The sequence below is a fragment of the Gorilla gorilla genome, chromosome 4, assembly GCF_029281585.2.
Source record: "Gorilla gorilla gorilla isolate KB3781 chromosome 4, NHGRI_mGorGor1-v2.1_pri, whole genome shotgun sequence".
Taxonomy (NCBI): Eukaryota; Metazoa; Chordata; class Mammalia; order Primates; family Hominidae; genus Gorilla; species Gorilla gorilla.
The window spans coordinates 178,511,409-178,583,497 of NC_073228.2; the positions used below are offsets into that span (position 1 = coordinate 178,511,409).

The 72,089-nt window shown below is 45.8% G+C and overlaps 1 protein-coding gene across 1 annotated transcript; it reads left to right on the top strand.

Annotated features, from left to right (window-relative positions):
- The first annotated feature begins 14,669 nt into the window (after nt 1–14,669).
- MSX2 (msh homeobox 2) lies at nt 14,670–20,007 on the top strand. Its single transcript, XM_004043032.4, has 2 exons — nt 14,670–15,157; nt 19,286–20,007. Exons 1-2 carry the CDS (start codon nt 14,779–14,781, stop codon nt 19,708–19,710), a joined length of 804 nt encoding a protein of 267 aa, XP_004043080.1. The 5' UTR covers nt 14,670–14,778; the 3' UTR covers nt 19,711–20,007.
- The last annotated feature ends 52,082 nt before the right edge of the window (nt 20,008–72,089 follow it).

The following is a 72,089-nucleotide window of genomic DNA, read 5'->3' on the forward strand; positions in this document are numbered from 1 at the left end:
GTTAGAAAGCAAATCAGTGAGGATTAGATGAAACAACACAGTTAATTATCCAGTTGCCTTGTGAAGTCCCTTGGGATTCCATCGGCAAGGCTGTGTCCAAGGCTTGCCCTGCACAGTGGTACATCTGTCTGCCCTCTCTGCCCCGCCCACTCACCCAGACCGGGAGTGGATGGAGCAACACTGCTCTTCTGTTCTAAGTCGCCTGCTGCCTCGGCCCAGGACTTAGGTGTATGCGGCTACTGAAATGGAACTCCGAGCTGAGCGTGGTGGCTCATGCCTGTAATCTCAGCACTTTCCGAGGCCAAGACGGGCGGATCACTTGAGGACAGGAGTTCGAGACCAGCCTGGCCAACATGGTGAAAACCCATCTCTACTAAAAATACAAAAATTAGTGGGGTGTGGTGGCGCACACCTGTAATCCCAGCTACTCAGGAGGCTGAGGCAGGAGGATTGCTTGAACCCGGGAGGGGGAGGTTACAGTGAGCTGAGATTGTGCCACTGCACTCCAGCCTGGGCAACACAGCGAGACCCTGTTTCAAAAAAAAAAAAAAAAAAAGAACTCTGAGGACAGAACGTTTGGGTGGCGTGGGAATAGCATGAGTATAGCATGAAGACAGCATGAAGAGAGACCACTGCCCATCCGTTTACCACGCAGACCTGCAGTGCCAGCGCAGCGTCCCCCTAGTCCGGGGATGTGTTAGGTAGCATCTCTACGTCTTCCAGAGTTCACTCTCAGTTTCCTCCCTGACTCTCCATTTCCAATGCCACTCCTTTCTTCCAGACCCTTCAGCAATCCCAGAAACTTTGCAGCAACCTCCTCCCTGGTCATATTGCTTTCAGTATTTTGCATAATGCTTCCCCGGATAGTTTCTTTTTTTCTTTTCTTTTCTTTGAGAGTGTCACTCTGTTGCCCAGGCTGGAGTGCAGTGGTGCATGTTGGCTCAGGGCAACTTCTGCCTCCCGGGTTCAAGCGATTCTCCTGCCTCAGCCTCCTGAGTAGCTGGGACTACAGGTACCCGCCACCACGCCAGGCTAAGTTTTTTGTATTTTCAGTACAGACGGGGTTTCACCATGTTGATCAGGTTGGTCTCAAACTCCTGACCTCAAAAGATCCACCCGCCTTGTCCTCCCAAAGTGTTGGAATTACAGGCATGAGTCACCGCACCCCACCCCCAGATAGTTTCTTAAAGAGGTATGTCATAGAATTCTGTTACTCCCCTGCTCAAAACCAACCATGGCAGAAGTTAAAACAGAGCAATGATCTCCAGTGCTGGCAGAGAAAGGGGGAGCCGAACACTGCAAGTGGGCATGTGCCCTAGAGCAGGGTTTTTAGGAAGTCATCCAGCAGTGCCCATTCAGGTTAAAAATACACACACCTGGCTCCAGCAATCTCAATTTTGGAAATTAAACCTTTAAAAATAAAAGTGTGGCGGGGTGCGGTGGCTCAAGCCTGTAATCCCAGCACTTTGTGGGGCCAAGGCGGGTGGATCACCTGAGGTCAGGAGTTTGAGACCAGCCTGGCCAACATGGTGAAACCCCGTTTCTACTAAAAATACAAAAAAATTAGCCGGGCGTGGTGGCATGCCCCCGTAATCCCGGCTACTTGTGAGGCTGAGGTAGGAGAATCACTTGAATCCAGGAGGCAGAGGTTGCAGTGAGCTGAGATCGTGCCATTCCACTCCAGCCTGGGGGACAAGAGCGAAACTCCATCTCAATAAATAAATAAAAGAGTGTAACTAACTATGAACATTTGCAAAGTTTTCTCTCAAGCATTATTGGTAGCAGTAACAACTTGGATAAAAAATATAATAATATCCATCAATTAGAAAATGGTTAAACGCATTATAATATGCCACTACTATGGAATATAAAAAGAATGGATTGGGTTATTGATTGACATGATAAAAAGTATAGGATATGAGTTAAACAAGAAAGTAAGTTGCATAGGTAGATAGCTGCATATCACACATGCAGGTACACAAGCACACAAAGGCACCATCAATTTCCACCTTTCTGAATTTGTATCTGCTATTTTTGTGTTTGTACATAGATACGAGCATCTAAGGATACACACGGGACTGTTTTTTTTTTTCAAGACAGGGTCTCACTGTGTTGCCCAGGCTGGAGTGCAATGGCACAACCATAGCTCACTGTAACCTCAAACTCCTGGGCTCAAGCGATCCTCCCACCTCAGCCTCCCTGGTAGCAGAGACTACAGACATCTGGCTAGTTAAAAAAAAATTTTTTTTTTTTTTTGTAGAGACAAGGGTCTCCCTCTCTTGCCCAGGCTGGTCTCAAACTCCTGAACTCAAGTGATCCCCTGCCTCAGCCTCCCAAAGCGGTGAGATTACAGGCATGAGTGACTGCACCCAGTCAAGATTTTTTTTTTTTAGACAGAGTTTCGCTCTTGTTGCCCAGGCTGGAGTGCAATGGCACGATCTCCGCTCACTGCAACCTCCGCCTCCCAGGTTCAAGGGATTCTCCTGCCTCAGCCTCCCAAGTAGCTGGGACTACAGGCATGTGCCACCATGCCCAACTAATTTTTGTATTTTTAGTAGAGACAGGGTTTCACCATCTTGGTCAGGCTGGTCTCGAACTCCTGACCTCGTGATCCACCTGCCTCGGCCTCCCAAAGTGCTGGGATTACAGGCGTAAGCCACCGTGCCCAGCCTCAAGATTGTTAATACTAGTTAAGTTGGATGGCAGAATGAAGGGAAGATAAGGGAGATTATTAATTGCTTTCATGTCTTTGATTTGTTTCGCTGGTCATAGTGGAAACCTATTGCTTTTGAAATTCTAAGAGTCATTTAAGATAAGATGATAGAAAAAAGAAAAGAAAGAAGAAAAGTAAACAGCAGAGAAGGGAAGGGAGCGGGAGGGAAGGAAGAAAGAAAAAAAACCCTTCACTGTCTCGCCGCAGCTTTCCAAGGCCTGGCTCCCTGCTCCACCTGTCCTTCTCCCCGACTGCTTGTGCCCCGACTCCCCACATCTGTATTAGCACCCAAATACACAGACCAGGTCATTTCAATTCTCATGCTTTCTTACATCCTGCCCCCTTTGCCAGAAACCACCTCCTCTTTCTCAACCTGCCAAATTCTTTCAAAGTTCACCCCAAACGCCACCTCCTCCAAACAGCCTTTTCCTGCCTCCAAGGGTCCATCAGTCCCCATCTGCGCTCCCACATGCTCTGTACCCTCTGGTACCACATTCCACTGTACCTTCTACAGGGGCTGCACTTTCAAACCCCTGGCTGGTGGCGACTAGAGTCTGCAGGTTCCACCTAGAGAAACTGCCCTGGACGGCCCAGGGCCACCCTCCTTCAGACTGATGCAGAGAAGCCAGGATTCCAGATTTCTTTCTTTCTTTCTTTTTCTTTTTTTTGAGACGGATGAAGCCTCGCTCTGTCACTCAGGCTAGAGTGCAGTGGTACAATCTCGGCTCACTGCAACCTCCGCCTCCTGGGTTTAAGCGATTCTCCTGCCTCAGCCTCCAGAGTAGCTGGGATTACAGGTGCACACCACCACACCTGGCTAATTTTTTTATTTTTAGTAGAGACAGAGTTTCACCATGTTGGTCAGGCTGGTCTCGAACTCCTGACCTTGTGATTCGCCCGCCTCGGCCTCCCAAAGTGTTGGAATTACAGGCGTGAGCCACTGCGCCCAGCCCCCAGGATTCCAGATTTCTATGGGAAGCCCCCTGATGTTTAACTGTTGGCAACTTATTGAAGTGTTCGATAAACTGTCTTCAGGCCAACACAGTGAGAGTGAAAGAAAGAAATTCTGTGAGATATGTCTGGCTTCATCAGTATCGGGTAACTGGGTATTTGGTAGATCTGTGTTTCCACTGGAGTGGGAGACTGTTGAAGGCAAGAACCTGTCTGGGTAGTCTTTGCATTCCAGATTTAGCACCAACCCAGCACACAGATACTTAAGGAAGAAGGGAAGAAACACGGGAGACAGCCGGAAGGATGAAATAAAGGGAAAAAAGGGCACACCAGGCAATGCGTTTAATCATTTACGAAAAGGACAAGTGAAAACCTTTTTCCATCTTGTTTGCAACTGACAGGTTGTTTTTGTTTTCTTGTTTGTTTGTTTTAGAGACAGAGTCTCACTCTGTCACCTAGGCCGTAGTGCAGTGGCACTATCTAGGCTCACTGCAGCCTTCGCCTCCGGGGTTCAAGCAATTTTCGTGCCTCAGCCTCTCGAGTCACTGGGACTATGGGCGCACACCACCATGCCCGGCTAGTTTTTGTATTTTTTGTAAAGATGGGTTTTCGCCATGTTGCCCAGGCTGGTCTTGAACTCTGGGCCTCAAGTGATCCACCCACCTCGGCTTCCCAAAGTGCTGGGATTACAGGTATGAGCCACTGCAACCAGCCTTTGTTCAAAAATGAGGGGGGGCGGTGGTGTTTTTGTTTTTGTTTTAGAGACAAGGTCTCACTCTGTTGCCCAGGCTGGAGGGCAGTGGTGCAATGATAGCTCACTGTAGCTTCAAACTCCTGGGCTCAAGTGATCCTTTCACCTCAGCCCCAAAGTCCTGGGATCACAGGCGCTTGCCACCATGCCTGTCTAATTGTTTTATTTTTTGTAGAGAAGAGGTCTCACTGTTGATCAGGCTGGTCTCAATGAAGTCCTGGCCTCATGTGGTACTGCCGCCTTGGCCTCCCAAAGTGCTGGGATTACAGGCGGGAGCCACCGTACCTGGCCTGCAACTTGGGTGTATCTTAATTTTGACCACACAGTATAGATGTTCTATGGATACCGTAAAAATGCCTGCTAGGGAAATGGCAGTTTCCATATCCAGGCACTAAAGATGAGCCAGTGAAACAAAGGATACGGTGATGTTTAAACAGAACTAGGATTTCAAAGAATTCTTCCTCTCTTTTGCAATTACTACTCAGCTAGTAGATAACCAGGTTCAGAGTAAATAAGTTTGTGTTTTGACCAAATTCACCTATTCACTGTTTACTAATGATACTAACAACTCCAAACATCCAGGAAAATGTGGAGGCCTCTATTATCTCTGTCTTCATAATAATAATGTGGTCCTCTATTATCTCCACAGTAAATTCTTCCTGCAAACCTGGGAGGTCAGAATGATCACAACCCTCATAGTTTTACAGATAAGGGATCCAAGATTCAGAGAGGGAAAGTAACTTGCCCAAGGCCACCCAGCTGGAAGGAGGTGGGGCAGGATTCCATCCAGATTTTGTGCTGTTGGAAATGCAGTGTTCTCTCCTGTAAAACAGTGTTAACCCCAATTTCAGGCATCCACCTACACAATTGTTCCTAAGAACAATCATGATTGTTGCCTTTATCCCAGTACCAACAGTGCTATTATTTAATTAATGTTTAACTTAAGTTCTCATTTTAACACTAAAAAATAATTTGTAAAGTGAAATTTATGTCACAGTATTACTTATCAACCTTAGCTGGGTTAACTCTGAAAATGAGTAGAGTGAAAGCAACACTGTGTTATTTCCGGCTTGATGCTGTGGTCTCCTGAAGGCTGAAACCTGGTGCTTTGTCCCCAGGGACACTGGCGATGATTATCGTGGTGTTAAAGTTGTACTAAGACAGTCTCCTGGCAGGGCGCGGTGGCTCATGCCTGTAATCCCAACACTTTGGGAGGCCGAGGTGGATGGATCACCTGAGGTCAGGAGTTCGTGACCAGCCTGGCTAGCACAGTGAAACCCCATCTCTACTAAAAATACAAAACATTAGCCAGGCGTGGTGGCAGGTGCCTGTAATCCCAGCTACTTGGGAGGCAGAGGCAGGAGAATCACTTGAACCTGGGAGGTGGAGGTTGCAGTGAGCCAACATCACGCCATTGCACTCCAGCCTAGGCAACAAGAGTGAAACTCCATCTCAAAACAAAACACCAAACACAGTCTCCTGAGTAAAGTGGAAGGATTAACAGACATCATTGAAAGTGAAATCACTTCGTTGTCATGTACTTAGATGTTACTTCATACCCTGTCCAGAGACTCTCCAAAATCATTTCTCTGGGAAAAACTGGTGCCACCACTTGGGCACAGCTTTCTTGTGCTGCCCAAAAGGCCCTGAGGGTTTTTAGCAGTGTAATTTTCATAAGCCTCTTTGCAACTGTACACACCAACAGCGCTGGCATTAATTGTGTCATTAGCAATGATCCATCTGGTTTCCTCCCAGTCTTCCCATCTGCTGAATCAAAAACTTCCCTCCTTTCTTGAATGGGAGACCTGCAATGGGGAACAGAAGAAATTGTGTTCCTTGCATTTTATATGCATGATCCCATGTAATTCTCCTCAACCCCTGAAATAGGGATTAGTGGCCCCCATTTTCTGATGTGGAGAATGAAGTCCTACTCAGAGAAGTGGGAGGACTTGTCCCAAGACAAGCTGGACACAGGATAAAATTTGGTTTCCAACCTACCCAGCCTGACTCCTGTGATCCTTCCATCCGACTGGAAACCTCAGTCAGCCTGGTGGTAGACAGGAACAAGAAGCTGAATTTTTCATTCACTCCTTTTTATCATAGAACAACTATAGAACCAGAGCAGACTTGGAATGCAACTAAACCCCCTCCTTTTGCTAGTGAGGGGGATGAGGAACCCAGAGAGCAGGAAGATCTTTTCAAAGTCACCCAGCAAGAGAGTGACAGGTAGAGATCAGAACTCTTCCTTCCTGGTAGTGGGGGTGGGTGGGAGTGGGCGGGGGGTGTGTCTAGGTCTTTTCCCTTCACTTTCCCACCTTCCCTACAAAGACTTGCAAATTCACTGGCAAAAGTCATAAGCTGTGGAAAGGTGGCAAAGAGAAAAAGTCCCAGTTTTATCAAGCTATAATACATACGGGGTATTCAATTTATAGATAGTATTAGCGTGATGAGGAAGGCTTAACTATATTTAAAGTTTGTGGATCTCATAAAATTGTGAAGATATTACAATGCCTTTTGCAAAAAATTCCACCCATAGCTCTAATTTCTTTTTCCTATTTAAACAGTGGTGACTATTCTCTCTTAGGGTTGGAGGATGGGTAGAGGATAAGGGAATGACATCTTAACAATACACAATTAAAAAGAGAAATTATACATGTCTTGATTTTTCATCGCTGAGAATCAAACCTTTCAATAAATGAAAATAATGATACCATCTACCAACAGGCTTGTGAGAAGTAAATGAATTGGTGCCTGTTGTGTGCCTAGAACAATGCATGACACATAGTAAGTGCTCAAAAAGCATCAACCGCTATTATTAGGGGGATGAGCAACTTAAAACTATCAGTTTAATATTTTCCTAAATACATATGGGTCTCTTTTTTTCCATTGTAGAAACACACCTTCATGTAGAAAGATCAAGATATTACTAAAGCAAATCGGCAAAGATAACAGTGTGATGTCGAGTTTCTCTGGTTGATTTTATTTTATTATTATTATTATTATTATTATTATTATTGTTATTTTGAGATGGAGTTTCACTCTTGTTGCCAGGCTGGAGTGCAACGGTGCGATCTCGGTTAACTGCAACCTCCACCTCCCAGGTTCAAGTGATTCTCCTGCCTCAGCCTCCCAAGTAGCTGGGATTACAGGAATCTGCCAGCATGCCCAGATACCAAAATAATTTTTGGTATTTTTAGTAGAGATGGGCTTTCACCATGTTGGCCAGGCTGGTCTTGAACTCCTAACCTCAGGTTATCCACCGGACTCGGTTTCCCAAAGTGCTGGGATTACAGGCATGAGCCACTGCTCCTGGCCTGTCTCTGGCTGATTTTAGCCAGGAATAAGAGAAATTCAATCTGAGGGATGATGAAGAGAAATCAGTTAGTGGTCTGGAGTCAGATTCACCTGGGGTCACATGCTGACGGAAACACTTAGATGCTACAAAACCTTGGGCAAGCACAACCTCCCCAACTCTTCCCATTTGTGAAATGAGTAACTATAGGGAAATGTGACAATTAATTGCAAGTCTAATGACTTTCTGGGTCTGGGGTGGAATGAACACTCAGTTTTCCCAGTGGACAGGTTAAAATTCTGCCCCTGCCTTGCAAGAATCCAATCCAGCATTAGTTACAATTCTGAGAGCAGCCCTCATAATTCACAGTTCATTCTGGAGTCACTGGGGAAGGCAACCTTTCAGTGAGTCACCCCTGCAGTCTCCACCACCACCTGGATTTACTCATTTATTCAACAAATATTTATTGAGTCCCTCACCATGCCAAAGACTCTTCTGGGCACTGGACACAGTGCTGTGAATGCATGACAAATCCTGGGGGCCCCCAAATCGGGTCTTCATGGATCCAGGCCCCAAAAGGCATGGTTTCCACATCAGTGGGGCACTGTAAGGCTCAGAGCATTTCCTGGGCAAACCTAAGCAATGTGATGCATTCTCCTACCTAACTCCCTCCGTGACCTCCAGCAAGTGGCCTCTCCCTTCAGACCTACATTGCACATTTCACCTCCGCGGTGAAATGGGGTGATAGACAGGAAGGGGTGGAGGCAGAAAGGGAGGAGGGAGAGGGGATTCACACTCCTAGTAACAAGTGAGATTTTGGATGTGAAAGCATTGCAATGAGTTTTCTGCTCACCTGTGCTCTGCACAGTTTTCTGATTACCAAGGCAGGGGCTCTTCCTGCCAATGATGACCAGCAGCTCCCTCCGAAGGGTGGCACAAGCCTGGGGCCCAGCTCCAACACCCCAACTCCTCGCCCAAAAATGACTAACAACACTTAGAATAATTGCTTCTAATTGTCTTTATCCTCCAAATAAAACAAACCCTGCTTATTCCCCACCAGGCAACTGGGAGAAGGGGGTGGAGCAACTGGAAGAGATTATCTGCCTTAATTAAAAAATACAATTATGCCTATTAAGTAACCCCTCAAAGTTCCTTTTCCCATCTTCCCCACGTGTAGTCTGCTGCATTTTTAAGCTGAAACAACTTGGAGGCCACCAAGTAAGATAGACTTGAGATTTCTGTTGAATTATTTGGGAATCCATAATCCAGGGTACCCTTTGCCATAATCTAGAGTGGCAGGGCCGAGAGCAATTTACGTGTGTGTCCATGCTAGTGACTGAGCCCATCCTGGACTCAACAGCCCATCTGTCAAGTTGGAAGAAAATGGAAATAGTAGATACTTCATTGCTGTGAGCAATTCCAGATGCCTCTCCTCTCACATTTACAGCAACCTCTGCTGCAGGCAAAATACATAAATTTTAGAATCAGCCAAATCCTGATTTGCATCTTTGCCAGGTATTTTCTAGCTGTGAAAAAACCTTATCAAGCCTTAAGCTTCAGTTCTTTCTTCCTTCAGGAGGAATAGGGCCCGTACATCACAGGGTTGCTTGAGGAATAAGTGGGAGAGAGCTGACGGTTATTGAACCTCGATTAAAACCTCACCTCTGTTCAGCCCTGTATGGGTGGTTATTCTGGTTTTACAGATGGGTAAACTGAAAGGGGTGGGGGACGGCAGAGATTTGTGAATGGCAGGGCAAGATCCCCTAGGTGTTCTCCTGGATGACCGGGCTGGTTCCCTAGGGCTGCAGCCACCAGCTTCCTGGAACCACCTCTTCCAGGGAGTCCTTTGGGTCTTTCTCTGCAGACAAATCAGCCTCGGCCCTGCTCGTGCGAACTTTCCTCCAATCAGGCAGGGGTTGGGAAGAGACCAGTGAGCTGTACCCAGGGATTGGGAGACAGGAGATACTCCCTGCTGTTTGTCTAAACCTAAAGTTTCTTCTTCCCTTAATCTCCACCTCTCACTAGATAGATCTGCCAATCTGCTTCCTTCCCAAAAGGTAGGTAGTTATTCCCATTTTACAGAAGAAAAAAGAAATGAGGCTCCAGAAAGTTGCATGCCTCAAATCATTCAATGAGTTCCATGCCTCGAATCATCCAATATTAGATCATTCGATTTCAAATGTGCACGATGCCCAGGAAGATCTACTGGAAAGGGAGGTAAAAAGTAACATCGATAATGACTTCAGAAATGAGAATAATATCCCACATTTACTAAATACTAGGCACTCTCTCATGTTACAGATGCTGAATCTGCAGTGCAGAAAAGTGAAGTGATTTATCTAGTCTCGCAGGAAATACATGGTTCAACCTTACTTGAAGCCAGTTCAGCTCTAGATCTTGAAGCCAGTTTAGCTCTAGGAGATCCGAAGCAGAGCTGTCTCCTCGGTCAGTGCCTGCTTCCAGCACACTCAGCGCTACTCGGTATTTTGTAAGGCTTGTCACCTAGTTCTCACCAGCAACCCCGTGGACTGGGCATTAGCATGCCTATTTTCTGAAAGGGGAAACCAAGACCCAGCAAGGTGACGGCGGAAAACGGTGAGAAGTAGGGCCTGGATTTGAATATAGAACTACAGAAGGCCGACCCACAGCTCCTCCCCTCACACCTGCTGCCTCCAGAACTAGATGTCCCCAGGAACTCGCCATCCCCTCTCCAGGCTGTGGGACCTGCAAGGAGATGCAGCTTCTTTTACCTCTACCTCCCCCGCCCCCATCCTTGTGATGGTCTTCTTCCAGGGACACCGTGTTGAATTAGGTTTTACCACAGCTGAAGTCAGGCCAACCTCTCCCCTCTCTGCGCCTGGACGACTTCATCTGTGGAATGGGGAGAAAGCTCAGGCTTTAGGGGGCCTTCAGTAATCTGCATCGTGCTTTTGGCAAAAGCTCCTTCTCTCCAGCCCCGGCTCAAACCCGGGTTCGGTCCCGACTCCGGACCTTAGGGGGCGGGAACAGGAGAACAGGAAAGAACAAGCTTGGGCTTGCAGAGCTTCGCAAGCAAGACTTTTGTACCCCCAAAACCTCCAGCTGTGACCCTGAATATCTATCTACCCGACTTCCTGGGCTGTGTAACTCGGAAAGTGATCTCTCTAGACACCAGAGGACCGAACCTTCCCCATTCCCACTCTGCAACAAACCAGTAAGAAAAATGAGCTCAGAGAGGAGTAGGCTTTTGCCCGAAGTCACACAGCCAATGTTTTGGGGGGTGGGTGAGCGGTGTTGTGGAATTCCTGGCGGATGTTGGCGCCCGCGGGTCTGCCCGCTTCTGATACCCGGGCTCGGTAGAATAGGCCGCTAACGAGCTCCCATTAGGAGGAATTGTCACTCCTCTGGGAGCGAGGTTGTCCCATTAGGGCGAATTGTCATTCCTCCTGGAGCGAGGTTGTCCCGGCTCCGCGCAGGCTGAGTGCTGGGGCCGAGAGCAATTAACGCGGCTCCGGCGCGGGCAGCCGCCTCTGCCCCGGGCAGCGGGGGCGGGGCAGGGCGGGGGCGGGGCGCCCGGCGCGGCTGGAGCCGGTCACCCGGCGCAGCCCCTTCCCCCCGGAGCCCGCCTTTCATCTCCCCGCGCCTGGCGCCTGCCCGAAGCCCAGGCCCGTCTACAGCCCCCTTCGCTGCCCCTCCCCCGCCCCCTTCTAGCCCCTGGGATCCAGCGTTCGGCCCTCGGGGTTACAAACGCTGCGTTCTGCGCGCAGTGCTCCACAGTTTGCAAGGAGTGTTTTCTCCTTGGGACTCGCCGCGCGCGTACGCGGTTGCTTCAAGAAGGGGCCTGGCGGGTGTAACGCGCCCCGGGGAGCGCGGGAAGGTGCAGGGTTGAGGATCTGCGCTCAGAGGCCTCAGCCGCGCGGGGGGGATTCCTGGGTCTCCCACTTCTACCTGCGCGACCTTGGGCAGAGTATTAGCGCTTCCCAGCCTTAGGCATTCATCTGTGAAATGGGAAAAATAATCTGCTAGCAGCGGTGTGTTGGAAGAAACCAGTAAGATCCTGGATAGGTCCAGGCACTAAAGCATCCTTCAGAGTTGGTGCTTCCTGGTGGCTGAGTTCCTATTGGAATCCCGCTTTTTTGCTAGCAAATATTGCAGCTACGCATACATCCGTGGGAGCTAACATTTACTGAGTGCCTTCTACGTGAGAAAGCCAGTTCTCCGCTAGATCACTGTCCCCAAACCAGGACACTTCTCAGACAGAGCCAAATTCTCAGCCCCGGAAATTTTACAAAGAACCTACCGTAAGGTCTGGCATGCACCGTGTCCTTCGATACTTGGCAGGGAGAAAGCATTCGATACATTGTGATTGCTTTTGATATACAATAATGTTTTAACCTGGACCTCCTATGCCTTCTAGTTACTTTAGGTAGCCTATTGAATTTAATCACCACCAGAGTCATCTCAGGTAAGGATTATTATCTCTCATTTTGGAGATTAAAAAAAAAAAACGCTGGCTGGAGGAAGCAATTTGGAGTGCCCAAGGTCACTCCGCCAGGAAAAGGTGAATAAAACGTTCTGAAAACGCAGCCAAAGTTGGATTAAATGCAGACTTGGGGCTTTCCATAAAGGGCTAGCGTTGTGTTGCGGTTCCAGCCCTTTCCCAGCAGAAGTGAGCCCCTTTCCCGATTTGTCTCCACCTCAGCAGAGAGCTGGGGAGGGAACTGGCAAAGACCCCAGGAGCAGGCTGGTTCCTCTCTCATCATCTTTCCTATTCATGGTCAGAGCTTGGCACTCTGATTTTGAACACCAGTAATTTTTTTATCTCTGTTTTCCTATTCCTGGCTTTATAATTTATTTGTCTCTGCCTGGACTTCAGTATTCCAGAGTAGTAAAGGGGACCTGGCTTTTCCTTTCCCAGAGAAGTTCATTAAAATAAAGGAGTTCCAGTGGTATTGATTTTTGTTTCGAATTTCTCAGGAATGAGCCTGTGTGCCTTATAGCTGACAGATATTAACAAGGAGTTTTCAGGAATAATTATAAAACATTGGCTGCGTTTAGCCTAACTGAAAGTTGAACCCTTTTGTACACTTTGGCAGCTGAGGGCTAAACGAATTTCAGATTTGCTTCCAAAATATATACCCTGCACCTTGCCTTGTACATCTAGAAGGTACAGAAGTTAATCTGGATTTACCTGTACTGTATTTGAGATGCATATCAAATCAACTATCACCAGGTATGACTCAAGGGGAAAACGCATACATCTCCAGGTAGTTTTCATAGTTTTCTTTTTTTTAAACTTTTTTGAGCCTCCAGTTGGTTAAGAAGAAATGTGCATATTCTTTATAGTGAGAGAGAAACTCAGAAGTTTTAGAAGACTGTGTTTAGGACTTATTTACTCTTTTACTTTTTCAGGACCATCTTTAATCAAACTGAATTAACTGGCCTGTGCAGACTGTCTTTATCCTCTAAGATTCAGGTAATACTTCTTTCCAGTTCTCTCCGGCCAGCACAGTTTCACTTCAGGGAAAGGTTTGGGGTGAAGCAAACAGTGCCTCAGAGAGGTACATTGGGAAGGGTACATAAGGGTCTGTAGGTCTAGGGGTCAAGTTTCTAATACTCCTGAACTGGGAGGTAGCCTCCAAGCCTTGGTCATTTAAATAATTAAAAACAATGTCTCTCCCTTCCAATGCTCTAGGGAATGTTTAGCAAGCATCTGCTGTAGGCGAGGTCCTGAACTGGGTGACTTCCTATTTACCTCGTCAGTCGCAGGATAATCGTTCAGATATAGGAAAAGACAGCCGCAGCCTGAAAAAAGTCGTTTGAAGCTAACCTTCTAGGTCAGGCATTTTGAGGACCAGCGGAGAGATCCGAGGCCTCTAATCCTCGAAGCTCGCTCTCCCCTTCCCCAGGCTGAGACAGTCATCACTGAGGCTTTGGAAAGGAATTACCGAGGGTATAATTTGGGGTGGGGTGGAGACATCTATGTTTTTATAAAAAACCAGGTGCCATGAATAAAAATGTGCTTCCCAAAATGATATGTAGGCCTGGGGTGTGCAAACTTGGAAGCCGGTATTTCTGAGACTTGCAAACGAGAGGGAGGCACTAGATATTGGCGACTTTTCCTCCTCCCCCCCACCCCCATTACCCTCCGAGGCAAACACTGGCATTCAAATACGCACGACAAACACAGGCTCAAACAAACTCATGAATGCACACTTGCACTGTCTTGAGAAAAAGGTCGGATCCGGCTCGCGCTCAGAAAGGAGGTTCAGGAGACAAGTACAGAGATTTCAACTTTCTAAAAGTGCGCTGGATTTGCTTTCTAGTGAGAGAGATGGGGACAACTGATTTAAATTCTCCACTCCGAACCATTTGGGAGAGAGGCACTCCTGACCACTTCTCGGGCTCCTTCCGGCCCCTCTTTTCCAGGGGAAAGAGTTGTAATAATAACAGTGGGCGCTTTTGAGCGCTGGCTAGTGGCGAGTTACTCTTCTAAGTGCATACATTTCTTTCACAGGGATACTGGCCTGTGAGTTTCAGCACCGACTTTCCGGAATTGTAAAATAAGCCAATTTTGACGCATAGTAGGGGCTTCGTAAATGTTTCTGCAATGCTGCTTGCGAATCTTGAACTTATTCTGGCGGTAGAGGGAGAGTGGGATGGGCGCAGGGTCCCTTTTAAAGAAGGGTCAAAAGAGAGAAGAAATGGGACTCGGCGAACTTCCGCTTTAAATAATCGCTCTTAATTAGGTCTCGGGCTTTTCAGTTTCGGCGTGATTATAACCCTTCAGGGATCGCCTAATAACAACTCTGCTGACTGCTCCTGTAATTAACTCCTAATTTATTTCAAACAGGAAAAAAAAAAAAAAAAGGAGGGGGGCAGCCTCTTCGGGAAGAGCCAATCAGGGGCGAGCGTCTCTGGCGTCAGCGCCAGGCCCGGCGCGGATTGGCGGCGCGCGTCTCCCACTTCCCCTCGGAGGAAAGGCTCAGCTCCCAGCGCGCCCCTCCCGTCTCCGCAGCAAAAAAGTTTGAGTCGCCGCTGCTGGGTTGCCAGCGGAGTCGCGCGTCGGGAGCTACGTAGGGCAGAGAAGTCATGGCTTCTCCGTCCAAAGGCAATGACTTGTTTTCGCCCGACGAGGAGGGCCCAGCAGTGGTGGCCGGACCAGGCCCGGGGCCTGGGGGCGCCGAGGGGGCCGCGGAGGAGCGCCGCGTCAAGGTCTCCAGCCTGCCCTTCAGCGTGGAGGCGCTCATGTCCGACAAGAAGCCGCCGAAGGAGGCGTCCCCGCTGCCGGCCGAAAGCGCCTCGGCCGGGGCCACCCTGCGGCCACTGCTGCTGTCGGGGCACGGCGCTCGGGAAGCGCACAGCCCCGGGCCGCTGGTGAAGCCCTTCGAGACCGCCTCGGTCAAGTCGGAAAACTCAGAAGATGGAGCGGCGTGGATGCAGGAACCCGGCCGATATTCGCCGCCGCCAAGTGAGTGCGCGCCGGGGCAGGAGTAGGAGGTAGCGCGGGGTACTGGAGGGAGCGGGGGGCGGGTGTTCCAGGGCTGAGGGTACCGAGACCCTTCTGCGTGCGCTACACTCCCGGGAAAGCAAGCCCAGGGCCTCTGGACTCCTGGGTGCCCGGGGCGTTCGGCGCGCCCAGTGCGCCGTCCGCATCCAAGACACCCTCTGGGTAATAACCGCGCTGTGTGTGTCTGAGACTCTCTCGACATACAGATTGTTCTTTCAAGAGCGAACCCCAGCTGGGTTTACGGGGTCGCTCGGTGGTCCGTTTCTACAGCCCTCGGCCCTGTGCTCTGGCCACTTAGCTTGTTTTTGTTTCACTGTTCCCCGGAGTCTGTGCCTGGGGAGTGAAGGAGATGGATCCATGTCCAGTGAGCACTTGGATGTACCAGGAACGAGACAGGTTCAAAACTCAACCCTGAGAGTTGTGCCCCCATTTTAAAGATGAGCTAACTGGGCTTAGCCAGACATTGAGGAGAAACCATTTTCTTTCGTGAGTCCCGCGGGTGTCGAAGCCGGATCCCACGAAGGGATGGTGGCACCAGGGATGGTGGCATCAGAGTCTGGTGCGAGGAGGAAATGTCTCTCTGTGGTCTCCGCAGCCAGCACCTCCCCGGCAAGGTTCTGAGCTTCGCCGGGAGCGGGCTGGGGCCAGAAGCGCACGGGCTTTTCTTGGCTCACAGTAATAATTAACCGCATTCCAGCAGGGCTTGAGAGTTTGCAGAGTGATGTTCACTAGCTCACCAGATCGAGATCCTCACTAGAACCCCCAAGTGTAGACACTGGACTTGTGACTACCCTATTTTTCAGACGTGGACGCTGAGGCTTTTAAAGAAGACGGCCTTTGCTTGTCCCAGGTTACCAACAACCACTGATTGGCCAGGGGGACCTGTTGCCCACGCCCTGCTCCTCTGTTTGATATGCCCTGACCACTTCTGCGTCCTCTCCCCAGAGAGACTAGCTAGAGATCCGCACCTGCACCCCACTTGAGAACTGAGGCTGCAGAGAATTCTCCGCTTCAGCATCCATTTTTGGTTCCTGAGTCCTTTTACAATTTGGAGACGTCATCCTTTACAGCCTCTTTTACTTTTATCTCTTGGCTTTTATGGTTTCTCTACCCCCTAATTTCCCGCCACCCCATCCCCTACCTGTAGGAAAGGTGAGGGTGGGGGCTGTGGAGGGACTTTCTCCAAAGCTGAGAGAGATCCTTTCACTATTTACATCATTCAGCCCTCAAGACTAGACGCACTGTATTTTGTTAACAAAACAAGGCCATATACTCAGGCGTCAGTGGCTGTCCCCTCTGGCAGTCTCTCTCCACCCTGTTAGAAACTCTGAAAGATTCAAAGGGTGAGGAGATTAAGGGACTCAAAGAATTTAAACTCAAGTTTGGATAGTGCTTTATAGCACTTTTCACCGTATTATCTTATCTCCTCTGTAGGGCAGCAGCTGGCCTCTTAACAGATGAGGACATTTCAGCAAAGTTCAGAGAGGAATCGGCAGTTTGGGCCTGATCAAAAAAAAAAAAAAATCCTGGGACCATTTAATGATCACCTACCAGGTGGCAGACAGACAGGGCTCTGGGTATCTTAAAATTTTAGTACTGTGGACCACTTTGAGGGATTAGTGTTACTTACCCACTTTATTGACAGTGAGGTAGAGGCTCAGAAAATTAAAAGACTTAATTTGTTTAACAAATATTGAGTACATAGCCTACGGCTATGCCCAGCCAATGATACAGGCCTTAAATGGAGTAGTGTCCAGAGGTTAGGAATCCTGCCATCCTTTAGGCCTGTGGGTCTGGAAAGGCAATGACTACTACCCCTCTAAACATCCCTGCCCTGTGCTCAAGCTTCCCTGCTCTGGGTAAGGCAACCTCGGGCCCAGGCTGTGACCTTACCATGAAAAGAACCAGAAATTCTGAGAACCGAGTTTATAACCTGCACATTATGCACATGTATCCTGGAACTTAAAGTAAAAAAAAAACAAAAAAACAAAAAAACAAACAAAAAAAAAACACCATGAAGAATTGTTGGTGCTTTGGGCCTGGAGGTGGCAGCGGGAACCCTGTGGTCAGAGCAGTGGGTCCTGAGAATGCCAGGCGACGGAGCCTGGGGCGAGAGGGAGCTACCCGCCCGGGCCTGATTTTGTTATTTGGAGGAAGTAGGATAAACGCTGTTTTGCCTTATATAATCGCATCCTTCCTCTGGCTGGTTTAAAATTAGGTGGGGGTGGAGGGATGGGGAGTGTTGCATTGGGAGGAAGCCTCATAGCTTCATGGTTTTGATACACATGTGCGATCCCGGTCACCTGGATTTCATAATTCAAATGTAACCCGAAGGACCAGCTGGAATTACCCTGCCCAGGCGCGCAGTGCTTCAAAACCCCACGTAGAGCCAGGAGCAAGAGTATATACACACTAGGAACTCGGTATCTGAGCTGAGACACCTGGGCCCTCCTGAGGGCCCGGCCTAGTTTAGAAAGGGCGAGAATTTTGCAGGTCTCTTGAGAGTCTCTGACAGTGTTGTTAATTTGTAAATTAAGAAGCTGGCTCCCCAGCTGTCTAGTAACTTAGGGATTAGCAAATGCAAAAGTATAGACTTTTATGGTAGTTTCTTATCCTTCCCTTTCCCAGATTTCTGTTCTTTGGTTGGTTACAAAGCCTCTTATCTCTTTTTGATTCAGTAAAGTGATGGGTAATAATGCGACACTAGAACAAATCCATCTCTTGTTGGAAATGGAAGCTGGGTTGGGACTTGTGCTGTGTCACCCTCAAGTATGAAGTGTAAACTCTTTCTTGGGCCACCAAAGTAACTAAACAAGAAATGCAACATTCTCCCATGAATACATTAGAGTTAATACTGTGGCCACATTTGGAAAATTAGCATAGCTCGTAAAAGCCAAATGCAGAAAATTAATTGTTAAGTATTCTATCACCACAGCTCTATCCTCCTCCGCCCACCCACCCTTGAGGAAGACAAGCCCAAAGTTAGTTGATGCTATGGAATCACAAGGATGTCCCAGTCTGTGATTTGCTGTAATTGAATCCATTTTAAATGTGGAGTCTGGATGCTGTTGGCATACCTTTATTTTGCTTGTTTTTCCCCCTGACAAACAAATCATTTACACATTTGCCCGAAGCCATAGAATGGGTAGAGGGGATGACTAAGATGTCATCACGTGCTCTCAATTCGGAGGCAGCATGATTTCCCCTGACATTTACATTTATGGGCTAGCTAATTTTTCCCTTCGTCTTAGTAAAGTTTATATTACAGAAGCACCCAGCCAAGAACCTTATCCCACATCCAGATCTGTAAAATGATGTTCAGATTTTATAATCTGTGGACTGGATGCAATGACAGCTGTGTGACTGTTTATTGCGTGGGACTGCCCCCAAATTCAAAGATGCTATTAATTTACCACAGACCTTATCTGCACGATTATCCTTCATAAATATGCTGACGCAATCCACTTTTTCTGGTTCAGAGAGGAGACCAAGGGAAACAGCTAACCTGGTTGCTAAAACCTTTTTCATTTTCCTTCCCATATGTGATTGTCTCCACGTCCAAGGGAGGCTGGGCTGATCATGAACCTGGTCTCCCATTTTTAAAGAGAAGATAAATTATGCTCAGAAGAGATAGCGTTTCATTTCTCACCGACCACTTCATTCCCTTGTCTTACATTAAATGTTCTATTTCTGTTATCTCTAATGCTGTTTGTTTTCCATATAGAAGGTTCAGTTACACCATTACATTTCCAAAATTTTTCTTAAAAAATTCATTTTTAAAAAACGAAGCAACTTACCCATTTATATATGGTCCCCCTCCCCCCAAGAAACACACATAGTTTTGACAAAGGTACCTTTTTCAAAGATGAAACAAAGTATGTCTTTCCATACATAGATGTGTGTGTGTGTGTGTGTGTGTGTGTGTGTGTGTATGTATACGTAGATTTTTTTTAAAGCTAAGTGCTTTCAGTTGAGAGGGGAGGCCCGAAAGGAAAAAACCTAGAGAGATGACGGGGGAGATGGGTTTTTTTTTAGTATTATTTTAATGTAACTTTCTTTTGCTAATCCGCTCCCCTCTCTGTTCTCTAGGACATATGAGCCCTACCACCTGCACCCTGAGGAAACACAAGACCAATCGGAAGCCGCGCACGCCCTTTACCACATCCCAGCTCCTCGCTCTGGAGCGCAAGTTCCGTCAGAAACAGTACCTCTCCATTGCAGAGCGTGCAGAGTTCTCCAGCTCTCTGAACCTCACAGAGACCCAGGTCAAAATCTGGTTCCAGAACCGAAGGGCCAAGGCGAAAAGACTGCAGGAGGCAGAACTGGAAAAGCTGAAAATGGCTGCAAAACCTATGCTGCCCTCCAGCTTCAGTCTCCCTTTCCCCATCAGCTCGCCCCTGCAGGCAGCGTCCATATATGGAGCATCCTACCCGTTCCATAGACCTGTGCTTCCCATCCCGCCTGTGGGACTCTATGCCACGCCAGTGGGATATGGCATGTACCACCTGTCCTAAGGAAGACCAGATCAATAGACTCCATGATGGATGCTTGTTTCAAAGGGTTTCCTCTCCCTCTCCACGAAGGCAGTACCAGCCAGTACTCCTGCTCTGCTAATCCTGCGTGCACCACCCTAAGCGGCTAGGCCAACAGGGCCACACGACATAGCTGAAATTTGTTCTGTAGGCGGAGGCACCAAGCCCTGTTTTCTTGGTGTAATCTTCCAGATGCCCCCTTCTCCTTTCACAAAGATTGGCTTTGATGGTTTTTATGTATAAATATATATATATAATAAAATATAATACATTTTTATACAGCAGACGTAAAAATTCAAATTATTTTAAAAGGCAAAATTTATATACATATGTGCTTTTTTTCTATATATCACCTTCCCAAAAGACACTGTGTAAGTCCATTTGTTGTATTTTCTTAAAGAGGGAGACAAATTATTTGCAAAATGTGCTAAAGTCAATGATTTTTACGGGATTATTGACTTCTACTTATGGAAAACGAAACAGACACAATGCACACAGAAAATATTAGATATGGAGAGATTATTCAAAGTGAAGGGGACACATCATATTTCTGCATTTTACTTGCATTAAAAGAAACCTCTTTATATACTACAGTTGTTCCTATCTCTCCCCCGCCCCCCACCGCCCCACCACACACATATTTTTAAAGTTTTTCCTTTTTTAAGAATATTTTTGTAAGACCAATACCTGGGATGAGAAGAATCCTGAGACTGCCTGGAGGTGAGGTAGAAAATTAGAAATACTTCCTAATTCTTCTCAAGGCTGTTGGTAACTTTATTTCAGATAATTGGAGAGTAAAATGTTAAAACCTGTTGAGAGGAATTGATGGTTTCTGAGAAATACTAGGTACATTCATCCTCACAGATTGCAAAGGTGATTTGGGTGGGGGTATAGTAATTTTCTGTTTAAAAAATGAGTATCTTGTAACCATTACCTATATGCTAAATATTCTTGAACAATTAGTAGATCCAGAAAGAAAAAAAAATATGCTTTCTCTGTGTGTGTACCTGTTGTATGTCCTAAACTTATTAGAAAATTTTATATACTTTTTTACATGTTGGGGGGCAGAAGGTAAAGCCATGTTTTGACTTGGTGAAAATGGGGTTGTCAAACAGCCCATTAAGCTCCCTGGTATTTCACCTTCCTGTCCATCTCTCCCCTCCCTCCAGTATACCTTTATCCCTTTGAAAGGGTGCTTGTACAATTTGATATATTTTATTGAAGAGTTATCTCTTATTCTGAATTAAATTAAGCATTTGTTTTATTGCAGTAAAGTTTGTCCAAAATCACAATTATTTTAAGAGGTGTTCTCTGTTCTTAGCTGGGCTTAGCTCGAAAGTACTACCCACATGAGGGGGGAGCTGGTCTTTTTTAATATTTTAATGTAAATCAAGAGTTGTGGCCAGATTCAGCCATGTTGGGGTGATTGGTGGTAGTGGGGAGTGAACTGAAACTACTGAAATACTTTGAAATGTTTCCTCTGGCAGCTTGTTACTCATGGAAAAGAGGTGGAATTGCTGCGAGAAGTTTTTCAGAAAAAGTACAGTGAAAGATAAGCTTTAAATAAGTGGTGAGGCGGAGATCGGCCAGTATCTAAGTCATTTGTACATGATCAAGGGAAAATCTTGAACTTGAAATCTCCCAGCTACCAACACATCAAACTTAAAACTGAGGAAAAGGGTCCTTATAGCTATTTGCAAGTGGACATGGTAACGAGGTACATTCGCTGGGCTGGGGGATGGAAGCCGGCTCCCCTTTCAGGAGTGTGTCAAATCGCATTCCGTTTACCATTCCTATCTCCTTCCAAGGAGATGGACTCCGAGCAAACACTCTTCGGTTTGAAGTGGGAAGGTGGTTCGTTCAAGTCCCTTTGCTACCCAGCCTCCCTCTCCCAGTGGAAACAATACAGAACTGCTGTCAGGCTTGGGTTTTGAGGCGTCACGATAAAATGGTGGCAGGTGGAGGACGCTGAGAAGGATCTTAAACTCAGCTTTCTGTTGCACAAATAAATCTGAAGTGGTTCCTGATGATTGATACCTTTCCGAGGTCAGTGTTCGGATGGGAGGCTCCGGTGACTCGGAACAGAGGCAGAAAGGATGCGAGGACTTCTTGCTGCGTAAACAGCGCGGCGGGCAGATTGGCACCTGGCACCTACCAGGACTGGCGCTTCGTCCCGCTTTTCCACTGTGCCCGCACGTACTTTGAAAGTGGGCGCCGGAAACTCCGTTTTTCTTATGGGGCCGGGGTCGGGCAACGTGGTTCAGAGGTTTCACAAGCTCCAGCACAGAAGTGATCCAAACCGAGGGGTCGGCTCGAAGTCGGAGGCTGATTTTGTCTTGCTCAGTCGCTCCGCCGGAGCTGAGCCGCTGGAACGACCCAAACCTACCTGAAAGCGCGTCTCTGCAGTCCCGCTGGACTTCTCCGGCTCGAACTCCTAATCTCAGCCCGGAATCCAGCCATACTCATTTAAGGATTGCGTTTTCCAAAGGCCAAAGTCCCGGTTTCGTCATCAGCCGCCAGGTTGGGTCCCTAATTAGCCTGTCCACCGAGCTTCCTTCCCGGCGCCGCTTGGACCCCGCAGCCCCGGGCGATCTCAGCCCGGGTGGGGAATCCGGAGACGCCGGCTCCGGGTTAAGACTCTGCTCGTCCCCAGGAGGACGGGGTCGCGATCCAGAATGCGATCCGGAGAAAAGGGGCTGCATCTTGCGTGGCTGGCGGGTTAGACTGGAATCCGTCTGGGGAACTGCGCACCATCCCCATCGCTCCAGACGCCGAAACAAAACCTGAGGCTCGGAGAGGGGAAAAAGAGTTGTTCAGGCTCGAACATACGCATCCCAGCCTCATAGGTGGATGGGGTTACCGAGCTGAGAACCAAGCCGGAGGTCCGCGAAGCCGGGCCGCCCCCTTGCTCTGGGCCTCCCTTCAAGCCTGCAGTCTGGGGTTGGGTTCCGAGTCACCGCGGTCCGGGCCTCGGTCAGGCTTGGTCGGGCACACAGGGCGTTTCAGAGGCCAGATTGACAACCTGTGGCGGCAAAAGGACTCTCCCTCACCAGGGACCCGCGAAGGCGCGCATTGCAAGATGTTAGTGTGCGGGCTTTAGATATCCTTGCGTCCGATGCCAGAAGCCTGGCACGCAAATTTACCCACCCTTCCATACTTTCAGTGCTTTGTTCGAAACTTTTCAAGAGACACAGCTCTGCTTTTTGGAAAGAGAGGAAGAGAGCAGGGAAATCGCATTTGTGGAGCCCCTGCAGAGTGCAGAACTAGGCTTCCCCCCCTCCTGCCGGTGTTCTCATTTAGTTGCCACACACTCCTTGGAGAGGTATTATAGATGTCATGTATAGTTGAGGAAACTGAGGCACAAAGAGGTGGCTCACTAAGGTCACAGAGCTGATAAGTAGCGGCAGGGAAATCCAGGCCTCAGTGTGAGCGGAGGAGGTGGGTATGAAAGATGGTGAGGGCAAATCAGGCAGGAGGTGTCTCAGAAATGACGCCAGGGCCTGGGGAACACTCTGGATCCCCAGACCCTGAGATCCCAGGTCTGCAGTCTCTCTCCAGCTCCCCTTCCTATCCCTCATTGCTCCTCTAACACAGTGGACCTGGGGCTCAGATCCAGCCCTCCCCTCTCCCCCTCCCAGCCTTGCCTGGGCGATCTTGGGGGGAATGGAGGGAGCAGGGCGGCAGGAGGTAGGCAGTGAAGGCCTGGCTGAGAGCGGTGGCTGGCGAAACGTCTGCCTGACCCGACTGAAAAGAGGATCCCTGCCTTTGAGCAAAACCTTGTCTGACCGAATGAAAACTCCCACGGCCATTCTTTGCTATAAAAGCCGCTCATTTGCCACGGGTTGGAGAGGCCATTCCCCCACCCCCACTCCGTCTCCACTGTTGGGTTTGAAATAAGCATAAACCTCATTTATAAAAGAACCCACGTCACACACACCCTCCCCGAAATCACAGGGCCTGGTTGGTGAAGTTGACTGTGTCTGTTCCTCTCTCTCCTTCCATTTTTGTAAGCAAAAATGTTTTCCACCCCTCATTGGTGATGCTGCAGGCTTCTTTAACAAAATAAAGTGGTCACAGCAACAAGGAAAAGCTCTCGGTCAACTCCCGGACCCCTTTACCCCCTCTCCCACCCCCAGCCACCCTCTCACCTCCTCCCTCCTACAAACTAAATAAAAAACAGTAAAATTACTTTCCAGAATAGCCCGCTTCAAAGCAGAACAGAGGACCAGGCTGCAGGAATCCTGAGTCTTGCCCTGATAAGGTTCGTAATAATCAAATCCAAACTCCATCCACCTCCCTTGACTCTTTCCAACCTCCTCCGGACCTCTCTGCATTTGTTGATGAAAACACTTTGATGTCCTGAGTCCTCCAAACAATTATTATTATAATTTTAAACAACCTGGTATTTTCCATTACTAACGGCTGAGGCTTTGAAGTTACACCTCATAATTTCCTAAATTAAATAAATCATTTTAAGTTTGCACTGGGAGGCTTTTAATAGCAGAGAAAGGAATATCATTATCTTATTGAGACCCAATTGTGGTGGCTCCAGTTTGGCTGTAGCTGGGGGCAAAGTAGGCTCACTCTAACAGACACACTTTATTAACCTCCCATAACTCTTGAAAGAACATTTTTATATTTTCTTTGATTTCCCCCCTCCCTATCTTGTTTTAATGCTGTCCCAACCTTTAATTAGTGCCTAATATGAAAAGCATTATTTTTTTAATGCTATGTAATTTACCAGCGGCAACAGGCCAACTTAACAATTGTTTATTAGACTTGGTTTTTCACACAGGGCAAAGAATGCCGCTCCAAACCCAACTTTTCATGGGTGGTTGCACTAATTAATACAGTGTCTGAGACTCCTAGGGGTTTTTTTAATATTGAAGCCTATGGGGGCGGAAGGGGGTTTTAGAAGTCCAGCTCCTGCCGACGAAGTTCTCCCTCTGATTTCTTTCATGCTGTTTTGATCCTGTCTGTGGAGTCAGCACAGACAGAAGCTGTTCCCTGGCTCCGAAGACTCCAGGATCCCGAGGCAACAGCCCCGGGAACCCCCAGCACCTCCACTTGTGAATTATGTCTAGCGGCCTAGGCTTGGGGTACAGAGAGCCCAAGGCTCACCCCAGACTTGGATGTGGGGGTTCCCCTCCTCCTGCCTGGAGGGGGAAGGAGCTGGCTTGATGGCTTGGGCTGGGAAGGAGTCAGGCTCTTGGGGGCAAATGCCAGGTCTCCCAGGCACCAGGCAGCGATTGGCTCTGGGCATAGAATTTGCTGAAATTGAGTCAGGGACAGGGATGGGGTGGGGGAAGGCTAGGGGAGGACCCAGGCTAGCTTCCTTCCTGTCTTTTCTTCCTCTGACTTTTCGGCTCAATTTTCCTCATTCTTTTGTCTCTCATTTTCCTTTCTCATCTTTTGCACTCCCTCCTTTTCACCTCTCTCTTCCTTTTTTCTTTTTTGCTGTCCCACTTTTATTACCTTTCCTCCACCTTTCATTCTTTCTCCTGTCTGTCGCACTCTGTACCTTTCTAATTTTTACCTCTATCTTCTTATTGTCGGTAACTTCTTTTCAAGTTCTCATTTTTAATTCTCTTTTCCCTCTCTTCCCCCACCCCCTTCTTTGCCTGTCACTTTGCTCCTCCATGGCATCTCTCAATTTTTTTGTTTTCTAATTGATTCTCATTCCCACCGTCTCCTATTTCCCCCCTTCTCTTCTCTTTTCCATTCTCTCTTCCCCTGTTCCAGCGATTTCGTGGCGGCGGATTCTGGGAGCCCAGCCCAGCGCGCCAGGAGCGGTACGCCCAGCGCAGGGGGCTCCTAGTCACCTCGACCCTTCCGGCGCCCTTCCCTCCTTAGCTGCACCTGGCAAGCCAGCAAGGGAGTGACCCTTGCGCAGGAAGGGGGCGCGTCACCCGGTTTCCCCATAGAACCGTGGGCGTCGCAGGCGAGAAGGGAAGCGTCCAGGCGCTCGGCCCCTTCCGCCCCGCCCGCTGCCGGCCGCCCGTTTGATGTCGCGGGCCCGGCAGGAATGCGGCCGGGTTATCAATCACCCAGCTGGATCCCGAAGGTCTCTGCCTAATCACATTTAATTGCTCGTGGAGGCCCACTCTCGCCCCGGGCCGGCCGCCGCGCTCAATTACTCCCCAAATACCTGCCATCAATAAATACGCACTGACACCGGCCCGGCCCGCTCCACCGGCACGGAAGATCGCAGCCGACCAGGCGCCCTCCTCCCTGCCCCTTGTCCCCCATCATTAAACTTACACCTCGACGCCCAAAGAAGCAAGCCAAGCAGATAATAACAGCCCCCTGTAACTGAGCGCTTCCCAAGTGCCGGACACTGTTGCTCGGCGATTTACACCAATCAACTCACGGGTGCTAGTGAGGGCTCGTGGATTTCACCACCGTCCGGGAGATGGTATTACCATCTCCTTTGGAGCCAAGGGAACCAGGCTCAGATCATTCATTAATGCGTCCGAGGTGGGGTAGATAGGCAGTGCCCCAACTGGGATGGGACTTTGCAACCCCGTGATTCCACAGCCCATGGACAAAAGCACGAGGCAATAGTGCCTCCCAGAGGCCAGATATTGACCTGGGGTCCCGGGCACTAAGGTGTGCTGACCAGCACCTAAAGCCAGGTGCTTCTTTAATCAGTCTTCAGGCAGCATTTTATTAGTTCCTCTCACCAACTTTGTGAAATAGGCACTCTTAGCCCCATTTTCCGGAAGTGAGCTAGGGGGAGCTCACCCTCCAACTGAGGCCCAGGCCTCTCTCCAGCCTGAACACTTCCACCACCCCGGGCCGCCCTCCACTCCCCCTCCCCCAGCATTCTGCACTCCATTTTCACTCTATACCTTCCAATCAACCCTGAAATTCAAGAACTATGGTTTCTCCCATTTTCCCAGAGCAGCAAACTGCCTAAGGAGGTGACACAGCAAGGCAGGAATCACACAGTGGGTGAGCTCAGAGCCCAGAAATCCATGTCAGCCCCAGCCCCAGCTATTTGCATTACGCCATCCTGCTTCTGCTGAGAGTCTATGCTTTACAAGAGAGCACATCATGTCTACATTTTACGTGGTTTACCATTCATGGGGAGGCAATAATTACGCTTCTAAACAAAGATGAAGGGGGTGAGTGTCATCTGAAGTCAGCCTGTGACTTCCTTTATTTCATACCCTTTCTTAATCCCCTGTATTTTTGTATAAAATATATGCCAGTGTCCAAATACTCTCATATTCAGGATCTCATGTGGCCCTCAAAGCAATAGGTGGGGAATTACATTCCCATCTTAAATAAAATAAAAAGGGTGCTCTGAGAGGTGAGGTGACTTACCTAAAGTCACACAGCAAGGAAACAGAGCCAAGCTTGACAAATAGCTGTGCAGCGTCTTTTCACCTGGATGAGGTTAAGTCTTTGATAGACTGGAAGCGTGTGTGTGTGTGTGTGTGTGTGTGTGTGTGCGTGCGTGTAACCACCAAAGTGTACTTTTCCCTGAAAAGGGTTTCTGGGTTGCAGGGTCTGATATAAAAAGCACTATGTTAGTGGCAGAGCTCTGCCTATTTTTATTTCAGTGCTGAGAATGCTTGATGATGGAAAAACTGACTTTGTAAAGAAATTGTGTATAAGACGCTAAAGTGCCTCTCGAAATCCCATCACAGAAAATTAGCTGAAAGGTAGTGGTGATGGATAAGGCAGTTATTGATGTGAAATTGGCCAATTTGGGGAAAGTCTGAAGGCTGCAAGTGTTCATCTCCTCCTCCTTCCCACCGCCTCAGCGGCTCGCCCCGTCTAGTCTTTCCGGTTGGATTTCTCTTTGTTTAGCAATGGGAACAGAGAGGAGCCAAAAAGACAACGTAGAAAATCCCAGGGGTGGGTGTGGGGAATATGATCTCGATTGAGAATTCCAGGAAAGCAACTGGGCAGTGAAGTCATCGAGAATGGATGTGGGGTGGGGGCGGGGCAACATGCTTCAGCCTCTGTGCCCTCAAGAGGTGCTGACACAGGGTAGTGAGATGTTGCCACCGCCTTTGGGACTGACCGTGCAGATCTAGTAGCCACTGCCTTCGGGACTGAGCGTGCAGATCTAAATTATTACCAGGTTAGGGGCATCCGTGTCTTGCATAGACACCACTAAGCCACAGCCCACTTTCATGAGAAGGTAAAACTGTTTTTCCCCCTTACAAAGAGCAGGAAAATGCCAAGGAAATTAGGCCTCAGAAGGAAAGATTTCCAGAGCTTGGGGCTGCTGAAATATTTTTTCAGGGCTCTCATGCCCACATTTTTCTCCACATGCAATCCCTATCTAAGTCTGGGACTAGAAAGAGGACCCACAGGCTATTTTTTAAGAATAAGATTAATAAGATGAATGTGAAATGACACTTTGGGGTCCAAAATGACAATATTAACAACATACAAACTCAACCTTCTTTCTCCATTAATCAGCAGTAAGTTAATAATTATTATTGCTGAATTTCAGCACATACCTGTTATCCTGAGTATTGAACCTGTGTTGCCCCAGGACTTTCCTGAAATTCTCAACACAGAATTATTAAAATTCACTACAACTAAGAAGAAAAAGAAGAGATGTACTGTACATCTCATTAGATAATAATTGAATTAAATGAGCACTTTCTGTGTGCCAACAAGCCCTTTACATAAGGACACCATAATTTCATTTTAATACACATAGTAGCACAGTCACACATCATCCTCATTTTATAATTAAGGAAACTGAGACCTTGAGAGATTATGTAGCTTGCTCATGGTCTTGCCACTGGTGAACAACAAAGCTGAGATTTGAGCTATTGACTCTGAAGGAACTCGCTCTCACAACTGCTGCTGCAGGGCATTCACTGTTTGGGGTTTGTGTCTCCTATAGGAGCAGAAGCCAGGATGAAAGAAATGGTCTTTGAGTCCACTGGGTTTCTGAATTGATTTAAATAAGAAGTTGTAGGCCGGGCACGGTGGCTCATGCCTGTAATCCCAGCACTTTGGGAGGCCAAGGCGGGTGGATCACCTGAGGTCAGGAGTTTGAACCAGCCTGACAAAGATGGTGAAACCCCATCTCTACTAAAAAAAAAAAAAAACAACAAAAAAAAACCGAAAATTAGCCAGGCACAGTGGTAGGCGTCTGTAATCCCAGCTACTCAGGAGGCTGAGGCAGGAGAATTACATGAACCCTGGCAGCAGAGGTTGCAGTGAGCCAAGATCGCACCATTGCACTCCAGCCTGGGTAACAGAGTAAGACTCCATCTCAAGAGAAAAAAAAAAAAAGAAGTTGTCATCAGAGGCAAAATGACATTTCAGGCTAATATCGAATCAGAGGCAGAATGATATTGAAGGGCAACACTATAGAATCTTAGGGCAGAAGGGAATTTTATTATCATATCATGCAAGAGGTTCAGAGTGAAAGTGACTTGCCCAAAGTCACATAGCAGTTGTGTGAAAGAACAATATTTCAAAAGAAAAAAAAGAGAGAGAGAGAGAGAGCCATATTTCTAGTTCAGTTCAGCTGAGCTGGATAGAACTAGCTCAAATGGCTCCGGAGATTTGATTTCTGAGCAACCTGAAATCCAGTTCTTCTGTACCTTAAATGTTAAGTAGCTCACTAAGAGAAGCAGCAGGATCAGGAACAGCAGGATGGGAAGTGGGTTTTGGTTTTCAAAAATATCTATCCATCCCCTACAGCCACATCCACATTATACTGACAATATACACTATATATACATGTGTGTGTGTATACACACACACATACATATATATATATATATATATATATATATTTTTTTTTTTTTTTGAGATGGAGTGTCTACCTGACACCCAGGCTGGAGTGCAATGGCGCAATCTCGGCTCACTGCAACCTCCTGCTCCTGGGTCAAGAGATTCTCCTGCCTCAGCCTCCCACCTCCCGAGTAGCTGGGATTATAGGTGCACGCCACCACGCCTGGCTAATTTTTTGTATCTTTAATAGAGACGGGGTTTCTCCATGTTTGCCAGGCTGGTCTCATACTCCTGACCTCGTGATTTGCCCACCTCAGCCTCCCAAAGTGTTGGGATTACAGGCGTGAGCCACCGCGCCTGGCCATATGTATATTATTTGATTTTATCAAATACATAATATTTTCTCAAGCTCAGAGTAAAAGTATTTTTAGAAAACATTGCTATTTTTATTAATCTTTTAACATGCCATCATGATCAAAATAGTATGCTTGCTAGGCAACAAGACAAATCTCCAACCCCGTCATACTTTCTTCCTAATAGATTGCTCTGGCTATACTCCTCCTTTTATTTTGGTGCTTACACCAAAGAGCACCAAATGATATATCTGAGTTACTGAGCTCAAGTTCAAGCTAGCCACTGATGGCTCTCTACACCTCACTTTAGCATCTGTAAACCAGGGTAGGGATTAGCAGCCAGGAAAGAGATAGGAAGCCCATTAGGTCAATGTATTTTTCTGTTTCATTCTGAACTGTATCCCTAGTGCTCAGAGCACTGCATGGCCCATAGTAGGTGCTCAGCGAGCACAGGGCCCATTCAATGAATGAAGGTGAATGCTTTACCAAGTCATATAACAGTTCTGGGAAAATTAGAGGGCTCTATGTTTGGCTGACTTTTTAAAGCTTTGGAAAATGTACAGGTTTGCCATGAGTTAAAACCTTTAAAAAGTTGGTTTGGTTCACAAAACAATAAAAATCATTTGCCTTTGGCAAGATGGGCCAGGTAGTGTTATGAAGGCAGTTATAAAAATATTCTTGATTTGGTTCAAGTCTCTGATGACTAGCCACAGATGAACATTAAAGAAACTTTCACAGCCTCTACTGGTGGGTTAGCCAGACTGTATAGAGCCAGTTCAACTTGTCCTTATATTTCATGAGCGAAAAATGTTTAAAACACGGCATTAAATGAAACCCTTCTGAGTTATAAAATTGTGTAGAGTTAAAACTCTTCTTTGGAGTTTGTTTTACAGTATGGTCCAGTAGTTAATTAATGCACTCTCCAAGAGGGATGCAAGGGGAAAGAGTTCTGACTCTGACTTACAGCTAGTTTGGAAAGAGAGGGGAATCCTCAGAAAACCTTCTTTTATTGTCTTTAAGGCCTCAGTGTTCTTTTCCGTAACATGGGACTCCTGGTTCTTCTTATAGCCCTCAGATGTATGTTCAAAGGCATAATTAAGGCATAGTTAACATTTCTGCCCCCTCGAGGCCAGTAATGGAGGTTTTTGTTGTTGTTGTTGTTGCTGTTGTTTTGAGTCGGAGTCTTGCACTGTTGCCCGGGCTGGAGTGCAATGGCGTGATCTCAGCTCACTGCAACCTCCACCTCCCAGGTTGAAGCGATTCTCCTGCCTCAGCCTCCTGAGTAGCTGGGATTACAGGCACCCACCACCACGCCCAGATAATTTTTTGTATTTTTAGTAGAGACAGGGTTTCGCTATGTTGGCCAGGCTGGTCTCGAACTCCCGACCTCGTGACCCTGACCTCGTGATCTGCCTGCCTCGGCCTCCCAAAGTGCTGGCATTACAGGCATGAACCACCACACCCAGCCCAGTGATAGGGTTTTAAAGCAAAAGAGCACTTGTAGGGATTAGATAGGAAATTTAAAAGTAGTAATTTCAGAATAAAAAGTGTCATCCCTACTAGCCTGAACTGTGTTCAACTCTTAGTATCTCTAGGGGTTGAGGGAAACACATCTTTTTTAAGGACTTAATATGTAGGTCACAGGACCCAGAGCTGGGGGTACAGTAAACCTTTGTGAAATTTATCTTGATTTTTGAGGTAATTGAAAAGAAATTTGATCATTTCACACATTACTAATTCATACATTGTAAAAATCTCCCCCAAACTCTGACAGTCTCTCGGCACTTATCAGAACACAGATTTCTAAACCCAGGGCCAGAATGAGGTCTCACGTTACTAGGACTTCATCACTTTTCAAAAATATACAGCAGGCCATTTGCTGGTAGGTTATGAAATATGATCATAAATTAAAACTAAATGACTCACATAAAATAAAAGGACAAAGAGCACTTTGTGATGCCGAGAGCTCCGGTTTGATTGTGTTAGTTCATTTATTTGGGTATTTAGAGCATTTCAGAACGCCAAGTAACTCCATCTACTCTCAGTTGATGGTAGGCACGTGGTACCATTACTGCAAAGCTTTGCCTATAGCCCACTGCAGAACCAATGAGTAAGACCAGACATTTGGACACCTCTTTATAGTTTACAACGTTCTGTCACCTACGTTTTTTCTGCGAGGCAGGTAGCATGAAGTAGAGGAAGCAGGCTCACACATTTAGGGATGGGTCACAGGTACTCAGAAGAGGCGGGACTTCACAGGAAACAGAAAATTTAAGCTAAATGACACGTGACTTTTTTATTTTTTATTTTTATTTTTTTATTTCAATTTTAATTTTTTTTTGAGACGGAGTCTTGCTCTGTTGCCCAGGCTGGAGTGCAGTGGCGTGATCTCGGTTCACTGCAAGCTCCGCCTCCTGGGCTCACGCCATTCTCCTGCCTCAGCCTCCCGAGTAGCTGGGACTACAGGTGCCCATCACTTCGACCAGCTAATTTTCTGTATTTTTAGTAGAGACGGTTTCACCGTGTTAGCGACGATGGTCTTGATCTCCTGAACTCGTGATCTGCCCGCCTCGGCCTCCCAAAGTGCTAGGATTACAGGCGTGAGCCACCGCGCCTGGCTTTTTTTTTTTTTTTTTTTTTTTTTTTTTTTTTTTAATGAGTTAGGGGCTAAGAATGTCAGTATATGCGAGAAATTGGTGGAGGAGAGATAATGTGGTAATATTTATGCAGCCTTTTTTTTTTTTTTTTGAGACGGAGTCTTGCTCTGTCGCCCAGGCTGGAGTGCAGTGGTGCGATCTTGGCTCACTGCAACCTCCACCTCCTGGGTTCAAGCCATTCTCCTGCCTCAGCCTCCCGAGTAGCTGGGAGTACAGGCTCCCGCCACCACGCCTGGCTAATTTTTTGTATTTTTAGTAGAGACGGGGTTTCACCGTGTTAGCCAGGATGGTCTCGATCTCCTGACCTCGTGATCCGCCCACATTGGCCTCCCAATATGCAGCCTTTTGAAGTTGGTCCTGGCAGGTATGTGATGGGAGGTGTTTGCTGCAATTGTAACTTTTCTGGTATCATTGGCTTTATATGTGCCCAGTTAATTCATAACCAGCGCCCCGCCCCACCACCCCCGCCCCCCCCGCCCGCCCCGACCCCTCCAGGAGAACAGGCAGATCAGATAAGGCAGGAATACCCTCCAACACACTTGGGGCTGCCAGTTGCTCTTTTGCAATTTTTTTTCAGTTCCACTATATTAAAATTGAGGGGAATGGTAGAGGGAAGAGAGTTAGAAAACCAAATGCCACATGTTCTACTTATAAGTGAGAGCTAAGCATTGGATGCAGCTGGACACAAAGATGGGAACAATGAAGACTGGGGGCTCCACAAGCGAGAGGAAGGGAGAGGGAAAAGGTTGAAAAACTGTCTATTGAGTGCAGTGTTCACTGCTTGGGCTACGGGATCATTAGAAGCCCAAACCTTAGCACCGTGCAATATACTCACATAACAAACCTGCACACGCGCCCCCGAATCTAAAATTAAAGACAAAGAAAAGAAGGTTATTTATTATTAGTCTTTCTCATATATCTCAGTTCTTTTCCTCTTGAGCACTCCCTCCCTTCCTTCCTTCCTCCCTCCCTTCCTCCCTCCCTCCCTTCCTCCCTCCCTCCCTTCCTTCCTCTCTCCCTCCCTCCCTTCCTCCCTCCCTCCCTCCTTCCCTTCCTCCTTCCCTCCCTTCCTTCCTCTCCCTCTCTTCCTTCCTTCCTTCCTTTCTCCCTCCCTCCCTCCCTCCCACCTCCCTCCCATTTGCAGTGTTCTGCAACCATCAACATGCTCCATCTCTAGAACTGTTTCATCATCCCAAAGTGCACCTGTTAAACCCTAACTCCCCATCCCCCTCACTGCTGACCCGGGCAACCATCCTTCTACCTTCTGTGTGTATAAATTTTACGATTCTGGGTGCCTCATATAAGTGGAATCATACAGTGTTCATGCTTTCATGTCTGACTTATTTCACAGAGCATAATATCAGGTTTATATATCAGCAGAATATTTTCAGGTTCATCCATACCGTAGCATGTATCAGAACTTTCTTTCTTTTGGTGGGTGCATAATATTTCATTGTATGTATATACCACATTTCATTTATCCAGTCTTCATCCATTGACGGACACTTTGGTTGTTTGTACCTTTTGGTTTTTTGTGAAGAGTGCTGCTGTGAACATTGCTGTGCAAATGTCTTTGTTCCTGATTTCCAGTTAAAAAAAAAAAGGAGGTCGGGTGCAGCAGCTAACGCTTGTAATCCCAACATCTTGGGAGGCTGAGGCAAGAGGATCATTTGAGCCCAGAATTTCAAGACAAGCCTGGGCAACATAGTGAGATTTCGTCTGTAAAAATAAATAAATAAATAGAATTAAAAATTAGCTGGGTGTGGAGGCACGTGTTTGTAGTTCTAGCTACCTAGGAGGCTGAGGCAGGAGGGTCACTTGATTCCAGGAGGTCACGGCTACAGTGAGTGGTGATTGTGTCACTGCACTGCAGCGTGGGCAACAGACCAAGACCCTGTCTCAAAAAAAAGTTTATGTTTATTTGATGATGTATGTCTATCTTCTCCTATAAACTATGCAAACTGCTTGGAGCCTTATACTAAAAAATCTTCCAGTTTGTTGGGGAAAGAGCCAGTGCATTACACATTACCTCCCAGAGGAGTGTAGTACAGTCACCAAGGGAAGCGTCAGAGCTGTGGGAGTTGGGAGAAAGGAGAACCTAAGTTTTCAGGGTTGGTGGGGGTGGTGAACTTCCAACTATTTATTGAAGGACAAACATCCCTTTCCAGGTGGAGGTGGGGAAGGAGAACAGAGACAAATGGAATACAATATTATCGAACTGTGTAGGTGATTGGATTGGCTTATTAGGAACATCAGGAAAGATGAACTAGGGTGGTATTGCCCAGTGTTCAAGGGTATTGGCTCTAGGTCAGTGCTCTTGGGTTGAAGTCCTTGCTGTACCTACCTTGTCCTTGGGCAAACTGCTTGACCTCTCTGGAACTTGATTTCTCCATATGCATCAGGTGGATCCTAACAGCACTTAGACAGTTGCTGTGAAAATACAATGAGATAAATTGTATCAGGTACTACTCATGATGCCTGGCCTGAAGAAAGTTCTTTTACATGGGGAATTTGCTGCCTTGTGTGAAAGATTCTGGTCCCGATCCTTGGGCGTTGAGTAGCCTTTAAAAGTTTTCAAGCAGGAGTGATGGGCTGATGGGGTCTTACTGCAGGCAGGGACTGGGGCTCCAACCGAAGGTTAAACTAGCTGTTTTCTCTGGTGGCTTTTGGGATAACACAGGAGAAAAGGCCAAACTACTGAATTTCGAGGCAAGTAGGTATGACTGAGCAAGACTTCCAAATCTGACTCATTTTTCCCAAGAACAGCTGGGCAGAGTGTTGGGTTTAATAATTCATCCAGCACTGGTCATCCTTCATTAATCTCCTTTCCTGTCCCCCAGTGCCCACCACAGTATTAGGCACATAGAAATCCTGTCTTATTCTATTTGTGCTGCTATAACAAAATATCAAATACTGGGTAATTTATAAACAATGGAAATTGATTTCTCCTAGTCCTGGAGGCTGAGAAGTCCAAGATCAAGGGGCCGGCCAGGTTCAGTGTCTGGTGAGGGCTGTTATCTGGTTCCAAGATGGTGCCTTGATGCTGCAGCTTCTGGAGGGGAGGAACACTGTGTCCTCACGTGGCAGAAGGACAGAAGAGCAAAAAGGGGCTGAACTCACTCCCTTGGCCCTTGTATAAGGGCACTGATCCCATCTATGAGGATAGAGCCCTCATAGTCTAATCACCTCCAGAAGGTGTTGCATTGGGGATTAAGCAAACCTGAGTTTTGGAGAAGACACAAACATTCAAACCACAGCAGGCCCCACATAAACACTGCATGGACTAGAATAATTCTACAGTCATACCTTTCTTCGTCGCATCCTCCCTCCCTCCCCTGCTCTCTTCTCTTTGCTTCTAACAAGGTGTCTGATGACAGCCTGAAGGATTACGGGGTGGAAGTGAACATGTGCCAGTTGAAAACATAGAAACAGAAAGCATGCACCAGGAATCTCAAAGCCCCGAGCTTTTACGACCTCTGAAAGACCAGCAGCACTCCCTTACCAAAGACTTCCACTCTGTGCCTCGGCTTTAAGAATCAGTCTCATGAAAGCCGTTTCCAACAAGCATTTAAAATCATCCATCCAAAAGATAACTAAATCATGGCCATTCATTGCTCTCAGCCCATCACACTGCAATGAAAACATGTATTTAACTGAGAAAACACTGCGCCTCCCCTCTCCCTGGCCTCTGTCCCCTTTCTTCTCCCTTTCTTTGAGGGCTCAAAATGTTATGATTCATCTCAGCGCTGCTCAGTGCTGCAGTGAATTACAGGCCCCAAAGATTTCCAAACCCGGAGGGGTGCAGGGAGGGAACGGCCCCCAGTACATCCCCGGCATTCTCTCTCCAGCCAACTGTGTTTGTGCCTTGACTCCTTTTGATCATTGCTTATAACAGTAGCCAAGCAGAGGAAATTAAGCTTTTGTATTTAAACTAATCCATGACCCTGGATAATTTGTAAGAGACATCTATGAGGGGTTAAAAATGAGCCTCCAACTGCTTGATGTGGAGACATCCAGACACACCAATGGCTCTCTTGGTGGGATCACAGAATTTCAGTGCTGAATGAAAGGATGTCAGAGCATGCGGTGTCCTTTGGGGACATCTGTCTAGTCCAACTTTCTTGGTTTTAATGGAGAAACTGAGGCCTAGATAGGGGAAGGGACCTGTCTAGAACAATGTAGGGAGTGTGTGGCTGGGTAGGGATTTACTGCCGGATTTCTGACTCCCTGTACTAGGAGAATGAGAGAGTTGAGAGCAGTGTTGTTCTGAAGTACCCACTAACCGATGGCTCCTGTCAGATGGACATTGCATGTGCCTGTCCTCTGAGGCCACACGTCAGACCAGCATGCCGTGTTGCCTTCAAGAGAAGCACCAGCCCCTGGTTGAATGCTACAGTACAGTTTTATTTTTCAAAGGTTTTTATATAGGGGGGTAAGGATCTAACGAAGAGACTAAGGGTTTGAGCTGTAGGGTCAGAGCATGTGTATTTTTTTTTTTTTTTTTTTTTTGAGACAGGTTCTTGCTCTATACCCATGCTGGAGTGCAGTGGTAGCTTACTGCAGCCTCGACCATTCAGGCTCAAGCGTTCCCCCCACCTCACCCTCCCAAGTAGCTGGGACCATAGGTGCACACCACTACACTCAGCTATTAATAATTTTTGTATTTATTGTAGAGACAGGGTCTCCCTATGTTGCCCAGGCTGGTCTTGAAGTTCTGGGCTCAAGAAATCCTCCTGTCTCAGCCTCCCAAAGTGTTGGGATTACAGGTGTGAGCCACTGGGCCCAGCCAGAGCATGTGTATCCTCTGTGTCTCAGTCTCCTGGGGTAATAGCAGAACCCATCTCATGGGGTTGCTTGTAAGCATGAAAGAAGTTAATTGTGGTAAAACGCCAACCTCAAGAAATGTGAACTGTCACTATCATTTCCATTTGTCACAGAGGACAGCCAGTAAACAGCAAGTATGTGCTTATAAATGCCAGGACCTTTAAGCCCAGTCTTAGCTTCCCGCACCAGCTTACAATGCCCCGAGTAAAAGACTCTAAATGGGGAGCATCACAGACACTAGCTTTGAGTCCCAGTCCCACTATGAACCAGCCATCTAACCCCGGGCAAGAGTATCAGCTCTCTCTGCCTCAGTGTTCTCATCTGTAAAATGGAAACATTAGCCCTGGCCTTCCACTTGAGAAGCATTGATTCATTCATTCGGTATCTACAGATCACTTACTCAGCGCCAGGTACACGGAACAACAAAACACAGATGCTACTACTGTGAAGCTCACATTCTAGCAGAGGAAACAGTGCAAGGAAACTCATAAACACAAATGAACACGTTCTTTATTTATGTGAAATCAGCCATAAGTTACATGGAATGTATGAGCCTCCCGTTTTATAAGCATTTGCTGACTCCCAAATGTCTCTTCTAATGAACAGAAACTCATACTTAAAAAGTTTGTTTTCCTTCATTTTTTATTATGGAAAATTTCAAACATATACAAAGGAGAGAGAATTGTATTAAAAACTCCTACTTACCATCACCCCATTTTGTCAGTGATCAATTTATGTCTAACCTTGTTACATCTAAACCACTCTCACCTACTTCTCTCTTCCAGGATTATTTTGAAGCAAATCTCAGAAGTTATATGATTTAATTCATAAACATTTTAGCATTTATCTCTAAAAAATAAAAAAAAGATTGTAAAAAAAGTAAGCATACTATCATTATCCCATCAAAAAATTAGCAATAATTCCTTAATATCATTAAACATGCAGGCAGTATTTAAATTTCCTTGTTCTTCTTATAATTTAAAAAATTACATATTATTGAAATTAGTACGGAAAGAAAGTCCATTAGGATCTGTTGATGTCTCAAAGCTTCTTTTAATGTGTTGGGTTTCCTTCCCTCTCTCCTTTTTTTCTTGCAATATATGTGTTGATAAAACTAGAACTTTTGCCTGTATGTGTTCCTGGAATCTGAATCCCTGAGAAATAATTTAGCATTTTCCTCTGTCACCTGTAATCCTCCTAAATTGTCAGATCTAGAAGCTTGATCAGATGAAGGTTTTGGAAACGTGATTTTATGGATGGCATTATGTTCTTCCATCACAGGGCACTTAATAGCTGGTTTTCTCTCTTTTGGTTGTTTAAAGTTGTTGATGATCGATTCGATTCCTAGATCCATTTCTTCATTAGGGGTTGTGAAATAGCAACATCCTAATTCTATCATTCTCCACTCCTTTATTAGCCCTGATAGGTCTATAAAGAAAAACTTCTCTCCATCAACTATTTGGTTGCCCTGAGGGACAGTCGGTGTGTGAAAGAGAGGAGGAATGTTGATCCTTTCTGTTCAGTTATCATTTCTCAAAAGAATGAGTTGGTTCTACAGCCTTCTCCAAAGGACAATGGGCTCATGGCTTTAAACATATTTTATGTGTTTCGATCCATTCCAGTCATTTTCTTGTTGATGAGTAAATGGCCTCTCTTTGTCCAACACAAGCTTTTCCAAGTTGGCTCCCGTCTTTTTAATATAACGTCAATAATCTTCGAAAGCCCCTTTGCTTTCTGGTAAAAGGTGATCTAGGCCTACCTTGTATATTTCCTGCCCCAGACAAGGGATCAACCATTTCTCCAAATGAGTGCTGGTCCCTTTAAGTGGGAAATGGAGTTCGAGGCTGCCATCTGGGCACTAGAGGTGCTCCTTGCTTGGTCCTGGCCTTCCTGTAGACAGGAATGGGGTAGATATGGTCCCTGTCTTCCTGGCTCCCTAATCAGACCTGGAAGACAGGAGTGGAGCACATAGTGGGAGGGGTGTTAGGTGCTAGGGAGGGCAAGTTTAGAGTGCCATGCCAGTGTTAGCAGATGGCCTAGTCAGGACAAGTGCTCAGAGGAGACTTCTGGAGAAAAAGAGGGGGGAGAATTGAGACAAGAGGGGAGCTACTTCCTGCTCAGCCAGTAACTAGATTTCCAGCCTCAGAGGGAGGATTAAATGAGGTGGGATGTGAAACTGATCTGTAAAATGTACATTCTAGACAATAATCCTCCAGTGGTGGAATTTAAAACACCCAATCTGCGGGAAGGAATTTACTACCAGTGGGCCAACATTGGCACCGTTCAAATCAAAGTGGGGAGACTATGTGTTCATGTCACAGTCGCTAATGAGACATACATTTTCCACTTTAATCTCCACGACAACTCCATGGGGCAAAGACTAATATTATGCCCATTTAACAGATGAGGAGTCTGAGGCTCCCGTGAGGTTAAGGAAGTTGCTCGAGGTCACCCAACTAGTAAGTAGTGGAGATGAGATTTGAACCCAGGACTATTCTTATGTTGGAGATCAGTCTCTTAACCATTCTGCTGTGCTCCACGACCTTGGAGGCCCCTTTTAAAGGGGTTCAAAGTTCCTTGCTTCTCAAGCTGCTGGGAGTCTTAATCTTAACCTTCACCTCTTATCTTACCGTTGGCCACATTGCTCCCTTGTTCTCAGCTCCCAGTAAGACTTGAAGTTGCATCCTGGCCCTTAGAATCTGCAACAGAGCAAGCTTCTTCACCTGTTTGTTTCTCTCTGAGCCTCAGTTTCCTTATCTGTGACGCAGGGATAATAATATTCATTGGTACAGTTATTGGGATGATGGAAAGACGTGATCTATGTAAAACATTTAACACACTGAGTGTTCAATAAATTAGTTATTGTTAGAAATAATGAACCAATCAATAGCTCACATGTATTCCATCATTTGATGGCCATTACAACCGGAGTGGTAGGAATATCATTATCCCTAGTTTACAGAGGAGAAAACCGAAATACAGTAGGTGGGATTCCTGTGTCTAAGGCCACATAGCAGTTACTGGTAGCAGCAGCACTTGAACCCAGACAGAGCCTTTGGGCTTGAACACCACACTTTGCTGCCTTAATAGGAATCTTGTCCAGCAGCTGCCCGCCATGTCAGCCTTGGGGGCTTGTCACTAGCTCCCACCTTGCTCAAAGAAAGTGGAGCTCTGCCCAGAGATGGAAGTACCTGCTTCCAGAGGCTCGTTGCAGGGTGATAAGGTGACCCACCACTCTGATTCCCACTCTGAAACCCTCAACAGCCCAGAGTGGATGTCTTGCTCAACCTGACACTGAACCAGGGGCACTGAGTTCAGTAATTACCAGTTTAGTAAATTGCCTTCCTTCTTATGGAGCACAAAATAAGAACACTGGCATCCCTTTAGTGCAGACCCTGAGAGAAGGATGGTTTTTAAAAATTAACTTTGTATGCAAAACTTTGTGTTAAGCCACACATTGTAACACCACCAGGAGAGACAGAAGGAAGAGCACAAGGGCCATGTTGGCGTTTCATCAGCAAGCTGTCAAGTTGCCCCCCACACCCCCACTTTTCTCTCTTTTTTTTTTTTTCCCAGAGCTCTATTTCTTCAGTCAGACTTTATTAAGAACATAGGTTTGAGTCTACAGGAACAAATTCTTCTGGCTCTTTAAGGAACATATTTGAAGGGGAGGGAGTTATTAGGCTGCATTACTGCATAAATGATACAACATGCTTACCAGCATGAATCATCCTACCTAGAGCGACTAAAAAAAAAAAAAGAGCTTGAAAACTAAGCACAGCCAAAATATTGGCAGGCCCCCGCTACACGGGCCAGATTTCATCTCTTTTAAATCAAAAACATAAAAATAAAAATAAATTAAATTTCAGTCTCATGGTAACAATTCCCATGGAGGAAGGCTGAAGTATTTTGTCTGCACCCCTCCTGCCCCCTTCCGAATCACAGACTCCCCGCAGTCAGAGATGGCGAAGCCTCCACCGGGTCACCTCGGCCGGCCCCTGGGCTCCCCCGACCCCGCCCTGGCAGCGCCCCCCGCCGCGAGCTCCCGGGGCGGAGGAGCCGGCTCGGCTTTGATTAGCAACACTTGCGGGGGCCGCGGCGCACCCTGACAGCCCGGCAGCTCCGCGCCAAAATGGATGGGTCTCGGGCGGCGAGGGCACGGATACAAATGCGCCGCCGCGTTCTCAGGTACACAAATGCGGCCTCGGGCGGGCGCTGGTTCCCAGGCGCACGGAGGCGGCGGCCCCTTCAACTCGGGGCGCGGGCGGGAGCGGAACCCGCGTTAATTACTGTACGTTTCCACTGTAAAGAGTGTCAGCCGGGGAGCGGGGCCGCCGCGCCTGCCCGGCCCCGGCGCACAAAGGCTTCATATATTCTGAATGAAGGCGAATCGCAGCCGCGGCCTCCTTGAAAAGAGCCGTGAGGGAGACTTAATTCTCTCCCTTTCAGCTGTGCTCAGACTGTGAAATCCACACAATCGCGCCCTTCTCTTTAAAGGGAGGGAGAAGAGGGGCCGCGGCCGCGCGCCCCGCCATCAGCTGCGCGCACAGAGGGAGAGTTCACTCCGGGGACAAGGGCGGCGCGACCGGCCCGGGGCTCTTGGGCAGCCGCGTTTCCCATCCCACCGGCTGCAGCCCCCTTCTCCCGCGGCACTTTCCGGCGTCTTTTGTGGGGCGAGTCCTGGCGAGGGTGTCCGCCGTCAGGTGCACAGGCCCCGTGCTCCCCTCTGTTCGGCAGGAGATCGGGGACTTCCACAGGCGGGCTGGGTCTGTTCTCAGGACCAGAGGTTCTGGGTGGAGCTGTCCTGGGCTCCCGGCCTCCCCAGAGGCCTGGCTACACCCAGTTTGTGAAGCTCCTGCAGTAATGAAAAAATAATGAAAAGAAAAATGCCAGGAACAAGTACAAATAGATTACACTAAGTGCAAAGTATTGGTGTTGAAAGCTTGATGCTTTTTAACAAACATGTAAGCTCAATGCATGTGACACAAGATTATTACAAGATTTAGGAAAAATAGGTATACAGTCATGTGTCGCTTAATGACTGGAATACATCCTGAGAAATGTGTCCTTCGGCAGTTTTGTTGGCGAGCATCATAGAGTGTACTTACACAAACCTAGCCGGTATAGCCTACTACACATCTTAGACTCTAAGCTGTAGCCTAATGCTTCTGGGCTACAAACCTGTACCGCAGGTTACATTCTTGAATACTGTAGGCAACTGTAACACAATGGTATTTGTGTATCTAAACATAGAAAAGGTATAGTAAAAATACAGTGTAAAAGGTAAAAAACAAACAAACAAACCCTGTATAGGGCAGGTCCATTATTATCTTATGGGACCACCGTCATATATGCGGCCTGAAGCAGCCTTATGCAGCCATGATTGTATATTAATTTCCTTGTGGGTCCTAGGTGCCTGCTCAGCAAAGGGGACCCAGGTTTGAGCCCTGTGACGAATCACATCCTTTTCCAGAATCTCTGCAACTGATTATGTAACCCTATTTGGGGAGAATATCTCAAGGATAAAGTGGACTGTGAACCTGAACCTTGGGACAAATGTCCTCCGGGCCCACTCTTTGTAGCCCTGAGGTTCAGGCTGCTCTGAGGCATGTGATAATCTACAACTGCTTCAGCTCCTGAGTTCCAGTATTATAAAACTTGAGAGGATCTTAGCAGTTTACCTGGTTACTGACCTAGTGCTGTGACTTTTCTGTCATTCTCTCCTTGTCTCCCTTTCAGTCGGCAAAGCTGGGGACAAAATAGGGTGACCCTGGAGCCACCTTGGAGTATGACTGTTACCTTAATACCTGAAGTGTATAGAACACACCATTTGTAGCTTGGCTTTAAGAAATTAGGGGGAAAGGTGCATCCATCCCCAGTGAGTCCCGCTGGGTTCCCATGCTTTTCCTTGGAAGAAGGGAGCAAACATTTTCAATGACATCTACTATTTTAGTATCTATCATGAGCTGAGTACTGAGAATGGATTATGTTCACAAAACCCATAGGAGGTAGGTACTATTGGGGCCAAAGAGGGTGAACGATCTTCTAAACATCACAGTCAATAAATGGTGGGGGTGGGTTTGAACCCCAGTGGAAATGATTCCCAAGTTCTTTTTGATTATGTCCAGGGCGTCTTTATCCTCTACTAGCAGGGCTGGGCCTATCACACGCTTGCTACCACTCCATCACTACAAACCCTTTGAGACAGGTGTTTTTCTGGGTCCTCTTCTTTCCATTTAACATATAAAGAAATTGAGGGTTCCAGGTTATTATACAGCTTAAGGGCATCCAGTAAATAGCAGAGACGAAGCCTGTGCTCTTTGCCGTGTGTGTGTGCATATGTGTGTGTGTGTGTGTGTAGGGAGGGAGGGCTGTAGTATAGAAGACTGACCCTATCCCTAAAAATTCTGATTCTGTAAGTCTGGTGTATTATTCAAGCTCAAAAACAACCAACTTCACAGACTAATCTTAACACTTGCACGTGAAACTGCCAAAATTGCAAACACCTGCCATCTGCAGAATGAATCCTGGGGTTCCAAGGCACCCTCTTGAGGAAAGATTCAGTGAACTGAACTCATGGGTCCCTGAGGGCTCTTTTAAGGAGCCCCTTTTTTGGAATCCCCATTGGGTAGCTCAGAACAAAGGCCCTCTCTGGAGAAGGTGACTGTGCATTCCCCCAGTGCCTAGATTTGCGTGGATTTCTGTGCAGCTTGTGGATTCGAGCAGATCTCTGGGGTCTTCTGTAGCTGGATGGGTGTGGTGTGTAGAACAGGCAACAGAAGCTCAGGAGCCATTAGTGCTGGGCCGGGGAACTCAGGGGCAAACCTACGGCTCACCTACCTTCTTAATCTCCTAGACTAGCCATTGGCTATATGGTGACATATAGGACACCCACAGATCCCTATCATTCAATGACATATATTTATTATTGTTTATTAAGAAAAATTGGAAGACAAGATTTTACAGAAGAATGTATAAATTATCTTCAGGCCCGTCATCCAGGAAATTCAGTTAATAGTCTGGTATGTTTCTTCCTGGTCTGCTGAAGAGTGGGTGCAAGAGCCCAGACTATCTGGGTCCTAATCATGCTCTTTATTAGCTGAATGACCTTGGGCAGATTTCTTTTTTTAAAAAAATGAGGTAGAATTCACAAAAATACAACAATAGGTAGAATTCACAAAAATACAACAATACAATAGACAGTTCTTCAACGCACATTTCAGTGTCATTTAATACGTTCGCATTGTTGTGTGACCAACATCTCTATTTAGTTCCAAAACATTTTCGTCACCCCGTAACCACGAAGCAGTCACTTCCCATTCACTACCACTTCCAACCCTTGGCAACCACTAATCTAGTTTCAGTCTCTATGGATTTACCTATTCTGGATATTTCATATAAATGGGACCACATAATATGTGATCTTTTGTGTCTGGCATAATATTTAGAGGTTTATCCATGTTGTTGCATGTATCCAGCAATTCTATTTTTGTTTTTTTTTTGAGACGGAGTCTCGTTCTGTCGCCCAAGCTGGAGTGCAGTGGCGTGATCTCAGCTCACTGCAACCTCTGCCTTCTGGGATCAAATGATTCTCCTGCCTCAGCCTCCTGAGTAGCTGGGATTATAGGTATGCACCACCACGCTCAGCTAATTTTTTGTATTTTTAGTAGAGACGGGGTTTCACCATGTTGGCCAGGCTGGTCTCGAACCCCTAACCTTATGTCACCCACCCTCCTCGACCTCCCAAAGTGCTGGGATTGCAGGCGTGAGCCACTGCACCTGGCCATAATTCACTTTTTTAATGGTGGAGTAACATTCCATTGTATGGATATGCCCCATTTTTGTTTATCCATTCCCCATTTTTGTTTATCCATTCAACAATTGATGCACATTTGGGTTGTTTCCACCTTTTGGCTATAGCAAATAGTGCCGCTCTGAACATTCTTGTACAAGTTTTTGTTAGAACACTGTTTTTCAATTCTTTGGGGTGTATACCTAAGGTGGAATTGCTGGGTCATATTCTGTGCTAATAATTCTATGCTTAACTTTTTGAGGAACTGCCAAACTGTCTTCCACAGCAACTGCCCCGTATTCTATGACCACCAGCAATGTACAAGGGTTCCATTTTCTCCACATCCTTACCACCACTTGTTGTTTTCCCTTAAAATATCTAGTGGCTGGAAACTGGTGTCTCACTGTGGTTTGGATTTGCGTTTCCCTAATGGCTAGTGATGTTGGACATCTTTTCATGTGCTTGTTGGCCATTTGTAGATCTTCTTTGAAGAAAGGTCTATTCAAGCTCTTTACTCATTTAAAAAATTGGGTTGTTTGTTTTTTGTTGTTGAGTTATAAGAGTTCTTTTTATATTCTGGACATTAGGCCCTTATGAAATATGTTATTTGAGGCTGGGCACAGTGACTCACACCTGTAATCCCAGCACTTTGGGAAGCCGAGGTGGGTGGATCACCTGAGGCCAGGAGTTCCAGACCAACCTGGTCAACATGGCGATACCCTGTCTTTAATAAAAATACAAAAAATTAGCTGGGCGTGGTGGCGGTTGCCTGTAATCCCAGCTACTTGGGAGGCTGAGGCAGGAGAATTGCTTGAACCTGGGAGGCGGAGGTTGCAGTGAGCTGAATTGTGCCACTGCAATCTCTAGCCTGAGAGACAGAGCGAGACTCCATCTCAAAAAAAGGGAAGGAAAATAAATATGTTATTTGAAAGTAACTTCCCCCATTCTTGAGTGGCTTCTTAACCTTGTGTGCTTCCATTTCCTCATCTGAAAAATAGCAATAGTTACATTATAAGCAAGATGTAGGGATTAGATGAGAGGATTAATTTGTGGCAGTTAGCATAGTGCCTGGTATATAGTTAAGTGCTCAAGAAATGTTAGTTGTGTATATACAGGCATCATTCTGAAATAAATTGGGCTCATAGTCTTCAATTTGAGATTATGAGTATCTTTTCATGGTACTGTATATTTTTGACAATATGCTGATTTTTAATGATGGTCTAGTAGTCTGTCATTAGAATGAGACATAATTAAACAATCCCCTATTTTTAGGTGTTTAGGTCTCCACCCAATTCCCATTTAAATCCTCTGAGTTTTGTCAAGTTGTCGGTGCTTCATTTGTTCCGCCTAGTTTGATGCAGGCTGGGTAAGTATAATAATACAACAAAATCAGCCATAATTTTAAACATAATTCATACTCATAATTTTAAACATAAAACAGTGAACATCTTTAACAAGAAGATGAAACTTTCTCAGATACATGAACATTTTACATGGACAGATTCACATATATTACACACACACACATATACACACACAGAGGTAGCCAGCTTCCACGATGGCCCCAGTGATTCCTGTCCCTCTGGAGTTCAGGCTCTTGCTCTGAGTGTACACTGGATTCCATAACTTGCTTCTTTTTTGTTTGTTTGGCTTTTTTTTTGAGATGGAGTCTCGCTCTGTTACCCAGGCTGGAGTGCAGTGGTGTGATCTCGGCTCACTGCAACCTCCGCCTCCCAGGTTCAAGCAATTCTCCTGCCTCAGTCTCCTGATTAGCTGGGATTACAGGTGCCCGCCACCATGTCCAGATAATTTTTGCATTTTTAGTAGAGACGGGGTTTCACCATGTTGGCCAGGTTGGTCTCGAACTCTTAACCTCAGGTGATCCACCCACCTCGGCCTCCCAAAGTGCTGGGATTACAGGCATGAGCCACCATGCCTGAGCTCCATAACTTGCTTCTAATGAACAGAATAAGGTGGAAGGACCAGGTCACGCAAGGTGGTGTGGCATCATCGCACCTTAGGAACATGTGTACGCAGACACACAGAATTTATATTTTGGCACATGGTCACAGGTCTCAGATGCTTGCTTGTTGATCTAATGCTTAGAAAAAAATGAAGTATAATGTTTTATTTTTGTTACTGCTTTTTTTTTTTTTTTTGAGACAGAGTCTTGCTCTGTCATTCAGGCTGGAGTTGCAATGACGTGATCTCAGCTCACTGCAACTTCCGCCTCCCAGGTTCAAGCAATCCTTCTGTCTCAGCCTCCTGAGTAGCTGAGATTACAGACAGTCGCCATCATGCCTATATTTTTGTAGAGACGGTTTCACCATGTTGCCCAGGCTGGTCTTGAACTCCTGACCTCAGGTGATCCACTTGCCTTGGCCTCCCAAAGTTCTGGGATTACAGGCATGAGTCACTGTGCCCGGCCTTGTTACTGCTTTTGTAACATCTGGAATATGAAAAGGTAAGATGTGTTGCTTATGTTAACACAATTCAAGGACCTTGGCACTGTCAGCGTACCCTAGCTGTCTAGCAGACATCACTTTACTCCGTGGATGCATTCCCAGAACACTACATGAGGGAATACTGGCATTTTTGTAAATTGAATCATGCTTAACATTGATGAGGACTGCTAGCCAAAGGAGCCTATAGTGAGCACTTTTGTACCTGGAATAAATTTGGGAAATAAAGAGGCATTTCCTGACTTGTCAATATTACAGTTTCAACATATTCTGTTTTCTTTAGGTAGATACAACTGCATCATTCCTATTGTCATTATCATTTTCTTGACTTTAACACAATTCACAGGTTTCAGTCAGATTTCCATAAATAGGGAGTTCCAATGATAGCAAAAAAGGCATGGACAGAAACAAGATTCTGACATCACACACCCTTCCTGAGGAGGAAAACTGCAGGATATCAACAGGTAAATGAACTTACACGTCTAGAGAAAACACTGTGGGGCCCGGGCATGTGAGATTTGTGGTAGAACCATCTTGAACTGATTTCTCCAACTGCAGGCCAGGCATAGGGCCCCACGAGATCCAGGTAAATGTGAGATACTAACTTGTTATAATACCGATTGCAGGGCCTCACCTCCAGGGTTTCTGATTCAGTAGGTTTGGGATGGGGTCTGAGAATTTGTATTTCTAGAATGTTCCCAGGTGACACTGATGCTGCTGGTCGTGGACCACACTGAGAACTGTTGGCCCAGACTATCACTGGAAGTATTCATGAGAAACTCTCAGCAGAGGCTGCCTGTCCAAAGAAGAACTAGGGGGCCAGGGTAGGAAGGGGGACTTCCATTACACTATACACCATTTTTGTATCATTTCGGTATTTTATCATGCACATGTCTTATCTGTTCAAATAGTGTACCTTAAGTTCATGTTTCCCAGCACAATAAAGGAAGGTTTTGTTGTTCCCTGAGATGCAAAATAGTTTTGTGATTAGGAGCAGGGTCTTATCATCCGGCTCAGCCACACTGTGATCTTCTGTAAGGTACTGTGGTAGTTTGAAAATATGTCCAAACTCTTTGATACATTTCCCTTCAAAAGATACAGCCTATGTCCTCTGCCCTTGAATGTGAGCTATGCTTAGTGGCTTCCTTCTAATGAATAGAATATGGCAGAAATGTTGTATGACAGTCGAGATGTCATAAAAGGACACACAAGACACTGTGGCTTCCTCTTTGGTCCCTCTCTTGGATCATCCACTCTGGGGGCAGCCAGCTGCCATGTTGTGAGGATGTTCAAGCAGCCCTAGGGAGAGGCCTACATGGTGAGAAACTGAGGCCTCCTGCCAACAGCCATTGAGTGAGCCATATTGGAAGTGGATCCTCCAGCTTTTAGTTAACTGTAACTCTGGCCAATTTCTTGACTACAACCTTTTGAGAGATCCCAAGCCAGAACCACCCAGCTAACAGTTTCTAAATTGCTGACCCACAGAAAATGTGAGACAATAAAAGTAGTTTAAGCCACAAAGTTTTGGAATAATTTTTAACATTGCAATGGATAATGCATACAGCAAGTTAGTCTTTGTAAGCTTCAGCTCCTTCATGTGTACAATGGAACTGATACTAGTGTCGATGCCATAGGGCTATTAGATTTAACTGACACAGTACAGATAAAGCCTGCAAATGGTGCCTAGCACATGGTAACCACCCAGCAGATACTAGCTATTGTCATTCATGCCCATCTGAACTTCTGGTCAGTGGTTTCCTCCCTGTCAGATGGGCTTCATCCAAGGCAGTGCGCAGAGCTAAATTCCTGGCCAGAGGAGTCACACACCTGTCACCATCCTGTGACTGATGGCCTGAGTTTTGTCCTTTTCTCTATGCACCAGAGGAAAGAGATTGCCTTCGTTTTCAAGCTATTCTGAGCTGTGTGGTCACACCTGGAAAAATCCCTGCAAGTTGTACAAATAGGCCTCCCTGAAGCTGGGAAGAGGAGAAAACTCATTCTCTTTCCTCTCACTGCTCCTGTAATCGTCCCACCATCAAATAAGCCCACTTTGTCCTCCTGAGTTTTCCCAACAGGATTTTAAAATCACGGCTTAGAGAATCAGGCTGGATTTTAATGACTATTTTAACTGTCAGGGTGTTAGAAAGTCTTAGCCCTCCTTCTTATAGCTGGGATTTGTAATGGCTTAAGTTTAAATGATCTCCATAAGGAATTTATTTTCGGTTTAATGGTCTGCCCAAGGTCTGACTTTCCAAGTGATTTTCTTGCCAGATACAGAAACAGTGTCAAAAATTTGATATGAGTCAGGATTTGACTGAGCTGAAAGATGCCGATATGTTGGTGACATGCCTTGAAAAAAACAGCAGGGAGGAAAGTGATTGTTTTTGGGGCAGCCTGTGTAAGGCATGCTTGCACACTAACAGAATGGAAGTCTTGGTACTAGGAACTGCAAACATGGTGCAGAACTGGGCTCAAGGCCTGACATTCTGCCAGGGGAGCACAGCACAGAACCAGAGCTGAACCCCAGAGCCAAACCCCAGAGCCAGCAACACAGCCTCAAGGGCTTCTCTGGGACCCTGATCCTCCAAATGGTTTTATTGGGTGATGGTGGCAGAGGGTGAGTGTTGAGGGGTTTAAAATATTCTCCTTTCATCAGAAAGATAGGCTCAGAAACTACAGCAGACTCTCGCCTACAAGTGTTGGTAGCACCCTAGACCCCACTGAGCTGAGCTAGGGAAGTTAGAGGCAAGAAAATGAAGGAGGGAGTTTATTAGTTAAGCTGATTTTGTTTGCAAGTGGCAGAAACCCAGCTTATAATAGTTTAAACAAAAAAGCAAATGCATTAGACGGAAATGAAAAGTTTAGGGCAGGGCACTGCCTTCAGGCCCGGCTTGATTGGACATTATTTATTCAGTTATTGGCCTCGATTCCTTTTGCGTTGTTCCCTTGGTCAGGCAGGTTGTCCCCATGTGGTGATAAAACCTGGAACTAACATTGGCTGCATGTTTCCATCCTACCAACCCAGCAGCCCCAGGGAAAGAAAGGACCCTTTTCCTAATGCTCCAACTTAAGTCATCAATTTGACCCTCATTCTTCTGGGGTGGATCTCGTGTTGATTCTTGAACTGTCACTGGTCTGGATCATGGTAGGAGGGCTGCCCTAGCAGAACCTCCTGTCCTGAGAGGGACAGAGGGGTGGCTTCCTGAAGGAGAATGGCTGTGGTGCTGCAGCACACGCCTCCTCCAGTTTGCGGACTGCTGCTTCGGAGAATATAGTAGCTCCTGTATCCGCAGCTTCGCTCTCTGTGGTTTCAGTTACCCATGGTTAGCTGCGGTCTGCAAATATTAAATGGAAAATTCCAGAAATAAACGGTTCATAAGCTTTAAATTGCATGCCATTCTGAGGAGCGTGATGAAATCTGAAGCTGTCTGCTCCATCCCGCTGAGGATGAGACTCCTCCCTTTGTCTGGCGCATCCACATTGGTATTCACTGGATTTGCTGCCTGCCCGTTAGTCACTTAGTAGCCATCTTTTGACCAGGTGGACTGTATCACAGTGCTTGGGTTCAAATAACTCTTATTTCACTTCATAATGGCTCCAAAGTGCAAGAGTAGTGATGCCTGCGTATTACATTTGTTCTGTTTTATTGTCAGTTATTGTTGTCAATTGCTTACTGTGCCTAACTTGTAAATTAAACTTTTTTAAAATTTACTTTTTATTATTTATTTATTTATTTTTTTGTTTTTTAATTTTATTATACTTTAAGTTCTAGGGTACATGTGCACAACATGCAGGTTTGTTACGTAGGTATACATGTGCCATATTGGTTTGCTGCACCCATTAGCTCATCATTTACATTAGGCATTTCTCCTAATGCTATTCCTCCCCCAGCCCCCCACCCCACGACAGACCCCAGTGTGTGATGTTCCCTGCCCTGTATCCAAGTGTTCTCATTGTTCATTTCCCACCTATGAGTGAGAACAGGCAGTGTTTGGTTTTCTGTCCTTGTGATAGTTGACTGAGAATGATGGTTTCCAGCTTCATCCATGTCCCTGCAAAGGACATGAGCTCATCCTTTTTTATGGCTGCATAGTATTCCATGGTGTATATGTGCCACATTTTCTTAATCCGGTCTATCACTGATGGACATTTGGGTTGGTTCCAAGTCTTTGCTATTGTGAATAGTGCCGCAATAAACATATGTATGCATGTGTCTTTATAGTAGCATGATTTATAATCCTTTGGGTATATACCCAGTAATGGGATTGCTGGGTCAAATGGTAATTCTAGTTCTAGATCCTTGAGGAATTGCCACACTGTCTTCCACAATGGTTGAACTAATTTATACTCCCACCAGCAGTGTAAAAGTGTTCCTATTTCTCCACATCCTCTCCAGCATCTGTTGTTTCCTATAAATCAAACTTTATCATAGGAGTGTATGTATAGGAAAAAACATAGCTTATGTAGGGTTCGGTATTATCTGTGGACCCCACTGGGGGTCTTGGAATATATCCCGTGTGGATTACCGGGGAAAGCTACTGTACAGAAACCTAGCTTTGCTTATGGTGACTGGCACAGATATGCATGCAGTGATAGTGCAGTTTGACTGCTGAGGGGAAAAGAAAGGGTGTTTTTGAATTTGGAAACCAAATCTCCTAGTTGGCAAATGATGGAATATTTTTTGCCTTTTTCCCCAGTATCTCCTCACTGTCCAGACTTGTGTTTCTTTCCCTATAATTTTTTTTTTTTTTTTTTAACAGAGATGAGGCATCACTATGTTGCCCAGGCTGGTCTCAAACTCCTGGCTTCAAGTGATCCTCCCAACTTAGCCTTCCAAAGTGTTGGCATTACAGGAATGAGCCTCCGCACCTGGACAAGACTTGTGTTTCTTTCAGGTTACCTTTCTAGAGCTTTCCTCTGATTAACAAAATTCTCCTCTGAACCCCGTGTGATGCTGGGCTTATGACTTTCCCTTTATGGGCCTCAGTTTCTTCTGGGGAAGAAAATGGATATAATAATTACCTTGTAGGGCTTTCTTAAAAGGCCAAAAGAAAAGGAATCAATATAAACTAAAGTTACTTAAAATACTTACTGTGTGCCAGGTACTGGGCGCAGTGGCAGTCTCATGAGGTGAGAATTATTACCACTTATTTACTTAACAGAGAGGTTAAGTAATTTGCCTGGATCACACAGTGACTGAGGGACAGAGTGGGGATTTGGACTCATGTTGTCTCCTTGTAGGGCTGGAGCTTCTAGATACTACTTCCTCGCTCCTGCTTATCAGCAGAGGATTAAACGATGCACACACATAAAATTAGTATGCAGGGCTGTTAGAATCTATAGACCCTCCCCCACCAGGGATGTGCCAGCTTAGACGGGAAAGGAACAAATTCTTTATTTTCACTAACCTCTCACTGAAATTTGGGCATTTTGGGCATTTTTAAAATATTATGAATGTAGGGTACAAACCAGTAAGTTGTTTTTTTTTTTTTTTTTTTCTTTTGAGACAGAGTTTCGTTCTTGTTGCCCAGGCTAGAGTGCAATGGCACTGTCTTGGCTCACTGCAACCTCCGCCTCCCAGGTTCAAGCGATTTTTCTGCCTCCCGAGAAGCTGGGATTACAGGCATGTGCCACCACGCCCGGCTAATTTTGTACTTTTTTTAGTAGTGATGGGGTTTCTCCATGTTGGTCAAGCTGGTCTCAAACTCCCGACCTCAGGTGATCCTTCCGCCTTGGCCTCCCAAAGTGCTGGGGTTACAGGCGTGAGCTACCATGCCCGGCCAAACCAGTAACTTTGATAACTGTGATACCCATATCACATTACATTTGCAGATATTTTATATCACTTATGCTCATTACTACTTTAAATTATGTTAGATATTAAATCACGGTATTTTGATCTTGTTTTTGACTGTCTGCTGTTCTGATAGATCCTTTCTCATATTACTTATTTTAATTGACAAATAAAAATTGTATTTATATATGACATATGACAAAGTTTTGAAATACATATGCACTGTGGAATGGCTAAATCAAACAGATCTTGTTATTTAATGTAGAATAAAGAAAGCAGGATGGGCACAGTGGTTCATGCCTGCAACTCCAGCACTTTGGGAGACTGAGGCAGGCAGAACACTTGAGGCCAGGAGTTCAAGACCAGCCTGGCCAACATGGCGAAATACCATCACCGCTAAAAAATACAAGTTAGCTGAGCATGGTGGTGTGCACCTGTAGTCCCAGCTACTCAGGAGATTGAGGCAGGAGAATCATTTGAACCTGGGAGGCAGAGGTTGCAGTGAGCCGAGATCACGCCGCTGCACTCCAGCCTGGGCAACAGAGCGAGACTCTGTCTCAACAACAACAACAAAATGCACATATACAAGTTTCTTGTAAATTTTTTAAAAATTAAAAGATTTTTTTATTTCTAATTTTAAACGAATTCTGTAAATACATCTCAAAGGACAAATGTGCTTCTCTGCGTAGCTTCAAAAGTTGCCTGTTTTCATTTCATTCTAGAACTAAAAATGTTCTTCTAAAACTAAAATGAACCACTGGTGATCTTACAGTTTCTAATACTGTAAGGTCCACAATAGGATAGGTGTCGGCTGAGTTTATTGCATATTGTAAAATATATTCTTAAAATTGTATTTTCATTTTCTAAATTTCCTTTGTCATTTGCTGTATTTTATTTTATGCATTGAAAAGCATAGGTCTGCGCCCTGGGGTCTCTGGCACAAAAGGGAAGAACCTAGGAGAAGGGGGAGGAAGGGAGGCAAGGCTAGACAGGGCAGGTTTAGCCCCTAGGTGTTCCTACTGAGGGCGGTGCTGGAGAGGGCAGGAGCCCCACACAGAGGCAAGGCTGGGTGAGAACCCATGGGCTGTGCCCTCCACCATGCAGAGTGACACGCCCAGAGCCGGGCTGTGAATTTCCAGTTGCCAGGAAGCTGCTGGCCGTGACAGGAGGTGAAAGAACTGAGGGCCTCTGACGTCACAGTTTCAGTGACACAGATCTCCCCAGTGGCCTCAAGCCTGTGGCTGGGCCAAGGTCCTGATGTGGGATCACCGTTGGTGTTCACCCCTGGACACCCACCCAAGGGCTCAGGAATCAGACAGGCGTGGGGCTCACCGTGGGCTCCTCCAGGTGCAGACCGTGGCCACTCTTTCTGTCTCAGAGTCTTGGATTCCCCATCTGAAGAATGGGTGCTGAATCTCTGCCTCCCAGGGCTGGTAGATGATTGGATCAAATAAGGAATCTGAAAGTTCTTCATGAACTGTAAAGTTTTATCTGAATGGTAGTTATTGTCCTTATTCCTGTCTTTTTTATTTTTATTATTTTTTTTTGAGATGGAGTCTCTCTCTGTCACCAGGCTGGAGTGCAATGGCGTGATCTTGGCTCACTGCAACCTCTGCCTCCCGGGTTCAAGCGATTCTTCTGCCTCAGTCTCCCGAGTAGCTGGGGCTACAGGTGCGTGCCACCACACCCAGCTAATTTTTGTATTTTTAGTAGAGACAGGGTTTCACCATGTTGGCCAGGATGGTCTCGATCTCTTGACCTCGTGATCTCTTGACCTCAGCCTCCCAAAGTGCTGGGATTACAGGCGTGAGCCACCGCGCCCAGCGTATCCTTATCCTTGTCTTCAGAGGGAGGAGAAAGAGACGTTTTCATTAAGGCCATCATTCCCTCACCTGGAGAGGTTCAAGAACAGGGAGGGGCAAATGGGGTCAACAGTTGCCCATGGCTGTCAATGTGCCCCTGGCTACACTGGCCACAGGGAGGGGCAGTTTAGATTCCTGTGCCTTCTTTACTAGGAAGACCACAGATGCCTTGTTCTTGCCTAGAAGGAATCTTTTCAAAAAAGCTATGTGCCTATGTATTTACATAAATACCTATGTATGTAAGCATATATCCCTTTAAAGCCCTCTATTTTTGGAAGGAAATTGGGTTTCTGGGACATAGCTATAGTTATTCAGTTGTCTGATACAAAGTACAGAAGATGGGGAACACAGATGAGATGAACAGGCAGAATGTGTGACACTTCTTTTGAATTTACATTTAGATCCTAGCGGGGCTTCCTTGGACTAATGAAGTGTAGACAGTGAACTTGCTAAGTATGACTTGAGAAAGTAAAAGCTGCACGCAAGCGTTCACACACGCACGCACACACCCCCACACATGCACACACACACGCACACACGCATATGCACACGCACACACGCGCACACATACGCACACGACCACACGCAGCACACACACACGTACACACACATGCACACACGCACACATACGCACGCACCCACGCACACACACGCATGCACACACACGCACACACGCGTGCGTGTGCACACACTTCAATTTCTTACTGAATGGGATGTGAGTCTCTGCTCATTTACAGTCTTTTTCTGGTTCCATAAACTTGTCCAAAGTGATATTCCTGTCCCATCCTCCCTCCCTATCTGAGCCCCTTCCCTCTCTCTCGTCTTTCTTTTTTTCTGGAGTGATTGATCCCTTGACAAGCTCAAATCCCAGCAGTGCCACATACAGGATGTTCTTGGGCAGGCCACTTAGCATCTCTGGGTCTTAGATTCTTCCCCTTAAGTGTGGATAGTAATAGCCCTCCTAGGGTAACTGTGATGATTAGTTGGGATGGTTCAGAAAATGGGCTTGGTGCAGTCCTTGGCAAGGATTTAGAGCCCCATGATTGCCATCTATTCCCTGTGTGGGGGAAGGTGCAGTCGGCTGGGCACAGGGGCAGGAAAACTGAAGAGAGGCTAAGTTTTGTCATAAACTTTTGTACAAAGTGCTTCAGGGACACCAAAGTAGAAGTGACCACATAAAACAGTAAAACATTGAATTGTTCAGAGGCTGAGGGACAGAGGGGATGACTTGCTCAAGACACTGGGGATGTGTGTCATATCACTCCCTTTATATCAGCTCTGTTTCCTTGCAACTGTCTTGAACTCTCAGAGAATAGTAATAAATAACATTTATTTGCAGTAATTATTGTAAATGTATATTTCAGAGCTTTTTGATTTATTTATTTTTGAGAGAGGGTCTTGCTCGTCGCCCTGGCTGAGTGCATCACAGCTCACTACAGCCTCGACCTCTGGGGCACAAATGATCCTCCTGCCTCAGCCTCTCGAGTAGGTGGAACAACAGACGTGTTCCACCAAGCCCAGCTAATTTTTGTATTTTTATAGAGACAGGGTTTTGCCATGTTGCCCAGGCTGGTCTCGAACTCCTGGGCTCAAGTGATCCTCCCACCTTGGCCTCCCAAAGTGCTGGGATTACAGGCGTGAGCCACCATGCCCAGCTGAGAGCTTATTCTGTGCCAGGCAACATGTTATTCAATCTTCATAACCACAAGCAAGGTTTGCTCTGTTAGTGCTCTTGCAGTACAGATGAGGAAACTCAAGTCACAGAAAGGGTAAGCCCCCAAGTCAGCATGAATCAGGGGCAAGTGGGCATTCTCTGTGGTCCCAGTGTCCAGAGCCCCCTGGTGTCCCCTACTCCGTACTATCTCCTTACACAGAAGGAGGATGACAGTTTATTTTCCCAGGCCATTCCTAAAACCACAAAATAACTCCCTTCTACTTTCATTTTGGGTTTAAAAGAGATAATTTTCAACCTGGGGTACATCAAACCTGGGTTGGAGTCTTGACATCACCACTCACTGACATGTGGCCCTTGGAGAGACCCTTCAACTTTTTGAGGCTCAGTTTCTCCGCTGTATATTAGATTGGTGTTTTTAATAAATCTGCAGTGGAACCCAACATTGAGGATGTTGTGCTCCAAACTGACCTACCACAGTCACCTCGCACACCCTCCTGCAGCCTCTCCATCTTATTCCTGCCCACGCCCTGAGCCCTTCAGGGTTGAGTGCTTATTTTGGAGTTCCTCAGTGCTCTGTGGTCCTCTGTTTTCCTACTTATACAACACAGGGACACTCACGGCAAAGCCACGGGCCTGGACCTTGGAGCAGCACCTTCTACAGATGTCAGAGTTTGGAGCTGGGCCTTTTAAAGGATACTCAGAATTTGAGAGTGGGAAAGACTCTGCTGGGACTTTATATCAGCCCAGCTGGTGTTTGTGAAAAATCTGTATCAGGCTTCCTAAAACACCAGTTAAAAAAGGGACAAAGAGGCCGTAGACCCTGCCTTCAGGGCATCTCCAGTCTGAAGTGAAGGTGTAGAATTAAGTAGAATATTTCAACAAAATGCCGTAAGTTCTTTTGGGACCCATTCACCCACCCGCCCTCCCATCCATCTACCCACTCACCCATCCATTCACCGATCCACCCTCCCATCTATCCACACACCCATCCCATCCATCTACCCACTCATCCACCCATTCCCCCATCCACCCTCCCATCCATCCAACCACTCATCCACCCATTCACCCATCCACCCTCCCATCCATCCAACCACTCATCCACCCATTCCCCCATCCACCCTCCCATCCATCCAACCACTCATCCACCCATTCACCCATCCACCCTCCCATCCATCCAACCACCCATCCACCTATCCATCCATCCACCCACCTACCCACCTACCCATCCACCCATCCACTCTTCCATCCATCCACCCATCCATACACCTTCCCATCCATAAGCACACCCACCCACCCACCCACCCATTCATCCATCCCACAAATATTTGAGGGCCTCCTATCTGCCTATTACTGGAGACAACATAGTGAGCAAAATGGATAAAGTTTATGATCTTTTGGCAGCTAATAGACAAATAATCAAAAAACCTATTTAACATGCCAGAAGATGTAAATGTTATGGAGAAAAATAAAGCATGATGGGGAGTAGAGAGGAATAGATAGGAGGATTGTGTGTGGGTGTGTGCAGGAATGTGTGTGCATGTGTGCAGGTGTGTGGTGTGTTTTTGTGTAGTTGTAGATGTGTGTGTGTGGAGGTTGTGTGTGGGAGTGTGTATGTGTGCAGGGGAGTACTGATATGCAGAAGTATGATGTGTGTGTGTGTGTGAGTGTGTATGTGTTTGTGTACATGAGGCTTTCTTTTGAGAGGCAGATTTAGAAGAACACTCTGAAAAGGAGACATTTGGCCAGGTGCAGTGGCTCACGCCTGTCATCCCAGCACTTTGGCACTTTGGGAGGCCGAGGTGGGTGGATCACCTGAGGTCAGGAGTTTGAGACCAGCCTGGCTAACATGGTGAAACCCTGTCTCTACTAAAAATACAAAGATTAGCCAGGTGCAGTGTCTCACGCCTGTAATCCCAGCACTTTGGGAGGCCGAAGCAGGCGGATCATGAGGTCAGAAGTTCGAGATCAGCCTGGCCAACATGGTGAAACCCCTACTAAACCCCTACTACTTTGTCTCTACTAAAGATACAAAAAAAAAAAAATTAGTTGGGCATGGTGGCACACTGTAATCCCAGCTACTTGGGAGGCTGAGGCAGGAGAATCGCTTGAGCCTGGTGGAGGTTTCGGTGAGCCGAAGCTTTCAGTGAGCCGAGGTTGTGCCATTGCACTCCAGCCTGGGCGACGGAGTGAGACTCTGTCTCAAAAAAACAAAAACAAAAACAAAAATTAGCTGGGCATGGTTGCTGGTACCTGTAATTCCAGCTACTCGGGAGCCTAAGGCAGGAGAATCGCTTGAACCCTGGAAGCATAGGTTGCAGTGAGCCGATATCGCGCCACTGCACTCCAGCCTGGGTGACTAAAGTGAAACTGTCTCAAAAGGAAAGAAAGAAAGAGAGAGAGAGAGAGAAGGAAGGAAGGCAGGAAGGAAGGAAGAAAGGAAGGAAGGAAGGAAAGGAAAAAGAAAGAAAGAAAGAAAGAGAGAGAGAGAAAGAAAGAAAGAGAGAAAAAGGAAGGAAGGAAGGAAAGAAATAGAAAGAAAGGAAGGAAGGAAGAAAGAGAGAAAGAAAGAAAAGGAAAGAAAAGAAAGAGAGAAAGGAAGGAGAGAGAAAAGGAGAGATTTGACAAAAACCTAAAGAAATGAGGTAGCAGCCACTTGAATGCCTCGGAGGGAAGCATCCCAGGTGGAGGGAAGAGCAAGTTAGAAACCAGGATAAGGAGAAAGATTCTCATTTTTCCAGGACAAGTTGCAGCAGGAAAAGTTCACTTAAGTAGATGCTTTAAAATATGAAACTAGAATTTCATAGCAAATATAGTGAAATAAAAAGTGTGACTGGGGTTTTATCTTGAAAAATGAAATGAAAAAGTCACAGTGGATGTTTATTTTTATCTTATGTTCAACAGAATATACATTATAAATGCACTGGTGTGCAAAATCTTAACCTAACGAATGGCGTTGGGCTTTAGGATGCTATGTATGCACCCTTCAGATCGCATCTGACTTCCACAGCACATCATGGAGAGGATCGGTTTTATAAAAATATTTGAGGGTTTTGCCTGTTTTCCTAAGCCTCATTTTAAATGTTGCTATTTAAACTGACTGTCTTTGAGGTGCTATCATTTATAAAGATCTTTTCATCAATTGTAAACTCTTCTAACTCCACCATTTCCCCACTTGTCAAAGCCTTGCTGAGTGATTGGAGCCAGCATGACTCTCTTGATTTCATATGATCCTGTATTTTTGCTAGGTTGTACTACTGGGTGACAGCACAGGACAGTCAGCAGAAATGACAAGAGCATGGACTCGCCTCCGCACCGAAAGAACTGGGATAAGGGAAGCCATATCTGAGCACGACTCAGTTCGTTAAATGGCCAGTTCATTAGTTAATATTTCCATGTTACAATGGCCTATGCCTCCCTGTGCAAGCTCATACCAGGGGACTCAGTGAAAGCTGAGGGGAGCCCCTACATAGCAGTAGGGTGCTGTGAGGGGACCTATCTTTTTATGTGTTTCTTTTTTTTTTTTTGAGACAGAGTCTCGCTCCGTCACCCAGGCTGGAGTGCAGTGGCACAATCTCGGCTCACTGCAAACTCCGCCTCCCGGGTTCACACCATTCTCCTGCCTCAGCCTCCCTAGTAACTGGGACTACAGGTGCTTCACACCACACCTGGCTAATTTTTTGTATTTTTAGTAGAGACGGGGCTTCACTGTGTTAGCCAGGATGGTCTCGGTCTCCTGACCTCGTGGTCTGCCCGCCTCGGCCTCCCAAAGTGCTGGGATTACAGGCATGAGCCACCGCACTCAGCCTCTTTTTGTGTGTTTCTACAAGTGCAACCTAATCCCATAAGCATAAGGAGTTACCCCAATACCCCATTACTTAGCAAGTTCCTTACATATATTTTCTAACTGAATTCCTCACCACCACTCTGTGAAATAGATGTTATTTTTACCCTTCTACAGATTAAGAAACTGAAAGGCTAACAATTGATGTGCCAGCTCACTGTGGTGGTGTCAGACTTGAATCCTTACTCTGTAGCTTTCCAAATCACCAAGTACTCCTGGAACACGGTGCTTTTGTGGTTTCCAGCAGTTTCCCACTTATCTTTTATACACTGGTTAACTACGGGCTTGCCCATCAGGAGTTCTGTGTTCTAGCTCTGTTCTGTTGTTGGGTGATATAGGCAAACTTCTTCCTGTCTCTGGGCCCTATCTGTAAATGAGACAGCTCCTCTGGTTCTGTCTCAGGAACTGAGGTCACTTGTTGAGAAAGGGAATAGCTCTGCTATCCTATGAATAATATTACCAGGGATCAAATAGCTACTATGTATTGAGTACTTTCTCAGTGCCAGGCACTGTGCTTCATGCTTGGTGAGCACCATCTTATGTATCTTCAGATAACTCTGTGAGGCTGAGGAAAATGACAATGGGCAAGAACAGCTTTGGAAAAGCCACACACTGGTGGGGATGGAGCTGGGGTCTGGCTGCCTGCCTTTCGCTGGGGATGCACAGGTCAACGCTTGCAGGAAGATCCCAGAAGCAGCAGAGAAGTGGAATTTTGGACATACAGCTCAGCTGTTTCCTGGGAACTCTAGAGTTACTCAAAATTGTTTTTGGTGAATGATCAGCTTGTTTTTGTTTTTGTTATTTCACTTAATCGATGGTGGACTAATGTGTCTATAAGACACAATAACAATGGATTTCTAGGATACAGTGATTGCGAAGTGATTTCTAGGAAGTGCTTGGATGTTGCACAACTTTGAGTGCAAACACTCCTTTCAATTTCTCCTTTGAATGTTCTTCAAGAAGAAAAAAGGAGGTCGGAAAGTTTGGAAGATTAGGCAGAAGAAGATACGGGAGACAGGCTAGAGTTTTGGAGGAGAGCAGCAAAGCACAGCCTTAGAAATACAACAGCTGGGGTACGGAGGCAGGGAGAGGAGGGATGTCTAGAGAAAAATTTAGATGTGGCTTTAGGCTCTGGGATGAAACCCTAAGGTGCTAGGGTACTGATAAGGGTTTCTTTTGAATGCTACTGTGTGTTGAAGGCCACGAAGGTGGGGAAAGGGGAAATGCAGCTTTTCATGGTCTCTACCATTCATTTCCTTCCCCATTTACAGGAGTCAGTTTCCAGGCTAGACTTTTCACAAGGCAGTTCATAATGGTATAGTTGTATTGATAGTGATCAAGTTAGTAATAATGGTAATAGAAATAATAATAATAATAATAAGAGCCATTAGCATTTATTGTATACCTTATACGAGCCAGGTGCTGCAGGAGGCAAGTTATGCACATTTATTACACAACAGTTGTATGGAGGTGGGTGTGAAATCCCCATCTTATGACTACTAAGAGTATAATTTATTTTTAACTGTCAGAGGAAGGAGGAGATGAACCCTAAATCAGGGAAGTAAAAGAGCTGTAAGAGCTAATGGACCAAGCTACCAAACTGGCAGAAATGGAAGTGACAACAGGGGTTGATGGGGGAAAAAGGACAGGCATTAGGAAAACACAGATAAATTATGAACTGATTGTGGTAGTTTCGGTAGCTTCCAAGATGCCACCTGCCCGCAGGTGTCCTTGCCCTCTGCCATTCATGCCCTTTTGCAGCCTCTTCCTATCATGAAATCAGAGCTGATCTGCACATGCATCCAACAGAATATGGTGGAAGAGATGGTGTGTGATTTATGAAACTAGATTGTGAAAGGCCTTGTAAATTCCACATTAATGGCTTGGATCACTTGCTCTGGAGGAAGTCAGCAGCCATGCTGTAAGTACACTCAAAGAGCTCTGAGGAGATGATGATGGTATGGAGATGAATTGCAGCCTCTCACCAACAGCTGTGTTGTGACTGCTCTCTAGACTGTTCATATGGATCCCCCAGCCCCAACCAAGCCTTCAGATGGCAGCAGTCCTGGCCAACCTCTGTCAGCAACCTCATGAGAGAGCCACAACTGCCATGTGGAGCTACTCACAAATTCCTACCTATAGAAAACATGTGAGATAATAAAGGATTAATATTGTTTTAAGTCACTAAGTTTTGGAGTAATTGTTATGCAATCAATAATTAACATATAACAATTCTAGATGAATCTCAGGAAAATCAAATCTTGTTTCTCTTGAATGGGATTTGGCCTTTCTCTCTGAACTAAGTGTGAATCCCTTAAAAAGAAAACATTTCTTACTATTTATAATTTCACACACCTTTGAAGATGGGTTATCCCCCTAAATGTTGGGCCTGATGGTATGATTGGAATACTTAAATGGATATTTAATTGAGTACAAGAGCTTGGGACTAGCTGTCAGGGAGAACCAAAATGCTCCATAACTGAGGAAGAACATTTGGAGCTTCCCTGGTGACTCAGGAGAAAGGGAGAGGACCAAGAATGAATGGGGAGGAGAGAAGGAAGGTGCAGAGTTGGAGGAAGTTTGCTTCTTTTCCAGGTTTTTGATGAGGCTGCCTAAGTCGGCAGAACTTGTGCTCAATGAAGTGTTTGTGGGTCCCCAAGAAGCAACCCTTTCTGTACTGTTGGATGATTTGTCCAAGGGCAGTGATGGGGACCTAGGAGAAGGAGGCAGAGCTGGAAATTAGGGGAGGAATTTGTACTTTCCGAGGTCATGGAACTAGGGAAGGGGTGTGAAGGGATACAGGGTGTCTGAGGAGCAGAAAAGGCCAACTCTGAGCTTCCTACTCTGTGCCAGGAACTGATCTGAGGACAGCCACCCAGATATGAAGTCCCATTCTAATGGAGCCTCCCTGCTGGGGGGACTAAGTTGGGTATATAACCCCATCGACTACTCTCCCATCCACTTTGCTCTTTTGCATTGTATTTGACAAACTTGTTTTTTTTCAAGAAGGCATAGGTCCTTATTGTGTCAGCTGAGCAGAACTGTAGTGAGCTGGACTTTGGCCTTTAGGGCAGGAATTTGCTACCTCTGATGCTGACGGGGGCGTAACCAGGCATCTGAAAACCAGGGCATGCTCTGCTCTTGCCTCTCCTGCTTTGTCTTTCTCCAAACCTAGTGCTGGGCTGCACGGAAAGCCTGCAGTCACTGAGGTTCCCCCATGCACCTAATGTGTAATATCAGCCCACTGAGGTGAATAAAACTCACAAAAGTTTACGGTGTGTAAATCACGGTTATGTTCCACTCTGGGCCTCAGTGCAGAAAGGCCTGATTCCCTCTTAAGGGTTGTAAGTGGAAACAGCTTTTCTTCAGTGTCAGAAGAGTTCTAGGATTGTAGCAAACACATGAGAGGCAAGGCAGCCACAGCACCCTCTCTCTTGGGAATGGGCTTGAAAGCTCAGATGGGGGCTTCACAGTGGCCCTAAGGGCTTCTCCAGGGATCCAGGACCACGGGACACCTACAGTGGTCAGCATGGCTGAACGATTGGGCAGTTCTACAATCATGGGTAACAGAGGCCAAATCCAGGTCTTCCCATGGAAGCAGAGTTTTCCTACTTTCCACCACCTCCTGCCACACCCTTCCCCACCCATCTCAGTAACATCGTTCCTAACCTGACCTGCTTTTTTTCACACCATGTTTTCATATAATCAGGTCCCACTGCCAGGATGTCAGACCTTCCTGCTTCCACCTTCTCTGTTCTGCAAATTCTCACCTATAGTTCTCAAAGTAGCTGCAATGGCCTCCCTCCACACACTGCTGCAGAGTTCCCACAGCCCTTGGTTCCTCCTGTAGTTTTGCCTTCATCTATGATACTTATTGGTGACGCATCTCTCTCCCCTACAGAGGGTAAGCTCTAGAGATCAGATATTATGTTTTATTCATAATGATGACAGCTACGATTTAGGGGCTAGGTCAGGAACCCCAGATATGTCATTGCAAGCCCTCGACACGGGAACTGCTCCCTTTCCTCCCATTTTACCATAAAGAAACTAAGGTTCAAAAGAGCTAAGTGCTTTGTCCAAGGTTCCATTTAGGAGGAAGCAGGGTCAGGAGTTGAGCCTGGACCTTCTGTCTTTGGAATTGAGGCGTTTCCCCCTTACTCTGTATTGTTTGCTGTGAATGGGCATCAACCAGGAGTTTGAAATGATTTTAGTGCCCCCAAGTTTGCCCTCTCCTCACCCTGGGAACCCTCGACCAAAGCACACTTTGAAACCTGAAGGAGTCGAGGAACCTTTGAAAAGCTCTCAGACAGAGACCAGGTATTAAGTCCCCGTGGGAGGATTTTAAAAAGTTCCCAACCAAAAAGCGAATCTTACAAATCATTGAGAAAAAGTGAACATTTGCTCAGCATTTTCTTAAAAAGAACATTCTTTTTCCAATGATTAAGTCCACACTACCATCTAAGTTTCAAATACTCTGACAAAAATTCTCTTTATTTACATCCATTGGAAAGTATTGTCGTGATTCACTGTTCAATTCAAAAGGTACATCCCTTACAAATATTTACAACAGAGATTCCCAAAAGAAGTGTCAGACACATATTACTATCATCACCATGACTGTCAATAAAATCCCCACACTCTAATGCTTGTGCTAGTTTAAAGCCGGAATATAAAAGAAAATAGAATTTAAATGATAAAGAATTCTGATCAAATGTTAGCCTTTGGGCTTACGTTTCATGTCTGAGAGCTTGCTGCCAACACCAGCTATTTGAGTGTGATCACCTAACAAAGAATGTTTATCTTGCTCTGTCTCAAAACAGACAAAAATGCTATGGTTGATTGAGTCAGGTTTTGCTGAGCTGGAACATTAGTCCTGCATCTATAACATCAAGGAATGGTAGAGATTAATTCAATACGGGAGGCAGCTTTTACTCTTTCAACTGTTACACAGCTATGGAAAAGACTGAGTAAGATCTTTACCTATTACCTGGAAGGAACATTCATGATCCATTGCTAGGTGTAAAAACTGAGTTGCAGGGCCATACAAAAAGTGCGTCAATTTTTTTTTTTTGAGACGGAGTCTCACTCTGTTGCCAGGCTGGAGTGTAGTGGTGCGATCTTGGCTGACTGCAGCCTCTGCCTCCCAGGTTCAAGCGATTCTCCTACCTCAGCCTCCCGAGTAGCTGTGATTACAGGCATATGCCACCAAGCCAGGCTAATTTTTTTTTTGTATTTTTAGTACAGATGGCGTTTCACCCTGTTGGCCAGGATGATCTCGATCTCTTGACTTCATGACCTGCCCACCTCAGCCTCCCAAAGTGCTGGGATTACAGATGTGAGCCACCACGCCGGACCCAAGTGTGTCTATTTTTTAAAAACAGAATAAGACGAGAGCCCTATATCTATCTTTAGATATTTGTATAAACCTGGGAAAGTATGTGTAAGGGTCCCTACCAGCCAGATGCTTGGTGACATTGATGGTAGATTTACTAACTTTTTCTTTATATACTTAAGAAAATTACTTCGCTTGTTACAAAAAGCACATATTGCTTTTGTACTAAAAACACTAATGAAATATAATTGAAGAAACCTGTCTTTGCCATGAGTTTCAATGGAGTGTAACTTTTCTCTAGGTTCCTTCTCAAAAAATGCACCTGGCTTACTAACAAGAGTTGCACAGAAATGTGGGCTTCCCCCAGTCTGCTATTACTTTGTTTCTTCATTTGTTTGCTTCTGTAGTATCTGCCTTTCTGCACCAGAGTTTCAGTCCCATGTGAGTGAAAACCTAGCTTGGTTTATAACAGAATTCATGGCATTTAAGAGGGTATCTGGCCAATGGCAGGAACTCAATACATTTATCTTTATCTATCTTTATTTTGCAGAAGTAAAGTGTCTTGCCCAGGGTCCCAACCACTTTTAATGACAAAGTAATAATTTGCTAATATAATCAACAAATGCTTATTTAACATACACAGCAGACCCTGGGCTAGGCTCTTGGCATACAAAAAGAGGCAGGAATAGGAAGATAAATAGGGTTTCTGCTCTTAGGGAGCAGGCCGTCAACTTATGGGGAGAGAATTGAACTAGCATAGTTCCTTGTTCCTGGGTTAAACAATGCAGGGACCCCAGCAAAAACTAACTTCGCTGCCTGCTACACAAAATAAGTTTGATTCTAGAAGGTAAGACTGTGAACTAAACAGTGTACTTTTTAGAACTAACAGTTTTCTTGTCAAGAATTGCTTTAAGACCCCTGCCTTCCTTTGCCCACCAATCCAGGACAGTATGTCATCAACTCTGCCCAATTTCAATCAGTTCTCTACCTTGCAAAACCTGCCTTAAAATCATCTGTCTCAGGACCTAAAACCCTCCAAATATCTTTTTTTAAATTTTTATTTGAGACGAAGTTTCACTCTTGTCACCTAGGCTGGAGTGCAATGGTGCGATCTCAGCTCACTGCAAACTCCACCTCCCGGGTTCAAGTGATTCTCCTGCCTCAGCCTCCTGAGTAGCTGGGATTACAGGCACCCGCCACCACGCCCGGCTAATTTTTGTATTTTTAGTAGAGACGGGGTTTCACCATGTTGGCCAGGCTGGTCTTGAACTCCTGACTTCAGGTGATCCACCCACCTCGGTCTCCCAAAGTGCTGGGAATACAGGCATGAGCTACCGTGCCCGGCCACAAATATCTTTTTTTTTTTTTTAATTTCCATTTTCAGTACACTACTGAGACCCTGTTAAGGTTGTCCTGTCCCTTACTGCAGAACTTCGGTACACTTAGCTTTGCTTGATGAACAGGTTTTTCTAGTAGTCTTTTGGGGCTCCCACAGTCGAAAGGGAGAACAACATTTAAATAGGCAAATAAATGAGCAAGATCGTATCAGAAATGACTCAGTTCCATGCAGAAGAAGGAGGAGATGATACAGAGTGACAAGGAATGGGGTGGGGGGCAAGGTATAGGAAGTATAGCTCTAGTGGCCAGAGAAGGTGTCTTGTAAGCTGAGACTTGAGTGATGGGAAGGTGGGATTCTGGGATAAACTGAAAATTCCCAATAGAGATACTAGCTTCTTCGGAAGCCTTGAGATGGTCTAGAATAAAGGCTGTGTTCCCGGAATGCAGCAGACCAAGGGGAGATGTCATGAAGTCAAGCAAAGGCCAGAAGGTACGAGGCCTCACAGGCCACAAGAAGGAGTTTGGATTTTATTCTAGGAGCACTGGAAAGCCACAGACATTTGAAGCAGGGAGTAACTATCAATGAATAATTTAAAAATAGCTGAAAATATGACTCATTCAAATACATAGTAAGAACATGCCAAAGATTTATTTAACTTATTAACAGGGAAAGCAGCAGGATGATTGAGCTGGGTCAAAGAGCATTTGAGGAACTGAGATGTATATGGTCCACTGGGCAAGGCATGCTGAAATAAATTTGCTAAGCTAGAGACATAACCATTTCATGTCCTGCAGGGCAATGACATCCTCACTTTTGCAGTTATCTTTTCTATTTCAGATAAAAATGGTTTGCATTTGCATTGTGTAGACACTTATATGTTGCCCAGAATCTGAGCTCAACTTCTTCTGTCCAATTCTTCTTTCTCTTCCTTTATACACATGGTGACCCCAAGAGCACCCTGTAAGGAGCCTCATGGAGGTGCATCTCCATTTCAGGCAGGATGCAGGAGAACCCAACAGCATCATGCATATCTACAGCTCAGAAGTTTACAAGTTAATTTGCAACTTCACAGGGGTAAAGCCTTAATAATAGTAAATGGCAAATCAAACAAAGGTACATCTCCTGGAGAATTAATGTTTTGTTATCATTATATTAAATAATTGAATGAGCTCATTAGACAGCTGACTTTTTGCATCATTTTCATGTTTTGGATACTTTTTTTTTTTTTATTTTTTTGAGACGCAGTCTTGCTCTGTCGCCCAGGCTGGAGTACAGTGGCAGGATCTCAGCTCACTGCAACCTCCATCTCCCAGGTTCAAGTGATTCTCCTGCTTCAGCCTCTCCCAGCAGCTGGATTACAGGTGGGTGCCACCACGCCCAGCTATTTTTTTTTTTTTTTTTTGTATTTTTAGTAGAGACAGGGTTTCACCATGTTGGGCAGGCTGGTCTCGAGCTCCTGACCTCAAATAATCTGCCTACCTCTGCCTCCCAAAGTGCTGGGATTACAGGCATGAGCCACTGCGCTCAGCTTTGTTTTTCTAAATTAGAAAATGGAAGCTCTGAGAAATGCTGGAGTCACAGTTCTGGGAAGTGGCAACTCCAGAGTTCTGTCTCCTACATAGCCCTATTCCTCTGATGGTAACAGCCCTCAAGGTTCTTTCCTTGCCAGAACTGCCACTTGTGCCATTGGGGTGGCAAGGAAGGATGCCAGCTAATTCTTCCACACCCCCAGGTGACTTCTTGACAGAACATGCAATACATATGAATGCAATTCAAATTTAATCAATCCATTCTGTAGGATTACCTCTCCAGGTATGCAAAGATAAATGCACAAAGATGTTAGTTGCAGCATTTTTTTTCTTTTTTGTTTTTGAGACAGAGTCTTGCTCTGTTGCCCAAGCTGGAGTGCAGCGGCTCAATCTCCGCTCACTGCAAGCTCTGCCTCCTGGGTTCACGCCATTCTCCTGCCTCAGCCTCCCGAGTAGCTGGGACTACAGGTATCTGCCACCACGCCCGGCTAATTTTTTGTATTTTTAGTAGAGACAGGGTTTTACCGTGTTAGCCAGGATGGTCTCGATCTCCTGACCTCGTGATCTGCCCGCCTCAGCCTCCCAAAGTGCTGGGATTACAGGCATGAGCCACCGCGCCTGGCCATAGTTGCAGCATTGTTAATAATAGCAAAAAGTTGTATGCATTCTAAACATCTATCTAGAGGATAGTGGTTATAAAAATGGTAGTTTCTCTATTCTACAGAAACTTAAGTAGTTGTTAAAAACAGAATGTAAAGCATTTGTTATCTGCGCTGATGAGGAAAGGTGCTCACATTAAATGAATAGAGAAGATTACAGACGGATTATGATTGTCATGCCATTTTACAAAACCTCAAATCTAATCATAGTGTGTTTATATGACAGAAACGTCTAGAAGGACACAGAGCAAAACATGATGTTTATTTCTGAGTAACGGAAGAAGACAGGAATGTTCACTTTTAATTTATATAACTGTATTTTTTAAAAATTTCACAATGAGCACATATAACATTTTTTTAAAAATTGAGGTGAAATTCACATGACATAAAATTCATGACTTTAACAATTTGAAAACATACAATTCAGTAGTTTTTAGTTCACAAAGTTGTGCAAGTATCGTTACTATCTAATTATAGTACATTTTTTTCAACCTAAAATGAAACCCCATACCAACGAGCGGTCACTTCTTATTTCCTTCTTTCCCTGGCCACCACTAATCTCCTTTCTATCTCTATGGTCTTGTCTATTCTGGACATTTCGTATAAATGAAAACATATAAAATGTGGGCTTGGCTGGATGTGGTGGCTTGCGCCTGTAATCCCGACACTTTGGGAGGCCAAGGTGGGAGAATTGCTTGAGCTCAGGAGTTAGAGACCAGCCTGGGCAACACATAGAGACCTTGTCTTTACTAAAAACCAAAATGATTAGCAGGGCATAGTGGAATGTGCCTGTAGTTCCAGTTACTCAGGAGGCTGAGGTGGGAGTATCACTTGAGCCTGGGAGAATGGGACTGTGTTGAGCTATGATTATGCCCCTGTGCTCCAGCTTGGGTGAGCCCCTGCACTCCAGCTTGGGTGACAGAGCAAGACCATGCCTAAAAAACCAAATGTGGCCTTTAGTGTCTGGCTTCTCTCACTTAGCATCATGGTTTTGAGGGTCTTCTATGCTGTAGCATGTGTCAGTACTTCATTCCTTTTTTATGGCTGAATAATATTCCTTTGTGTGGATAGACCACATTTGCCTATCTGTTCATCAGTTGATGGACATTTGAGTTCTTTCCACATTTTGGCTATTATAATTAAGGCTTCTATTAACATTTGTATACAATGTTAAAGACTTGTTTTGTTTGAACACCTCATGTCAGTGATCATGGGTACATAGCTGTTTAACTTTATGAGGAACCACCTTAGCTTTTCCACAGCAGCTATGGCAAGTAAAAGTCCCATCAGTAATGAACAAGAGTCCTGATTTCTCCATGTTCTGACCAACTTTTGCTTTTTTTTATTTGACAAAATTGAAGGGTGGAGGGTGTGAAGTGATCTCTGGAGGGTATCATGTGATATCTTATTGTTGTTTTGATTTTTGTTTCTTTAATGACCATTGATATTGTACATTTTTTCACATGCTTGTTGGCCATTTGTATGTCTTCTTTGGAGAAATTTCTATTCAATGCTTTGCCCATTCTAAAATCATCTTGTCTTTTTGTTGTCGAGTTGCAAGAGTTCTTCATATATTCTGCATACCAGACCCCTATCAGATATACTATCTGACAATATTTTCTCCCATTCTGTGGGCTATGCTGTCACTTTCTTGATAGTGTTCTTAATGCATGAAAATTCTTAATTTCGATGAAGTCCAATTTGCCTATTTTTTAAATTGTTTGTGCTTTTGGCATTATATCTAATAATTCATTGCCAAATCCAAGGCCAAGAAGATTTACCCTATATTTTCTTCCAAGAGTTTTACAGTTTTAGCTCTTCCACTTAGATCTTTGATTTATTGTGAGTTGATTTTTTCTTTTTCTTTTTTGAGATGGAGTCTCACTCTGTCACCTAAGCTGGAGTGCAATGGCGTGATCTCGGCTCATTGAACCTCTGCCTCCCTGGTTCAAGCGATTCTCCTGCCTCAGCCCGAGTAACTGGGATTACAGGCGTGTGCCACCAAGCCCGGCTAATTTTTGTATTTTTAGTAGAGACAGGGTTTCACCATATTGGCCAGGCTGGTCTCAAACTCCTGACCTCGTGATCCACCAGCCTCAGACTCCAAAGTGCTGGGATTACAGGCATGACCCACTGCACCCAGCCATATTGTGAGTTGATTTTTGTACATGCTGTGAGTGCGTATGCAGCTGTCCCAGCACCATCTTTTGAAAAGATAATTCTTTCTCCTTGTATGGTCTTGGGCCCCTTGTCAAAAGCCAATTGACCATAAAACTGAGGTTTCATTTTAGGGCTTTCAGTTCTGTTCTATTGACCTGTATGTGTGTCCTTATGCCAGTACCACATTAATGTTGCCTTGTAGAAAGTTCTGATATAGGGAAGTGCGAGTTTTCCTACATTCATCTTGCTTAAGATTGTTTTAGATAACCAAGGTCCCTTGCAATTCCATATGAATTTGAGAATTGACTTTTCCAATTTATGGCATAAAGGCCACAGGAATTTTAAAAGCAATTGCATTGAGTCTG

Excerpts from the sequence above, each read along its gene's own strand:
- MSX2 (XM_004043032.4), top strand. The coding sequence starts at position 14,779 with ATGGCTTCTCCGTCCAAAGGCAATGACTTGTTTTCGCCCGACGAGGAG. Across the intron at positions 15,158-19,285 it reads CCGATATTCGCCGCCGCCAA|GACATATGAGCCCTACCACC; the intron begins GTGAGTGCGCGC and ends TCTGTTCTCTAG.